Source organism: Hippopotamus amphibius, chromosome 5 (genome assembly GCF_030028045.1).
Source record: "Hippopotamus amphibius kiboko isolate mHipAmp2 chromosome 5, mHipAmp2.hap2, whole genome shotgun sequence".
NCBI lineage: Eukaryota > Metazoa > Chordata > Mammalia > Artiodactyla > Hippopotamidae > Hippopotamus > Hippopotamus amphibius.
The window spans coordinates 109,339,406-109,411,494 of NC_080190.1; the positions used below are offsets into that span (position 1 = coordinate 109,339,406).

The 72,089-nt window shown below is 38.5% G+C and overlaps 1 protein-coding gene across 8 annotated transcripts; it reads left to right on the forward strand.

Annotated features, from left to right (window-relative positions):
* The first annotated feature begins 22,001 nt into the window (after window positions 1-22,001).
* PEX2 (peroxisomal biogenesis factor 2) lies at window positions 22,002-37,724 on the forward strand. Of its 8 annotated transcripts, none has more exons than XM_057737050.1 (5): window positions 22,002-22,115; window positions 32,323-32,484; window positions 34,357-34,457; window positions 35,597-35,676; window positions 35,837-37,724. In XM_057737050.1, the coding sequence occupies exons 4-5, from the start codon at window positions 35,610-35,612 to the stop codon at window positions 36,769-36,771; spliced, it is 1,002 nt and encodes a 333-aa protein (XP_057593033.1). In that variant the 5' UTR covers window positions 22,002-22,115; window positions 32,323-32,484; window positions 34,357-34,457; window positions 35,597-35,609; the 3' UTR covers window positions 36,772-37,724. The 8 variants fall into 8 exon arrangements, with proteins under 8 accessions (XP_057593033.1, XP_057593034.1, XP_057593036.1 ...); XM_057737051.1 differs by having other exon boundaries at window positions 22,008-22,115; window positions 32,300-32,484; XM_057737053.1 differs by lacking the exon at window positions 35,597-35,676 and having other exon boundaries at window positions 22,008-22,115; window positions 32,300-32,484; window positions 34,357-34,482.
* Window positions 37,725-72,089: the final 34,365 nt, after the last annotated feature.

The following is a 72,089-nucleotide window of genomic DNA, read 5'->3' on the forward strand; positions in this document are numbered from 1 at the left end:
TTAAGCTTTTGTGCATCTCTTCAGAGACCTAATCTTTAGGAATCTGTAAAAGTTTTAAAAGCTGAAGAAAGAAAAGCGAACAATAATATGTGACTACATCTCGTCAATTATAGGCATACATTCAAACAGAACATGCTCAGAAGCTGATAATTTCTCATTTTCTGCGCACTATCGAGGAGAACAGGCTATGGGCCCCAATTTAAGAGCAATGGTCAAGCAGCCCAGACAACAGAATGGATGGATAAAACTTTCCTGCATTTGAAAATTTCAATAAAATTCTTAGAAAATTATCACCCCCAGCTTAATTAGAAATAAACAAAAGCACAACTTGAACTCCATTGCCTTTTATTGTTTGAGGGAGTTCAGAGTTAAAAAAGGAATCCTTGAGCACAGCTCTTCAAAGTAACCTGCCTCACTGGAATGGCTTCTTTTATCATTGAATTAAAGATGCATCTACATCACAACAGTGAGCTTCTACTGGAAATCTACAGAAGGATAAGCGTTCGGCCATGGTGTCCTGGAGCTGGCTTGTACAGTTCATGAGAGGCAAATGTGTGCTATTCTTCCTAACTGTGTTAGGTAACCTTACACTGGTAGCTTAAAATTGGCTGTGGTAGGAGAATTTACACCATGGAAATTGGCAAACATTGCAAATCAGGACTTTTGTCCCCCCAGAGAACAGTTATTAAACATATACTAGCAGAACTCTGCTAATTATACGAAATGATATCAATAATTATGAATTATGCTCTGTTTGATAAATCAATTGTATAATAAACTGTGAATTCATTCATTCCAAGAGTTCCCACAAGTTACATGTGCACACACATTATTAGCTTAAGATACTAATTGCAAATTCTACCACAATGATACATACCTCAATTATAATAGATTACACCACTGAATTTTTTCATTATTATTTATAAAACTGTGAAATACACTCCAAATTTGACATAATTAGCTGTCTTTGGTGAGAAAACCAATTTACCAAACTTGAGGACTTACATGAGTGTTTTGGCATGTGTTTTTCTAGTTATTCTTCTTCTATATAACAATGAATTTTTTTATGTCAATGTTTTTCCCTAAATTTCTCAAAACTACATCACAGACCTTAGACTTCAGTGTTTAACACAATACCATTTATGTATTTGATCTAAATGACTATATTTTCAGGGGCCATAGATAACACATAATGTTTATGTCAAGAAAATCATATAAAATTTACAGATTTAAATGTTAGATTTATTCAAGATATTCCATGCACATTTCTATGCACAGCCTATAGTTATAAATTTTAAAAAGGAAGCGATTTAATTTCTTGGTGCTGGAATATGATATTCTTTGTGTGAAAATTTTCTTTGTGTGAAATGTTCATCTTATTTATTTTACAGCATGTTGCAAAACTTTGATAATCTGGTACACCTATAAGTATCAAAACGTGTCAAGGAAGATACTGTTATTTTCTGAAATAGTACCTGTTGAAATTATTGGTACTTACTCAACTTTCTACACACACACACACACACACACAGCCCTTACTTTTTTAGATGACATAATTTAAAGTTACGAATGTAAAACTCTGCATAAAAGTAAAAGAAAGAAATCAAATACACCAAAACTGAGGGTTAACATAGCTAGTAATTTTTGTTTTCACACTTGACCTCGCACTTCCCAGGAGCTGCAGAGAAAGGTAGGGAGAGTGTATGTGACTTAGTTTTGGAAAAATAAGAACTTTAATTTTTCCAGAGACAGTATTTCCCCTTGCTTAACTCATTTAATGAATGCATCCAATAAATACTTATTAATAGCCTACTGCATGTGAGACACTGCACTAATGCTGAGCACACAGAAATTAAGCGGCCATAGAAGGTGGATATAAAAATCACATAAGTGGAAACAAGTAGAGCATGTGCCTTGCTGTAATAGATACAGAACACTGTGGGGCACCAAATGGGTGAGTAATAGATTTAACCTAGGGGGGTGATCATGAAAGTCTTCATAGAGATTTTTCCCAGAAAGACTTTCAAATTAAATGTATCTTTGTATGACAGGTATTTCAAGTAGAGAGTGGCACAAGCAAAGGAACAAAAACCCATAACAGCAGGGTACATTCAAGGAACTTCCAGTACTTTTAGCTCTGCTGGAGTATAGAGTTTGGGGAGATGGAGAGAGATTGAAGGTCACGGAGCACAGAGAGTAACAGATAATAGGAGAAGAGAATTGGAAATATTGATGGTGTCTACTCTCAGAAAAAAATAAGCCTAAAGCATAGGCAGTAGAGAGAGACGCTAATAGGGAGAGAGAAGAGATTTCTAGACCCGGAGTTCTCAACGAGCGAGTTAGGAAACAGAGACGGTGGTGAGAATGAGATATTTTTAGGTAGTCTTTCAGAGATAGAGGAATTCAAAATTCTTCCAGGCTCAGAAAATTTCTTTGGCGTGGGATGGCCATGATGAAGTAGGAGTGAAAGTAACTGGAAATAAGGAGCTCAAGGAATTGAATGGAACTCTAAGATCTGGTAGGAACACCCAACTTAATGGGAAGAACTGAGGTAAAAGGGAACTCAGAAGCCATAGTCTACCTATGTTTCTTCTGATTTTTACCACAGAAACTATGTACTAGTTAAATTCTTTAACTTTTCCTCAGAAAATCTTGAATCAGACAAACCCAGTTGTTAGTGATTTGCCAGGCATGTTTAGATCCTATTATTATCACAATTTTTCCAATGAGGAAACTAAGACTTAGCAAAGCTAAGTAAACTCCTAAGAAGCAGAGCTGGAACTAAAACCTATACGATCTGACAAATCCACTACTCTTAATAATATACTGGGCTAATTACTTAGTCATTTAAATAGAAATGAGACCGAATTACAGATTAGTAGTAAAGTCTAGAAGTGGTTGAGAGTTGTTAACTCCCTTTGCCCCCATCAGTTGTTTGTTTATAAATGCATGTATGGGTTTATGTTTTTATATACTCATTTACTGGCTAACTTATTCTAGAAAGAACTTTCTAAGTGTTCAGTAGATATGTGCACTGTATGAGTTTGAACACACTGAACTACAAGGACTGAATTTGATAATTCACAGGCACAGAACTAATTATATTCAGAAGGATAAACTTTTAAAAAGCAAAAAAACCTTATAGTGCTGTCTCTGTGTGTAGCAATGTTCTAAGCAAATTACTCATCCTTCAACTCATTAGTATAATGTAATAAGCATAAGCAATATCAAAGAATTGAAAGAATGTGAACAATAAGAACCCCTAAATGTTTTTTTCATAAGGATTTTCTCTGATGTTTACCTGGGGTTTTACAGTTGAAAATAAGAGGGATAAAGAGACAATGTAAAGGTGAGGTTTGCTAATTATTAGTGCACAGGTTTGGATCATGGGAGGGAGGAGGAAGGCTTATGAACTATGATAATAACAATTATTCATTATTTGCCATAAGATCTAATCGAGCAAACAATATCCTAATCAATACCTCCAACTTTTTTTCAATATTCTAAAAGTATAAAATTAGGTTTCAACTATGTCTTTTTTTTTTAAATTACTTGAGTCATTTTAAATCTTCTAAGATTTTTTTCTAATTTAATACACTATGAAGCCATTGTTTTGTCTGTCCAGAACATTTTCCCAACATTACCCTTATTTTGATAGCAGACGGGCTTCTCTGGCCAAAGAGAGAGGATATGTGAGCCATACCTGGCCAATCATGTTCCCTCACATTTTGGGGGTTGGCGACTTGCATGGTGATGCCCATGTGACCCAAGCAGAGGCAATCAGCATCCTGACGGATGTTCAAATATTAGGAATGAGTTTCATTTCAAGTATTCCGCTGAGTCAGTAAGCCAGAACACATGATTCTGTGGCTGCCAAGGAACATCTTTACCAACAGCATGGATAAAGCCTGTCCCCACAAGGAGGAACTGAGGCCACCAAAGACAGAAGCTGATTCTGGGTATGGAGAAAATAGAAGGAGAATGGAATGAAACTAAAACAGTTGGTGCCCTTAGATCAAGCCATAACTGCAATCCACTCACTTCTCAAAGGCATGGCCAACAATTTTCCAAGTTAGTTTTAATTGTGTTTTTGGTTTTCACCATTCAGTGAGTCATCACTAATACTTCAGACCTGGATCAAAAGAGCTGGTTTCTAAATCCAACTAGGGGGTCAATCTTGGGTAAATCATGTCTTCTCCCTGGATCTCTCTGTAAAATGATTGAAATGAACTTGATCCTTAGGTCTTACCTGTCTAACATTCCTGATTCTACAATATAACTAAATTATATAATATATAAGTTGACTATTTCGCACTATATCCTAGTTTTGCTTAAAGATCACTCCTTTTCTAACCATTTCACCAATTCTGTCTCTGTATTATTCCCACATAATGGGATCAACAGAGAAGAAAGGGTGTACAGAAGGAAAGTGTAAGCTGTGCTATTTTGCAGGGTTTAATTTTTGACTTGGCACTCTTTTCATGAGAATATGAACTGTAGATAATTTACCTAAATAAAACTTATTTATTCTCTATAGAAACAATCCAAGTATGTTTCTTTATGTTTATAACTAAAGTTTATGTTAAAAATTTTATCTAAATGTAAAACCATAATAAATTCTATACCAATTAGATTCGATTCAGAAAAGTTTATTAAACACTTATCCTGATGAAAAAATAATTTACATACCATCCAAACTGGGTCTCTTTGGGTCTCGTGCTTAGCGCTTTGCTCTGCACATGAAACACTCAATAAATGTTTGTTAAATTAAATTAAAAGACTTGCTTTAACTGCAGCTCACATGCCCTTCCATGATTAATGAATCATCACTAAGTGAGAAATTAATGAATGTGCTCTGCACATCAGGAAAAAAAAAAATGTGTTCTGTTTTGGAGAGGGACAAAATTTCACAGCAGGGGAAGAATAGAGGCAACTCTAGGAATTAACAAGAAAAGAAGCCTGCAATTACAGCTACTGACATGTGGATAAACTCAAAATAGCTGCCAAAATCACTACCTGTGAGCTGTCGCACACACTAGCTTCAAATTAATCAAGACTTCACAAATCCCTTCTCCATACAATTAGAAAGGAACAAAGGATGGAAGAATCTATCCAGGACAGCTTCAAAGCAGAAACAACTCTGAAGTTCAGATTTCTCACCGCTGCCATGTTTCCAGGCCCTCTGCCCACAGTTTTCTTCCTCTTTCCCATAATCAAAGAACCAGAGCACACAGGGAAGATCAGACCGTAAAACCAGGCTGACCTGAATGAAAAGAGGTGGGAACTAAGGATGGATCCCGAAGTAAGAAAAGGGAGTAATTCTGATTCCACATGTGGCGTGTGAGGGAATTACAGCAAATCAAGAAATCTAAGCAATCTGGCAATTCATGGCAGCTAAAGGTGGGACATATTTATTAGTAAGAAGCACACGCAGGCAAAAAGAAGTCTGAATAAGCGACCAAACAGGAAAGGACGCAAAGGCATCCAGAAGCCTGGTATTAGGTTGAATTGGGTAAGATTCAGGGAGAAGAACAAGTCATGGAGAAATTAAGCAGGAGACAGGGAAAGGTCACATTTTTGTTCAAAGGCTTGACAACACCCCTTATTGCTACTGGGGCACAAGCAAGGAGCAAGGTCTTCCACAGGGGATGGCCTGACACTGAGTCAGCAAGCTGCTGTCCCAAAGCTCATTAATATTTCTTAACTATAAACAGAATTGGTCTTGGGCCTGGACCAGTGGAAAAAGGATGAAAGTAGTGTGTGCCAAGTGTCTAATCAGAGAGGGAACATTTCACTAGTGCCATTTCCTTTTTTATTTTCTTCAATTATTTTATTTGGGAGGCAGATGGGGAAAAAATCACACAACTGAAACAGCCACTGTACTTCTGCACCGTGTATCCATTCCCTCCCATTCAACTACTTGGCTATGTAGCATAGATTTTCCATTATTTGTTTGGCTGTTTCTGATAGCACCAGACTCTCATGAAATATGAAGTGCTATGAACAGACACTACGTACAGAATTAGTGGCCTTGGAAAGTAATGACTAGAGTTAATGAAAGGAAGAAATAAGCAAGAGAACCTGGATTTCGGCATCCTGACAAAGTAGCTCCAGGGCCCTCTCAGAGCACTTAAGTATCTCCACATGTAGGAAGGAGCCCACTGTTCTTCCTCATGAACTCCAGGCAGGCTCCTGAATGCGGTCTTGGAGATGCGAGCCTTTGGTGTTCATTCAGAATAACTTGCTGATGACTGCTCAGAAAATTAAACCCATAACTCCTTTTTCAGTTTTCTATTCCCCCATTTTTCGCTAATATCCTCTGACCCTCCTTCCCTTTTAAATCTGATAAAATACAGCACCCAATATTTTCCTCTGGAAGATTGTCCTTCCTTGGTATCAGGAACCAACAAACATGAGTAGTTGCATTTTTTGGTCAAGGGATGGATAGGGATGGAATACAGTTTTCAGATTTGACATTGACGAACATTGACGTTACAATATAATGGCAATTAAATATAATTCTGAAAATGGAATAATGATCAACTGAGACAAATTCCTCCTACCCTTGTCAATTAATTTTAGTTTAACAAGGTTCTCCTTTGCTACAAAGTTATGTACACCCACAGCACCTTCACATAGTCAGGGACTTTTTAGTGTTGAAAGTTTAACAATCCATGGGAACTAGTTTTCTTCAGTTATAATGGGATTGGCTTATTCTTTGTCGTAAGATACAGTCATCTTAACATTTTTAAAGGTTATAATCTTTATTCTTTCCTGATTAGGACATGATACTATCATGAGGATTTGATTTGGTTAAAATGATTATAACATATGTTAATTTTATGACTCTCAACTCTAAAAGTGATGCAGAAATTTAAATCCACAATTTTTTTAAAAAATACAGACTTGATATGGGATGAAAGAAAACTTGTTAAATTTTACATCAAAGTAACTGCTAAAAAGAAACTATGAACACATAATATAGGACGTTGTAACAATTAAGAGTTCACTCTTGCCAGTAGGTTATTTTCTCCATTTATGATTTTAGGTTTTACAAGGTAATCATCAGGCCAGTAATAGCTAATCAGGGCATAAAATAAAGTTAAAATGTTTTACCAGCCTTATAAACATTTGTGCTGCTAGATTTTTCACTAGTTGAAAGCAACAGCCTGTTAGGTAGCTGAATATAGAGTATGTTAGAATTGCACCATATGCTGTTTCAAAGGAACATCTGACTTAGCTAAGAACATGCTTTTGATTTATTAGTTGACTTCTGTGCAGACATATATGTGATTTCTTGATTCCTTTATTCATGCCACACTTTTGATGCAATCAACCCTCGTGTTCTCTTCTGCTTTTCTTCAAGTCCTGGGAAAAAATACAATCAATCACTGAGGAAATGTGGCAGGGTAACAGCCCTTTCTTGAATGTGATTTTCCTTTCTTATCCTGCTGTTTTAAAAATATATATTTTTGAAAGAGAAAATAAATGAGGTGATTTAGTGGTGATCTTCCTCTCTACACATTTTCAAATTTTGGCCGCATTGATTTGTCAATTTTGATATTGGAAATTGATAGAAAGTGGTAAAATTCCTCTTATTGTTTACTAATTTGTTCCTTAAAAATAAAAACAAACAGTTATAGTTTCTCATATCTTCCAGTTAACTAGAATTTCAAAATAAAAATGAGGTTTGAAAGATCAAATAGGCAAATGATATATGTCTGAGATGCAAGTGGCAAGCCCAACACTAACAGTGAAGGAAATGTATTTTGAGTTTATACTTATAGAATACATGCCACATGCTGAGGAATATTAATGCATTTTACCTGGATTATCACAGGTAACATTCCAAATAATCCATAATTCAAATATTAGCCTGAACCCCATTTTGCAGTAAAGGTAAGTGAGTCTCAGGATTTAGGTCCCTGCCCAAGGTCATAGAGTTGGTAAATTACAGAGCCATGATTCAAACATAGGCCACTTGGCTTCATGGTTTGCAATACTAAGTTATTTTCTCTCTTATCAACTTTAAAACATGGTAAATCATCTAGACTCTCTTAGCTTCAGTTTCCTAATCTCTAAAATGTGAATAATATTATCTACCTCTTCAGACATTTGGGGAAAATAAGTCAACTAAAAAAAAAATCTGTGAAGAGTTGAGGGCAATAAGGCCTAGACTTCTATGGACTGAGGAAGCCATAAAGAATCCTCTTTTCAGAAATGACATTTTCAGACTTCCCTGGTGGTGCAGTGGTTAAGAATCTGCCTGCCAATGCAGGGGACACGGGTTCAATCCCTGGTCCAGGAAGGTCCCACATGCCGCAGAGCGACTAAGCCCATGCGCCACAACTATTGGGCCTGTGTTCTAGAGCCCGTGAGCTACAACTATTGAGCCCACGTGCCACAGCTACTGAAGGCTGCATGCCTAGAGCCCGTGCTCTGCAGCAAGAGAAGCCACCACAATGAGAAGCCTGTGTAGCCCACACAATGAAGAATGGCCCCCACTCACCGCAACTGGAGAAAGCCAGCGCGCAGCAACGAAGACCCAACACAGCCAAAAATAAATAAATAAATAAAAATAAATTTAAAAATAAATAAATTTATTTAAAAATAAAAAGAAGTGACACTTTCTAAGTGATCTGCCTAGATATCCTTATATATATTTCATGTATTTCCTGAATCACCCAATTAATTTAGAATGAGAGCTAGAACCCAGGTGCCCAACCAACCATATTCGTTTCCCAACTACCTTGAAATGGAGCCTGATAGCGGTCATCATCATTGGTCTGCCTCTCTCTCCAGCACATGCTGGTGGCTTTCATGTATGGTCTGTCCTCTCTTGGCTCTCTCATGGGACATAATCTCATGGTGGGTTTTGTGGTTTTCCATAATATATCCACTCCAATGTGCCCACTCCTCTCAAGCATATTTTTCCCTTCATCCACTAACTGCCAGGCCAACTCAGGCATTTCTAACTTACTGAGAGTTGGCCATTGTTTTTCTAGGTTTCCAAAAGCCACCACAGTAGCACATGTGCCCAATGGCTAGAGTCTTTGCTCAGGTGTTAATCCTTATTTCCGAAGATAATGCCCCCAAGTTAATAAATTCTTGCTTATTCAGGCTTACATTCCAGTTCATTGACCAAGCACTCTTGAAAATCCAATCTGTAGTTATCAGCCTGGCAGCCGAGAAATGTGATGAGGGCTGAATCTGACCAGGGCATCAATTGCCCTGTGGGGAGAGGCTTCTGCAGCATCTTCCAGCACAGCTGAAGGCCCTGATCTGTCTATGGAAGGGAAGGGTGGCCAACCTCTGCACGTCTAGAGGGTTCAGAAGGGTTGTAGAGTCAGTATCCTCAGTCAGTCACCCAGGGGTCCCCGTCTGACTTCTCAGAATCCCTAGTTTTCCTTACGAGGGCTCTGACCTTCACATAACAGATCTGCCTTAGCTGAGGGTTCGAACATCTCAGCAACTCTCCTAATTAATTCTTCACTCTGCCATTTGACTATACCTTCCCTTTAAATATGCTAAAACCATCCAGGCCCTCTAGTTTTTACACTTAGCAGCTAACTATTTGTTAGTGGCAGGCCATCTTTCATCATTCCTTCAGCAGGGCCTCATTTCAACACAGCAGTAGCCCAGCCAACTCTACTGTCTTCGTAGGCACGGTGGCCTGTTTTGATCATTTGTGACCACACCTAACCCTCCCAGGCCAATCCCTTATATCTTTAGTCTGATGTTTGGGGTGTTTGGGATTGTCTTGGAAAAGTGGTTTCAGTTCAGTCCAGATTTCATCTCATCTAATGGCACAAAGCTAGGCTTACTTCACAGGCATGTGACCTGTGCAGGGCCTTGCCTTCAAAAGGACTCTGTTATTGCCATTATGAAATTCTCCATAATCTCAATAAACTTCCATAACCAAGGAACTTTATCATATTCTTTCTTACTCATACTAGTTCCGGGTATTAATGAACTACTTTACATTGAAAATTACAACATAGAAAGAATGGAAAAAAACAGGACAACTCACATTCCCTTTTATTCTCAGCCCTTCCTTACTCATCAGTAAGCCAGAAGGAGAAACTGTTGGTAAAATGTGAGTGTCAGGAAGTGAAATAAAAACAGTTGAATTAGTTTTATGCAGAGTTTCCACTGTTCTGGTAAGAAAAAAAAAAAAGATATTCAGGTACAAGTTACAAAAAAAGCATTGTGCGATTTTGGTGATTCCACATAAAAGTTAAATGCTCTTTTATTTGCACTGAAAATAGACATTGCACAATACAAAGATGAATGGCAAAATTCATGCTAATATTTCAATTTTTAATTTTTCTTTACTTAGGACAACATTCAATGGCAAATGAAAAATTCTGTGACAAGAGGGAGACCATGAAGGAAGGAAAAAGGCTTTATATTTCAGTATTGTTAATTCTACTTTTTTCCTTCTTTTTGAACAAGAGGCCCCACATTTTCATTTTGGACAGAGTTCTGCAAATTATGTAGGCAGCGCTGGCCGCAAGCTAGTTCTTCCCATCTCACTCATTTATTGTTGAGTGATTAAGTGAAAAACAGGATTTGGCTACAGTTGCTCAAGTCCCAGAGTGTGGCTCCAGGCCTCAAAATTAAGGGGAGCTGAGGTGCAGGCTGATTTGTGGAGAGAAGCACATCATGGTGATTAAGAGCACCCATGCCAGAATCAGCACTCAGGGTGGCTGAGTGCAAATTCTGAACTGTCACCCTTATGATCTGGGACAATTTACTTAATCACTCTATGCCTCATTTTCTTCATCTGTAAAATGGGTTTGTGATCATCACAATATCCACTACATGCTGTTGTTGTGGACGTGAAGTGAACTAATACCTGAGAAACACTTAGCAGAGTGTCTGGCAAATCGTTGGTACTATATAAATACTAGCCACCAATATTATTTTATAAAATAGAGGGAAATAGCCTAACCTTAACCTGAAATAAAAGCCACCTATACTTTATTATAGATTAGCATTGTTTAAAAAAAATTATACATGACAAAGAAATATTTGCCTTCACTAAACACTACTTAAACATACTTGCATATCATATAAGATTTTGACAGGTGAGCAAGGATCCATCATGATTACCCCCAAAATGAGCATTTTCTGGTCATCTTAAGCTTATGATTAACATGCTCAGACACTGCTTCAGATAATCAGCCCATAGATAGCCAGATAGCCATAATAGATACATTATTGCTATGTCGTGTTTGAGCTACAATTACTTGGGAATGAGGAGGACGTTATAAAACTGTATTTCCTAAATTATATGTTTATTTGGTAATTCACAAACCGGGTAGAAAAAAAGTCACTGAGGACAAAGCTGAAACAAATTTGCCTTAATGTATCCTAGAGACTCAGCAATGTTTGGGTGTTCCAGACATGCAGATCATACATTATGCTAGTGTAACACAACTTGGAAGGTTCAATACTACAGAGAATAGAGTCTGAACTTAGATAGAACTGGGAAGTGATGTTTGTAATTATAAAGGCCTAAGTTCTCATTTCTCTAAACAGCTATGAAACACTTCCGTGTTCCAAATCCCTTTGGAAGCACATGAATGTAAGAAGGAACTAAGTACCCAACCTCAGTAATTAAAAATACCACTGCAACGTTTATCTTTAAAGAAAGCTTTGCACCCTGGGAAAAGAGAGATTTCAACCTGCTTCTACGTATAATAATCTTTAACAAAGTATTCACAAAATTATTTTATTAGAAAACCAAAGCATACATTTTCCCTTTTTAGTTAATTCCATTCTCCTACAAAATTTCCTGGGATTTTGGATTCTTTCACTCCTGTCCATATTTTTGTTTCTTTATGGTTTTTCTCCTCCCCTAGTACACAAGCTACCTAAGGGCAAGTGCTTCCTCATGAATGCTTTTATCCTTCCAAAGTGACTGACATGCAGTAAAAGTCTCGTGTCATTGATTGTCGTTGGATTAGCGAAACTTAGTAGGATTTTACTAATGATAAGGATAATTCTTAAGTGATGGAATTTGAAAGGAGTAAATATAGAAATCATGGATTTTTATATTGTCTTTCTATAATGATGACTAAAAAGAACACCTTGAAATTGTTAAATCTAAGGTGACTATTATAAAACAAAGCACTTAGAGTTGGTGTAGCAAGAGCAAGCCTTACTTTCATTCTGGGCTACTTATCTCTTCAGAAGTTCTTGGAATGAAAGTGGTTAAACCTAAGCTTCTACAATTCTGGATAATGTCAAAGCCCAGCTAAGCAGCACTAAGCTTTGGTATTCATTTGCTTTGGTGTTTGGTGTTATCTACAGGTATGTGGCAATTTACTCTTAGAATTGTAGAAATTTAGAACTAAAGGAGTTCTCAAATTTTATCTAACCATACACTTCAACATCACATGATGCATTGAGACCCTCAAGAAGTCTGCCATTTGCCTAAGAGCACTCAACTCAATTTATTTGGTGGACATAAGCGATCAAGTCTCCTTAATGCTCAGCTCAGTTCTTGTAATTCTACAGCATCACCTTTATTCAACTTTCAGGGAATTTCTATGACCCAGAGATAATCAAGAGAAATGTTTACCTATTAGATCCTTCTAAAATGAGTCATGGGAGGAACAACACACTAATCCAGAAACTCAGGAAGAGTCGGGACTTCTGGATGCTTTCCAGACTGTTTAGAAATTATGTGAAATTTCAGTGCACCTTTATAAACCTTTACTCCCTACAATTTTGAGGGATATAAGAATACTGGCTGCAGACCAGTCCCAAACTTCTGAGGTAATGAGTAAATAACTCTTGTTCAGAACAGCTTATCATGGTTTCAGAGGCTCCTTTTTGAACAAATTCCTGCCTCTAAGACTCACTGCAATGCTCTTGGGTTGGGAGTTGTGGACTGAGGATGGACACTGGGGCTGCTAAGGTTAATGGTGTCAGGGTAATTTATTGCCATATATTTTTTTCTCTTTTCCTCACTGACTTCCTTGTTATGGCAGTAAGATATACAGTACAAATACTTAAATACATGCAGAAAAGAGAGATATTTTACAAGGAGATGACTTCAAGCTTATTCCTCTAGTGCTGGTATAGAATCTATTTGCCCTCGAGGTAGAAGGAGTAGCAGCTCCTAAATTATGACATCAAAAATAACAAGAGGAACCAAATTTAGGCCTTATCCTCTCTTATGGATATAATTACGTTACTGTAGAAAACCTGCAGACATAGAAAAAAATGGCTTCAAAAATATATATGGAGACAGCATGGAGACACAAATGTTTAAGTGTAACACTGAGTTGAAACTGCAGTCATGCAAAATTGGCCTTCAGAATCCTAATCCATTAAAACCAAAAGGAATCTTTGAGGACACATCAAACAGTTGAGAGAATAAGAAACATGATAGTTGAGAGACCTTCCAAAGGTCACACGACTGTCAGACAAACCACAGTCAGGCCTCTGTAGGTATTTCATATTTGTAATCACCTGCTTCATACTGTTGTGAAACAGAAGTTCAGTTTCTAAGCCTGAGAATCAAAATGTACACTGCATGAATCTATGGATTGAGAGTTTTGAGACACGTCAAGGACACGAGAGGCTACGGGAAAGGGGATTACATATTTTCCTTTTGTCATTATTCAACAAGCTCTCCATTCCTCCATGGCCATTGCTTTTGGCTAGGTATGAGCTGTGGAAACATTTTTCCTGGATTCATCCATTCCCTGGAAAGGAAATTCAATCTGGCTTAAGAGAAAAAGTTCCTCTCCAAGTAATGATAAATTGTCTAAATTGAAAGCTCACACCATAAACAAATTTGAACAGTACAGACATCTTACAAAATTAAATTTCCATCTAGTGCACTTAAATGATGTTCTGAGAAAAAGGATAATATTTTAAGCCCTGCTTGGTATGACTCCCTTCCATAGTACTGTTTTTAAGGTCCACTCCAAGTAACTGAAAACACAACCATAATGCTTTTTTTCTTTATTTCTATATGCTTTATTTTTAGTGAAGTACTTAATGTGCGTTGAATGTAACCACTAATAGTATTGTTTTTACAAGCAAATAAAAAGGCCTACAAACTTTGATATTCTTGCAGTTTTACTGAACCTAAACATAAACTGAACATAGCTTTGAATGTGTTAAGAAAGTTAACCACACGAAATGTTTTGTGTGTATTTCTATTTTTCTTTTGCATTTCGCTGGAACTAAATTTCATGTTTTCATACAATCCATACAGTGAGATTCTTTGTTTCAAATTTACCAGAATATTATCTCTCTAATAGTTCCATTGCGTAGTTTAAACTAAGAGGTAGTTGATTTAAATTATTGGGTTGGCCAAAAGGTCATTCGGGTTTTTCCATAAGCTGTTACAGAAAAAACCAAACGACCTTTTTGGCCAAACCAATACTATAAAAGAACTCAAGAATCGATTTTTTATTAAAAAATATTCATAATCTTTTACATAACTATAACCAGGCTCCAAACTACCTTTCTAATTTTATCTCCCACTATTCCTCATCCTGCCCAGATTTAGACACCTGGGGTGGTGTTTTCTCATCAGTGTCTCATGCTTTTCCACCTCACTGGCTCAGCTGATAGATTCCTTCCTCTAAGAGCCACACACCTAAATCCTACCTAGCCTTCAAGAGCAGATCAGATGCCTTCCTGGCACCTTAGCATTTCCTAGTACCCCTGATCAGGATTAATCTCATCTCCCTGTGAAGCCTTGGAGCCCTGTCCTTTCTTCCTGCTTCACCCATCACCTTTGCCTTATAACATGGATCTTTAGGGAACAATTTGCTACAGTGTTTAAGAGGAAAAAACTCTAGAGTCATACACACACCTGGGTTCAAATCTTGCCAATCTATTGTTAGTCAGCTGGAGATCTTGGGCATGTCCTTTATTTAATCTCTCTTAGCTCCAATTCCATTATTTATAAAATGCAGATAATTATCATACCTATATTATAGAGTTGTAATAATCTAAGATTATATATATATAATATATATATAAAATAATTTCAAAGGTGCCTAATATCTTAGGAAGTGCTCAATAAATGTAAGCTACTACCAGTATTCTAATTTTATTATTATTATCACCATTGTTTGCAGTGGAAAGAGCTTTTACTAATAACTGGGAGACCTACAAAGTTGCATTATCATTTTATCATTCAAAGTGGTTTTTTGTTCCTCATCTGTACTGAAACAGTATGACTATCTTAGTATTAGCTATCTATTGCTGCATAACAAATTATCCCCAAACTTAATGGCTTTAAAAAATATTTATTACCTCGTAATTCTATGGCTCAGGAATCTGGGTGAGCTTAGCAGTGTCCCCTGACTCAGGATCTCTCACAAGGCTGCCATCAAGGTGTTCACTGGGGCTGCAGGCGTCTCAAGGCTCAACTAGAGAAGGGTCCATTTCTGAGTTCATGTGCTGGTCCTTGGTAGGACTCAGTTCCTAAGAAGCTACTGGACTGAGGGTCTTGGTTCCTTTCTGGCTATTGACTAGAGGCTGCCCTTAGTTCCTTGGCCTCTGTATAGGGCAATATACCACATCACAACTTTATTCATCAAAACAAGCTGGTAAAAGTGAAAAAGAGGTAATGTGAGCAAGAGGGAAGTCACAGGTCTTCTATAACCTAATCCCAGAGATGATATACAATCACCAGTGTCCTACTCCATTCCTTGAGTCACCAGATCCAGCCCATACTCAAAGGGACAAGATTACACAAGGGCATGAATACTATGTGATGGGGATCATTGAGGGTCTCTCTAGGCTGCCTACCACACCTTATAAAGTTATTATGGAAAGTAAATGGGACTAATGTACCTGAAATTCCTTATAGGGTGCCTATAGCAGACATTCAACCTGATACGAGCGTATTCTCCACTCTTCACCAGAATAAAAGTTCTTGAAAACAAGGACATTGATCAGTGAGCCCTGCAGTACCCTAGCACCCTACTAAGAAGACATGGCTCTTACCAACCACTGGAGGAAGAGATGATAAATGATACTGATCCACTTGTTCACAATTTAGTTAATATTGTCTCCATTTTCAGAAAGTCCAACCTAGGCACCTTTCATCAGGGATTTATTTACAGTATAAGAGTGTGGTAGGCAGAATAATGGTCCCACACAGACAGCCTCACCTGAACCCCCAGAACCTGTGAATAAGTTACAAGGCAAAAGGGACTTCCAAGATGTAATTAAGGACCTTGAGACAGGAGATTGCCCTAGATTATCGAGGTGGACCTAGTTTTATCACAGAAATCCTTGAAAGCAGAGAAACTTCCCTATCTGTAGTCAGAGAAAGAGGTACCACTGCAGATTAGTTAGAGAGATACAACATTGCTGGCTTTGGAGATGGAAGAAGGAGCCCACAAGTTAAGGGGTGTGGACCCCTCCAAGAATCTGGAAAAGACAAGAAAATGGATTCTGCCCTAGTGTCTCCTGAAAGGAATGCAGCTCTGCTGACAACTTGATCTTAGCTTGGTCAGATCAGTGTTAGACTACTCACCTCTGGAACCGTGACATAATACACGTATGTTGTTTTAAGCCATATGTTTGTGGTAATGTTACATTTAGCAGGTAACAGAAAAATAACACACAGAGAAAATATGTAAGTTACTTATGAGAGGGATCATACACAAGTAACTCTCTAAATGTTTACTGAATGTATTATTCTATAGCATAAGATATTAAAAATCATTGAAAGCTAAAAAATCTCTAGTTAAATATCACAATTACAAAACTCTGGGCTTTTTTTTTAATCACTGTATTATAAGGATATTAGCTATTTTCAAAAGTAATGAGAACATAAACTATTGTGTTTTCACTTAACAGTTGTAGAATATTTACTGCTATAGACACTTCATAAACATGAACTCATTTGGCTCAATTAACCCTAAGAGACAGTCACCATTATCATCCCGGTTTTCCACACAAAGAACAGACTCAAGGTTCAGAGTGCATAGGTACTAAGTAGCAGAGCCAGATTTCAAAGCCAAACACTCTGGCTCCAGAGTCCATGGTCTTAACCACCGGCTATGCTTCTTCTCAAATCAGAACCTTATATAGTCCCAATACATTTCTTTAGATACACTTGGGGATTTAAGCAGTATTTTTTTCTATTGTATGTATTTGGGGTTATTTTTCCCTATTTATTCACTCAACAATTACTAAACACCTCCCACTCCTTAGGCACAGAAGAGAAATAAAACAACGAGCCTCCCCTTAAAGAGTCCACAGTTCAATGACAAGAGACAGACATGTAAATAGGGAAGGATGAAATAATAAATTCATGCAAGCAAAAGCATCTCTAATTCCCTATCAATGAGTTCATGATTTAGAAGGGAAGACAGGTGCTTAAATAAGCATACCTTGAATGCTACAGGATAACCACCTAATTGGTGTTGAGACATAAGGAAAGGAATGACATTTGCAGGAACTGGGGTCTGGGGGAGGTAATGAAGGGTTTGAAGAAGAGAGTAACAGAGTAATGTGTGGAGTTTGATACTTAAGAAAGATTATTCTGGTGAGCAGGGAGGAGAGTAAGTTTGAAGGGTGACAAGGCTGGAGGCCACGAATTTGTTAGAAGATAAAGTGCAGAGAACATGAGGGTTTGAGTTAAGGCAACGGCAGCAAAGATTATTAGAAGAGGGTAAGGTTTGGAGTGGTATTAGAAGGCGTTACGGCCAGAGACCCAGCACCTGCCATGTCTCCCTCCAGGAATAATAAAAGCAAAAGAAAAGAGTGAGAAATGGTGGCTGTGTAAGTGCTAGGCAGAGGAATGGCAGCAGAGAGTATTTGGAGTTTCTTTCCTGGTGCCTTTTTAAGGAATTTGGATGTTAATCTGGGGCAACTAGAGTCTGGACAAAGTGTTTAAAGTGTACAATCAGGAAACACTAGAAAGTAACACCACTAGAAAGATGGAGGCAAGGCTGGAATGGAGAGAAATTAGAGGCAGGGAAAGGAGACAGCATTGTAGTGTTTTAAAAGGAAAAAATTAACTTTTGGTTTTTATTTCATAAAGAGACTAAATTTATGTAAACATTCCTTTTTTACAATAAAATACTGTGTTTAAAAGTTAAATTGTCATCAATAATTATAGCTAGCAGTAGCTCCTGTGGAGGCACTGCACTCAGTACTTCACAAATAGTGCCTTATCGAAGCCTCAAGTGTTAGTATGAAGTCAGTTCCCTGATAATTGAGACCCAGGGAGGTCAGGTAATTTGTCTAGGTCATCCAGTAACTGGTAAAGATAGAATATAAATCCACATGTTGTGATGCCAGAGCCTGAACTCACAGTCACAATATCACTAAAGCATGTTCAGTAAATCCAGACACTCACAAATTATTTCTACAATGTTGCAGTTCAGAGCACACAGAGGGCTGGAAACAGACCATGTAGATTCCAGTCCTCCTTCTACCACTTAACAGCTGTGAGAAGCAGGTAAGTTACTTCCCCCTTCTGTACCTGTTTTCCTGTCTGTAAGTGGGGAAAATAACAGTGCTTGTCTCCTAGGGCATTTCTGAGGACTAAGAGTAAATGCAGACAAAGGGTTTAGAATAGTGCCTGGAATGTATTATACATCTGATAGAATTTATGTTATTATAAACATTATTATTCTATCCTAAAGTACTGAGAGGACTGATAAGAAATGATGTCTGTGCTGCATGGACCCAATTAAGATCTCTGGTAGGTAGAATAACAACCCCTAAAAATGTCCATGCCCTAATCCCTGGAACCCAAGAATATGTTACTTCACTACAGCAAAAGGGACTTGAAGGATGTGATTAAGGTTACGGATCTTGACATGGAGAGATTATCCTGGATTATGTAGGTAGGCTCAATTTAATCAGTCTTAAAAGACTGAAATTAGAGATGAAACAACAGAAGAAAAGGTAAGAGAAATCACAAGGATGACAGGATCTCAACCTACCACTGCTGACTTTGACGATGGAGCAAGAACGCCACAACCCAAGGAACATGAGTGGCTTCTAGAAGCTGGAAACATCTCTCAACCGACAGCTGGCAAGGAACCAGCGACCTCAATACTACCACAGCAAGGAAATGAACTTGGTCGACAATCTGAATAAACAGAAAAACCTGACTCTTCCCTAGACCCTCTAGAAAGGAACACAAGACCTGTGGACACCTTGATTTCAGCCCAGAGAGACCCGAGTTGGACTTCCGGTTACAGAGCTATAAGATAATACACTGGTGTTGTTTTGAGCCACTAACCTTGTGGTAATTTGTTACAGCAGCAGTAGCAAACTAACATAAGATTTATGTTTACCTTTTTCCTAAAAGACTCAAATATATTGATTTAAGAACTCTGTAATATGCTAAAATAAATTTAACTTTTTAAAGTCAGCAATTTTAAATTATGTTAGGGGCATAAATCAATGTCTCTTTTACATTTCTATTATTAAATTCCTTAGAACCTAAAAGTTGCTGAAAGGCTAAAAGAAGGTATCATAATAAGATGCTATTGTAATTTTTTCATCTTTTCTTTCTATTTAAAGGTGAATACTCAAATTTAATTTTTTTCTTCTGTAAGTTCTCAAAATTAACAGATGAATTACATATACTTTGATTTTTTACTAATATATTTTAAGCCCATAGTCAAGTCCTAATAAGACTCTTCATTAACATGTTGGCAGGAATATATAAATTCTGGGTTTAAAACAACACGTTGAACTTACAGAGGTAAAGCACTTACTCAAAGGCAAAATACACTACGCCTTGGTTATTATATACTTTTTCACTGTCTCTGAATTGACACTCTTCAGCTCCAAGAGAGTAAGGGCCAGGTCTGAGTGTTCGCCTTTATATCAACACTGCTTAGCAATACCCTGGGCCCCCAGCAGACTACTGTTAAATAAATGAATGAAAAATAAATATATTCTTAACGTATAAAAAACTGGAAGCAAAGCTTCCCTGAAACCTCAGTTTATTAGCTCACTGGAAAACTAAAAAAAAATTGACTATATCTAGACATTAAATGATAAAACCCAGAACCTATTTGAAACATTTTCAACAGAAATCTTAAATGTTTTACAAGTTTTGCCCTCTTAATCAGATTCCTTAAACATAACTCAAATTTCTCAATAACTTGGTATCTTTTTTGTTATGAACATTATGTCATGACATTTTCAGGTGACATACGTAAGGCTCCATGAATTAGAACTTGCTTTCTGAAAATGTCCCCTATGTTAGTCTTCTTTTTGGTCCTTTTTTCTCCTTTTCATAAAAATTACATGAAGCACAGTACACATGTAGGCCCACCTGACAAGTACAACCTGGCTGCCTTCCTTCACGATTGCTACATGTAAGACTTGGTCTTCTTCAAATAGCTTTTCTTACCTTTTAGAACAGCCCTACCCAAAATAAATTTAACAGGAGCCACATGTATACTTTCAAATTTTCTGAAACATTCTCATGTTGACATGTAACCAATGTAACAAATGAGATAGTTTCCATTCTTTTCTTTTCATACCTTATTTTACCAATCCAGTGTGCACTTCACATGTAGAGCAGACCTCAATCCCGCCTACCCATAATTCACATGGCTAGTGGCTCCCAAGCTGGCCACCTGGAGCTCCAAAGAAACCTCCCCTCTCTGCACCTAAGTGAACTACATACCCTTTCAACTTGGAGTTCCTACTCAATCTCATTTGTACTGTTGGTTTCTGTAGTGCGAATTTCACTAATTCAACAAACCATCATCATCCTTCTACTAGACCTGATCCTTAATGCATGGAAGATGACAAAATTCCAGTGATGTTAACTGTATATCTTTCACGTAAAAATGAATTTGAACAGTATTAGACTTCATCGAGAAATGCTCCTTTGTCTATAATGTCTTAAATTCTGAGTAACAACTCTTACATGGGATAATTTAAAAAAAAAAAAAAAGCTTTTCCCTTATCACTGCTTCTACAGGATGAGCTCTCCAATGTCTGTCTATCAATACAGCTATTGTAGGACTGAGTGCTCCTGGGGAGAAGGAGGGTCAGGGGAGACACGCAAACGTTAAGACCAACTCTGTGCAGGAAGCTTTATGCACGTGACTTCATTCAAACCTTAGAGCAAACCAGCTAGCCAGACACTGCCATTCATTGTATAGGAGTAGGCAGTGCCGATTTTCAACGCCGGCTAGACATAATTGCCTGGTCAATGCTAAAAGAGGAAAGGAAGGAAAGAAAAGAAAGAAAAAGAAGGAAGGAAGGAAGAGAGAAGAAAGAAAAGAAAAAACCTTCCTTCGGGCCCCAGTCCTAGAAATCCCGCCTCAGTTCCCCAGGGCTGGGCAACCTGGCTGTCCGTGTTTCTAAGAGCTCTCGGGGGATGCACACCGACCCTGCGGCCGGGAGCTCACGGCCCTGATGGTGCAAGCGCGTCCAGCTCGCCCGGCAGGGCCTCCCAGGCCGCGGCTTCGCAGGGCTGACAGCCGACGAGACCGGCCACCTGCCTCCCTGAGCCTGCAGAGGCCAACAAGCCATCCCCCCGCCACTGCAGCCACGCGCCGCCACACGGCCCCAGCCGGGACGCTGCAGCCCCACCCGGAGGCTCCCCTTGCCACCGGGCCATCCCGCGGTGGGCCCTCCACCCGGGGAGAGCGAAGAGCCCCCCGAGACGCGGAGGCGCCCCGCCGCCGGCTTCCGAAGGCAGAGAAAGCCCTGCCCTCAGGAGCCCCGACTTCCCGCCGGCCCCTTGACACCAAGGCCTCTCCACGCGCAGCCCCCGACCTCTGGCTGCCGGGTTCGCGACTCTCCTGCCAATCAGCTACGGATTTCCTCCACAGCCAGCCAACCAATCATCGCGCGCGACTGTCCTTTTCGTTTCTTCGGCTCTTCGGCTCTTCGGGCCTTCGGCCCTTCGGCCCTTCGGTTCGTCGGCGCTCGCTGTTCCTCAGAGCGCTAAAGCTTAGCACTCGTTGGTTTGGCTTCCCCTTTCTTTTCAGGCACTTCCGGGTCCTGCGTCACTCCGTAAACGCGCGAGTTCCGGAAGCCTGGGGGAGCCCAGGTTCTGCTAGGAAAAAGCCAAGCTTCCCAGAGAATGTTTCAGGAACAGTTACTTGGAGCGGGGTGTTTCGCAGACTCCTAAGGTCAGTGTCTCCCGAGAGAGCCGGAGCGCGGACCTGAGGTCTTGCTTATAGTTGGGAGGGCGTGGAGTTTCACGACCTTGTAATTGTCGCCCTTTTCTTGTTTCCCTGTTTTATTGGTTTCCTGTCTTCCTGGAAGAGGCACTCAGAGTCTGATTTTGGGAAAGGCAGTGGAACAAACCTAAACGCCTAAAAATAATCTTAGGATGGCATCATTAAAAAAGAAAAAGAAAAAGAAACATAGGAAGATTTGAGCTCCTTTGCATTCTACGAAGTGACTTTCTAGACACACACTTGGAATCTTTCCTCATTTGGCGGTTTAACTCTTACGAACGGCTTAAGAATTACTCAGGGTCCAAACTGTACTTAATATCTGATGGTGCATGTGAAGCGTTATATTTGGTACCAAAAAAGTTGAGTATACATACGTTTCCAACATTTTTGAAAGCCTATGAACTCAAAAGCATTTTTAATTTTCTTTGGGAAGAAAACTACTGAGAATTTCCTTAGAAAATTGCTTGCGATGAGTTTGTTATGTTTAACATTGACTTCTGGTAAGAAATTGAATGTAAAAATCATTTTCCTTCTGAGGCCTTAAATTAAAACTCATTGTTTGTTTACTTATTTCTTTAGGTCCCATTTTCCAAAAACACTACATTTAGTAAAAGAGCTGTTCGCAGAACGAGACCAAATTGTTGACTGTTCACATCTCACATGTCTGGTATTCTGTGATGTCCCTGGAACATTATACCTGAAGCAGTTTAAAGCAGTTACAGGGAGGCTGAGGTTCCATCCACACCACAGTTTGTAGTCTCAACACCTTCCCCTAGTGAGTTACCTTTAGTTAAGTCTGAACAGAGTAATTTCAGGATGGCTGACTCTTGTTTTTTCTTTCACTTTTTCTCCCTAATCTTGCCCATATTATTCATTACTTGTATCCAGAAAGATTTGATTTGAACGATCTTGAGCCAGAAGAGATTTGGAAGAAAAGAGAGAGTGGAATTATTTACAAGTCAAAAAAAGAACCCCCTTATTTTTTTCCTTAAAAAAGAAAAAGAAAAGGAAAGAAAATAGAAATAGGACATAGTAGAGAATATGTCAAACTAAGTTAAGAGAATTGAGTTCTACTCCTGACCAGCTCTACCTCTTGGCCTATTCTCTTCATTTTTAGAAATTAGGAGTAACACTCAATCTGTGGTTTTAAAACTGTTCCATAGAAGAACTCCTGTAGAAATTTCCTGGAGCCATGCAGAGGAGAGACAAGCTAGCAGACCCTCAGTAGTAGTTTGCAAGAACAGCTAATTTTTTTCTGTTTTGCTTGAAAAACAGAGGTCCTGTTAGGAAAATTAAATTCATACTTTAGATGATCTGTTTCCTTCTAGCATTAAAATTTTGTTTGCTTAATTATTCATTTGTATTCAAGGTACATTCATTTGATTATTACAGTTTTTAAACAAATGTATATGTTCACAGTTAATTCAGTACCAAAAGCCACAAACCTGTCTGTAGTCAACCTTATTTAATAGATACAAATTTTAAGTTTCTTTCTTTTTGATCAGTCATAATTCTTTATTTTTCTTTCCCCCTACTTTTTAATTTTAGCCATAAAATTTTTGCTTATATTTGAAGCTTGTAATAGTGTTTGCAATAGGGAACGCAGATATTTTCCATTTTCCATTTTTGGTAGCTGAATCTTAAAGATGTTAGCAGTCTCACCTAACATCACCTTACTAGTAAAGTTCTGAGTCCTGGCCCCACGTTTTCCTCACAGCATCAAGTACATTTTAAGTTTCTTTGCCTCCTGCCCTCCACCATGCTCCGGTTCCTATAGCACAAGGAAAATGTGTGCAATATGCGCAATCTTTATTTCTGGGCAAAAGTTCTACTCTGAATCACTGGCTCCTTTTTATTTCCTCCCTAGATAATCTGGGTTGGACAACCTAGAAGCGAATCAGACGTTCCCTTTTTTTCTCTTCACTGTGAAATGACAGCGGTTTCTAAACATTCCATGTTCCTCCTCAGTTCCTTTGGAATGTGAAAGAAACCTCAGGAGAAAAGCCCCAAGCTACCCCACTTGCCCCACATCTGTAATCCTGGCACTGCAAGTGCCAGCACTGTGATTTCTGCATGTGGACGTGGGAGCGGGGAAGAGAATGACTCGCACCCTCTGTCCTTCCCGTTATAGGCTGTTAACTTCCCAACCTCTTCCCACCTCTGGAATCAAAATGCCCTTTTCAGATTGCTTGTATTCTTATTTAATTTTGTTTTCAAGAGCGCTTCCTTCTTACCTGCCTGTTAATAAGGTGAGATAAAATTTCATCCCAATTATCTTTTCTTTCTTCTCACTACTAAAACATAAAAAAACAAGAGCTCTAGAGTAATTCTGTTTTGATTATGCACATCCATTCCTTCCCAGTGTCAGGTAGGTGAGTTGGCATTGCCTCTACTTTACATATTGTATATGTTCATAATAGTTAAATGAATGTTTGCACCTTCTTTTTTCACCCCCATATTCCTTTGGTTCAGATTTGACATGCAATATCTTTGAATGGTTTTCTGACCACATGGAGAGGCAGGGAAAGTAGATGAGGGGCATCCCAGGCACCAGAGGTAACTTGACCTGATTCCTTGAATTTCTTCCCTGTTTACATTCCTGAGAGCTTGACTGGCAGTCTGGTCTTCAGAATGATCATGAGGGGAAAATTTTGCTTTGAGCTCTGTGGAATCAAATTTGATCCTAGCTTACCAAATATCCATACTACTAACTTCCTTTTGTGTGTTCCACCATTTCTCTAGTGTTTACCAGAAATTTACTGAGCGCCAGCTTGACCTTAAACAGGTTGTCAATCTTCTCTTCATTTTTGACTTCTTAAAATGGGCATAATATTTGCTGTGTTATGAGGATTAAATGAGGTAAAGAACTGTAAAGAAAACATCTAGTGCCGCATACATAATATGTATCCCATGGTGCTTTCTCCTTTTCCATTGCTAATACCTCTGTTCCTTTGTGACTCTTTTCACATTCTCTCGAGTAGCCATAAAATGTGCAGTTAAACCTGTGTTTCAGTAATGGTAAAGTCATTTAGAATTCTCTTCGTAGGCAATTAGATCCTAAAGTCTTTTCGCAAATTTATAGATCTAGTTGCTCTGTAAGTTTCATGTGGCTGTCATTTGTTCATCCTTGGATTGCAATTTTTGCTCTAGTTCGTGCCTGTACCCCTCATCTCTTAGTGCTTAGCCTCTAAAAATAGCCCCATCTGCATGTCCTGCAGTGCCATCCGAAAGTGTTTATGTTCATCTTTTAGGTCCATCATCACCTTGTCCATAGAGGATGCTGGTGTGGAGCATGGCCCCACCACTTCTGCTTATGTGATTTCACACACGTCAGCTCATCTCTCTGCCTCAGTTTCCTTGATTTAAAACAAAAGTACTAAAAGAACCTCCTTCCTGTTGGTGTGAGGATTAAGTGATTTAATATTTAATTTTGCAGAGGACACTTAGCTGTGGTTGTTGCTTATTAGCACTCCATAACCAGAAGGTAAGTGGTGTAGGTTTACTGCGGTTGTAAACTCACAAATTGGTTGGGCTTGTCTTCCATCAGGCTTCGCTATTTTTTTTCCGTGGGGATTGAGTCTGTCTCCTGGGTACCACCATTGCAGTTTCTCCACTTTCTCTAGCCTTTTCCAAACTCATGTTCGACATTAGGCATTTCTGCAGTTGGAAATGACTGTTCTTTTATTTTTTCTCTTCCTTTTCCAAGGTTTCCTAAAAAAATTCCTATAAGGATTCTAGAGAGGTAGACTTTTTCCAGTGTTTTATTTTTTGTTTTTTTTAACTGCTGAAGAGTGTAGTGTGGTAAAATGGCTTGTCCAGAGTCACACAGCCTGTTTGTGAACCTGGGCCAGAATACAGAACTAATGAGAACCAGTTTAACTGTCCTCCCCGGTGTTCACTCAGACATCTGCTCTTTATCTCCACAGTGTGCTTTCTTTCTCAGATACTCAGATGTATCAGCTTTCTGGAAAAAAAGATTATAAATACCATGCTGTCTTCTTAAAAATGTATTTGTGAAATGAGGTCAAGATAATGGGCAATTCTGTTTTCAGGTTTAAAAAAAAGCATTTTGTGTTACTTTTAGATACTTGAGTAAATATACCGTAAGTGAAATAGGTAAGATGCTCAACTGTGTAAGACTAATTATAGTCTTGAAGATTATAGTCTTTGAGTTGAATTCCCAATTCTCTCCAAATAAAAAGAATATTTCCCCTCTGCAAGGCCAAGTTACTTATCATTGTTTAGCTTTTTGAGAAATGTATGCCATTTTGAAATCTATCCTTCAGATATATTTTAGAGACATTTTGTTGTGTACCCACCACCAAAAAGAACATTTCTGTTTGGATTTTGACAAGGATTGCATTTAAATTAAGAGTGACTTAGAGGTCTTGTGTCCACAAGGGAATTTCTAAATTCTGCATGTCTTGTCTATATCCAAATGAGCACAATTGGGATTTATAACATTAGATATCTATAAACTATTGAGACAGTTTATATCTGATGAAAGAGAGGAACAAAAGAGCAGTGACACGTCACTTAGCAAGCCTGTGGCAGAAGTGGGATTTGAACTTACAGTTGTTGATTTCTGGGCCTGTTGACAGTGCCAGAGGTCACAGTGTTCTAATGGGTCCCAGCCATAGCTTTTTCTCTTCTGCTCCTATTTGAAATGTGTTCTGGGAATCAGTGTCCAGTTAAATCTCTCTTTGATGCATGTCCCATTTATTAGTATTGATTTCAATACAATGGACAGTAAATCTATCTGACTACACAAAGGAAATAAAATAGGAGGGTATAGGTTCAAAGCTTAAGATCTTGGGTTATAGAACTTTATTCATATAACCTCCTAATTTGAAAAGCTGGTTAAAATTTTTTTTTAACCTAAAAGGCAAAAATGGTCTCATCCATTTTGATTACTAGAACCCTGAGGATAGTGTGGCAGCAACATTGTCATACTAAAAAGTAGCTGATTATTGTGGATCTGGAAAAGGATATCCTGGGCAGGGAGTGCATGGATGGGTTTGAAACCTTCTCGATGACTTGAGAATCACATGTTTCTGCTGACAGAGTTTACAGGACTGTAAATTTAAATGTAGAATTTTTGTCAGCAGTATGCATTGACAAACATGCCTAATGGTAATACATCTAGTACTGAGCGTCTGGGAACAGGTCAATAATAATGTGTATATTGATAGCAGTAATGGAGGAGATGTTACTTGGTGTTATAGCTAAAAATCCATGTTATCCCCTTAATCATAATTACGTTAATATTGACAGGCCCTTGACAATACCCACATTATTATTGATAGATTTCTGTCAATAACAGGTTTTTAAATAAAATATATTCATTCATAATTCGTACTATACTCAATAAAAGCGCTGGAATACATCCTGAAAAATTCTTCCCTCTTTAGTGAGATACCATCATTTGTTTTGGTTTTGGAATGCAATATAGATGACAGAGTTTTATTTGGGGAATGAAAAGCTTAAAAGGAAAGCATGAGTTATTTAAGGGATAAGGTTATGTATCGCTGCTCTTAGTAAACGAATTTTCAGTTGTTTTTTCCCTGTGAAAGAAAAGCAGTGTGACATGTCTAGTGATAAAATGTCAGCAGGAGACCTTTTTAATAGTTTTTAGTGCTAGATCATTTTGTCTTAAACATATTTATGTGACAAGTTAATCACACTAACCCTTGTAGATGCTATACTTTTTATCTGGTCTTGATTTTGCCTTAAGCATCTTTTTCACATATCCTTAACATAGCAGTATCCTTCACTAAACACTAATTTATTTAGTGCCAATTATGCCTTTAATTATTTTTATAAGTCTCTTTGCATGGCCATAAATGTTTCCCCCTGGGTTAGCTTTTTAGAATTTTAACTTAGTATAGTATAGTTTGGGAATGAGGAGTGGGGAGGGAGAGGTTGATAGGATTGTTTATTAAAAGAATGAGATTTCATGGCAGAGTAGGAAAAAGCATCACCTGATTTTGGCCTTCTGGAAAAATCAATTTGAATTAAGTCTGACGTGTTTATTTCAATTCAAAACAATCCCAACTATATTGAAAAAAGATTAGCTTGTATTTTTTTTAACTATTCAATTGAGCCTACTTTTGTGAAACTACTAGATACTAACCTACAAGAACCAACAATATGGAATTTTTAATACTTAAATTCTTGGAAGTAGAAGTAGACCGACCAATAGTTGGGCGTGGATAGTATTGAGCGAAACAGAGTCAGGAAAACGTTGATTTACCAGAAGAGTTGGGGATTTTTGATTCGAAAATGTGAGGACACCGTAATCTCTTTTATTTTCATAGTTGTCAGTGAAGCAAGATAAATTATTATGACTTGTTCAGAAAGTTACTAATAAGCACCCTAGTTAAGGTCCTTGAATGGTTGTATGAGTCGTGTAGCTGGTCTTCCAGAATTGCAGTTTTTCTTTTGATCTTCTTGAACTCCTCCATCAGATTAATCTTTTAAAATTTATATGCTGTTATGTTTCTTCTCTTCTGTAATTACTCATGGCTACAAAATCAATGCAATTTCCTTAAAACAGGGTCTCTTTGCAGGGGGCTGACTCTTCCACCAGTCTCTCTGCCAAGCCATCCTGCTCTGATCACAGCAGACTTGTTTCTTTACTTCCTAACAAGTGTAACTATGTTGTTGGGGATTAAGTGGTGAAGGACGTAGCTCCTGTTGGAACCCATCCCCGTGTTTCCCAAATAGACCATGGCCACTGTCAGTGCTTGCATATTTCTGGAGTTTGCACAACATTAAATGCAGTTTTTCTCTTTTCTGCCCCAGGGAGTTTTGTGATCCTTTATAGTGTTTTCCTATTTTGAGATCCATTCTTTGCTTCAGAGATCAATGGCTAGTCTTGGTTACCATAGCATCTTATTTCTTCAGAAATGCTTGACTAAAAGGAAGTTAACTGAGAGTTAGCTATTTGGATTGAATCCCTGGTACCTAGGAGAATGCCTGGCATTTTGCCAATACTCAGTAAATATTGATTAAATTGAGTAGCCATTTGTCAGAGAATTAGAATTCACTGAAACACAAACTTCTTACATTAGGTCGAGAATAACTTTATGTGATTTTAAGGCACTTATGGCATTTCTCTGTATTCTCCACCCATAATGGGCAAATATTGTACAGCAGTGGAGGGAAGAAGTTCTATAATCAGACAAATTGAACTTCCAGTTATTTCTACTCCTGAGCACTGCCCTTCTCTAAAGCCAGTATTCTGGAATAACTGTACCTGCCAGAAAGGGGAGGAGAAAGGAGGAGGAATTGAACGAGGCATGTTGGTGGTAAACCAAAGTTCGGTGCTCGTCTTGGACTGCGTGTATCAGTCCCTGTTCAGCGAAGCACCCCAGAGTCACGTGCTATTATTGTACGTTCTGGAGGTTTCTCTGCTTCCGGATAAACAGGATAGCCATGTGGATGGGGGTGAAACAACTTAGAGAGCAGGTCATGCTGGGATCCACCCCCATACTCTCGGGATTCCCACCCCAGCATCTCCTCTCAGATAAGATGCAGGTGAAGGGTGTGATGAGTTCCACTGGCCCATGTCGCGCCCCTTCCAGTCTGGCCTCCGCACATGGCCATATCACAGTGACATCATGTTCACTGTGTAACTGCCATAATTACATTTTAATAGCATAGGCAATATTTCCTGGAAAGAAAATTCTTTTACCACAGGTTGATTTAGGCATTAGATGAGTAATAATGAATATTTCAGTCTTTTGAAAGGAGATTTGGCAAAATCAACCAAGCCTTTTTCTTCTTATGCTCATCCCTAGCCAAAGTAGCAATAATATAATAATAACACTGCTTTCCCATTTCCCAACCGCTTTCACAGCATTATCTGCTTTAATCTCAGCAACATTGTGAGGTAGCTGTTCATTCCCAACTTTTAGAAGAATCTGACACTAATGACTTTTTCTACGATTACATAGCAGCTAAGTGACCAAGCTGGAGCTTGAGCCCAAGTCTATCTGATTTTAAACTTGGTCTTTCTACTCTGTCACAGTTGCCTGAACAGGAATATGGAGCAATAGGAAGGCTCTTCTATTCATAGTTACTTTAACATAGTTTTATGGACAGTGTCTGTAGTGGACAGTGTCTGTTGTATGTTTACAACTAAAAGAAGTCACAAAAATGACTAAAGTGTTGGAAAGTAAAACCTAAGACCAAAAAAAACAGAAACAAATTATTCATCTGGAAGAGCAGAGGCCGAAAAGCAGTTTAATAATAGTCTTTTGCTCTAGTAAAGAGTCTTCTATAGGGAGGAGATCGAGCCCAGCTGTTCTTAATCTACACCGAGGCCAGGACTGGGACGCAGAATAGGAAAGAAAAAAAATGTTAAAGTGTAACAGAAGGGATAAGAAAGAATTTTTTGATAATAAGGATTGTTAAGTATTGGATTGGCTGGAGAGTGTGTAAAGTCTTCTTTTCTGGCAGCCATTAAAAATTCCTATCTTTACTAAATGTCCTTAAGTGTGATTCCTTCAGAAATGAGGGATTTGAAATAGATGATTCCTCTGAGAAGCCACTCTCTCTGACCAGTTTCTCCCTACAGATAAGTAAGGAACCTGAGAAGAGAGAGCTCCCTTCAGCCTGCAGTTCATCTAGATGCCCTCAGCAGTGTTCAGTTAGTACTTTGATTGGCTACCAAACCACTCACTCCACCACATATGGGTTCAGCAGACCTTTACTGAGCAGCTACTGTGAGCCCGTCTTTGTGGTAAATTCTGTAAGATTACTAAGAACTGATTGTGACTCTAATATCTGAAGATACATAAATTGGCACAACTGCCCCTCTAACACAAGCCATGTACATTCAACTGAAAAAAATGGCAACCTATCCAGTTCAAGACTGGGGGCAGGGAAGGGGTGAGGGGAGCAGACTGGTGGTGTTGGAGTTGATATTGATGTCCGGTATGATCTGAGCTTTTTCAAGAGTACTTTGACAAATAAGAGAGCTTCCCCTGTCTTGCTGGCCACATAATACGAAACCTGGGGAAGACACTGAGTTGTCAACACTGTCACAGTAGAAGAGTTGCATGTACCATTTCCCCACCTATCCTGAACGATTATAGAATTTTGCATGAGGAAAACTGAGTTAGGTATCAGAGTCACTGTGGGTAGCAGGCACTTTGAGAATCAGGTATGAGGGGCTTTGCCTTAACTAGTTTATGGTCAAGTTAGAGAAGATGTATTCACATGACTGAAATCACAGTACAGAGAGTTGAGAGCTCAAGCACGTGACACAGACAGTCGCTGTCAGTGACAGTGAGAGTTGGAGATAATGGTGAAGGTTTCATGGACAATGTTGAAACTAGGTTGGAATGTGAAGGGCAGATGATTGAGGGCGGTGGGAGGAGTTGGTAGGGAAGCTAAGTGTTTTAGGTACATGAGAAAAGGTATAGAGGCAGAACCAAAGGATAGTCTGTAATTAAAGGGTTGGTGAATGAGGGTTACATGGTTGCAGAGATAGGGACAGAATTGGGCTAGGTTAGATCTGAGCTTTTACTTTATCCCAGGGGCAATAATGAGGTAAGAAAGAGATGATTTGGTAAATAGGAACAAATAATTTTATAGACTTTGGTTTGCTTATGAGGTTTTTGAAATAATGTTTTAGGTTTTTTTTCTTAATTACATAAATGATATGTTAATTAGAGAAAATTTGTAAACGGCAGAAAAAAGAGAAAAATAATCACATGGTTTTTTGCATAAATTTTGGAATTCTTTTTCTACTGAGATAGTTTTGAAATTTTATGCAGTGTCTTTGAGAACGTTGCAATACCATCTGCCTCTGCTACTGCCCGACTTGTCCATCAACTTGCCTGCTTCCTTTGTGTGGACCTTGGTGGGGGTCTTTAAGTGAGAGCCAGGACAAGTCTTTATCTCTGTGTCCCAGGCACCTGGCAGAGCTAGGCTGTATTGATGCTCGCAGAATTTGTGGAATCCACAAATGGTCTCAGTCTCACAAGGACTACTTAATAAGAGAAAGCCTAGAGCTAGGGATCAGGACCAAGCAGAAATGAGTAGGAAGACCAGCAGGCAGCATTGAGCTGTGTGGGTGATAGAGGTGCCCACAAAATTATGAATTTTTCTTTGAAATGGACTAGCTCACTAATTCACAACATTCTAGGCCTACTGAATCAGAAACTCTGGAATTGAGGGGCACAATCTAACAAGTCCTCTGCGTGACGATGATGAATGCTGAAGTGTGACGAGCGCTGGACTAGAAGCACAGAGAGACTGCAGGACCGGGACGCAAAGATCCCAGCAGAGAAGGATTGAAAGGCCAAAGGTTTGTGATGGCAGTGAATGTGACCCATGAAATGCCACAGTAGCTGGAGCAGGAAACCATGAGAATAAGAATGTGTTGTTACAAAGAAAGTTGAATGTGTTGTAAATGGACACAGTCTACCTATCTTTAGATCACTGCCTTCCTGCTCTTAACATTTAAATAGATCAAGTAGATTTAAAATAGATCAGTCCCATGAGAGGGGGCTCACACTCAAAGTGTCCACCCAGATTTTCTGCCTCATAGCCCCATAACTGCCTGCTGAGCTTTTCCACTTAGCTGTCTCACAGGAGCCTCACATCTCTGAAACTGCACAGATTTATTATCTTTCCCCTCAAACCTATATCTCTGCATGTGTTTCCTATTTCAGAGAATTGGACTACCATCCACTCCATTACTCAAGTCAGTTATTCTTGGCTTACTTCTCACTAAGTCATGTCCATTCTTCCACCTCCTGGCTTTCATAGGTACCTATTTTTCTCCATCCCCACTGATACCTTTCTAATTTAGACCATCATTAGTTTCTCCCTAAATCATGTTAACAATCATCTTAATTGGTCTCTGTGCCTCCAGTCTTTCAGCCTCTAATCCATTCTCCGTGTGGCCAGAACAAGCTGTCTAAAATGCAGAGTTGATTAGTTCTTTGCTTACGGCTGTCCAGTGGCTCCCGCATTACTTTCTTGATAAAAAGGAAGCCTCCTTAACCTGGCTTTTAGGGCCTTTGGCAGGCTTTTGCTTTCCTTTCCAGCCTGATCTTTTGTCCTGGCCCCTCCGGTCCTTGGCACCTGTTACCTCTGTTGGAGCGGCTTTCTTACCTTCTTTTACCCGCCTGACACTGCTGATCCTTCAGGTGGCTGCAGAGATCTTGTTTCTTCCATGAAGCCTTCTTGGACCGTCTGAGGTCTAGCTGCGAGCGTGGTGCTCTGAAGGTCCCCTTGCACATCACCCATTACGCCTTATTGTGATTCACCTGTTTATTATTTTCTGCAGCACACTCCTCTTCCCTCCTCCTCCCACTCACCAGATTATAGTCTCTTCAGGGGTTGGGACTGTGTCTGTTCTCCCGTTTTATCACTGGCTGTGACACATTCATTGGGAAACAGCGGATGCACCACAAACATATATTGAAAAAAGTAGTAATCAACAGTCTGGATATGGTAACTTGAAAGAGTTTTAAAGGTTATTGGATGGGAATTTGTATTTTCTACTCTTCACCCCCTCTAGACTTTCATCCTGTTCATTATTCGGCTCATCTAGTATTTGCAGGAGGCAGTCTGTGTACCAGGCACTGTGCTAGTTGCTAAGGTTCAGCTGTGACAAGACTCAGTCTTTGCAACAGGACTTATCCTCTACTGGAGGAAATAGACAGTTAAAAAGTAGTTTAGGTACAGTACATCCATAAAGGCCAAGAAAGAGGAAGAACAGCACTACAGGAACGTCTGGAGAGGTAGCTAACTCATACTTGGAGAGTCAAAAGGAAGTGGTCGCTAAGCTAGTGCTTAAACACTTAGTACCATGTGAGTTTTCCAGTCAGAGAATGGGAACAGACTGATCAGGTGAAGGGAACAAACAGCTGATGTCCACTAGTGAACAAGAGAAGGGGGAGCTTTGTGACTAGAGATTGAAGCACGAGGAAGGAAAGCAGCCTGGGAGTAGGTTGGGGGTGGGGAGGGGTTGTGTTTTCCAAGGATTGCCGTGTGGGGAATGCACCGAAGGAGGCAGAAGGGTAAGATAGACCAGTTAGGTGTCATCCAAGGGGGAGCCGAGAGCAGCCAGAATTAGGGAAAGGCTTGGGGAGGGATAGAGTCGTGAATGGATTAGAAAAACTGAGAAGAAAGGGGACTCTGTCCTAACCCCCTTCTTTCTTCCCTATAGCTCCTGGCTAGTGTGAGGCAAGGATTTCACAGAACTTGCAGCGAAAATCACCCTGTTGTAGCTGTAGTCAAGTCTTGACGGGGCTGTAGGAAGGGGAAAAGGTGAGATCACCCACCCCGTTTATCGGTGAGAAGCGTTCCTGTCACGTATCTGAAGAAAATAGCACGAAACCACCTATTATTTAGTAATTATTTTTGTTTCCTGTTTTTGTATAATTTTGTAAAAAATTATGAAATAGAATTTGAAAGGTCTTTAGAGGTCATTTTGTCTCCAGCCCTTAGTTTTGTAAGCGAGGAAACCAAGACAGAGATTAGGTGAAATGACTTGACCAAGGTCATAACTGCCACACAGTTGGCGGCAGTGAACTTCAGAGGGAACCCTGCCTGCATCTGTAACTCAGTGTTCTGTTAGTGCCTCAGGCCTTGCAAAGGCCTTTCGATGGCCCGGAAATCATGATCAAGCTCTGTGTGTTGAGGGTCTGTTTTAGAAACTAAATTTAAAGGGATTTCTTGTCATAGTTTGGATTTGCAAGATCATTAATAAAATGTAAAATATCAAAAATAAAATGTAGAATCTCTAAACTCCTTGACAGCAGTAGCTACCGGGTGGTTTAATCTCATCAATTTGCACATAATAGACATTTAATAAATGTGTTTTGAACGAGTCAGTGATACCCAGCCAACCATTAATCAGCTTTTTCAGTTTCATTTTAGATTTTTATCCCTATAGCACCTGTTTGTTTCCTTAGTGTTTTTATGAAATGATCTCAGTGTCTATTTTTACATCATAGTTTCCTTTTCTTAGAAAACTGTATGTGCACCTTAATAATAACATTTCTGCATTCATGCTGCTTTGTGCTAGTATTTATTTTCTGTGATAGTGTGCTAGAATAATAAATACTTATTGGTTAATTTTTTTTTTTCTCCTTTCTTTGCACATGTGAAATGCACTTGAAAGAGATTAAATGACTTGTTGAAAATATTCCTTTGGAGTCGGTAGAAGTGCTGGAAATTAAACTGAGGTCTTGACTTACCATCCATTGCAACATTCCACATAGTGCATTGTGTTTTTTAAGTTCATGTATTTCTCCATCAGTCATGTTATTATTCAGCCTCGTCACTTTTAGCTTCCGGATTTTATCATCTTGCTTTAAAATATCCGACCCAGGAGGATTACCTAGGGGAATGTTTGTGGAAGTAGGATGCAATGTGCTAAAACTTGTTATTCTTTTGATGAGGAGGGCCAAAAAAAGAATGGAAAGAAACAATAGGAAAAGAAAGGAGGAAGAGGGGGGAGAGAAAAAAGAAGAAGAAGTTCCAAGTAAGAAGTGATTGTTCACTGTGCTGTTTTGACGCCACTGAAAGCCCATCTCCTCTGTGTCTTGTGTCATTCGTGTGTCACAGTTTTCCAGGTGTAAGTCGGGAAGACAGTACAAGATCACAACTGTTAGATGATGGTTTCTAATTGTCCTTTTTCCTAGAGACCTTCAGAGAAGGCATGGCTTCCAGAGACGAGAATACGAAGCGGACAAACAGAGTGCTAAGAATAAGCCAGTTGGATGCACTTGAACTAAACAAGGCCCTGGAGCAGCTTGTTTGGTCCCAGTTTACTCAGTGCTTTCATGGATTTAAGCCAGGGCTGTTAGCCCGCTTTGAACCAGAGGTGAAAGCATTCTTGTGGCTTTTCTTGTGGAGATTCACCATCTACTCTAAAAATGCCACAGTGGGACAGTCCGTTTTGAATATTCAGTACAAGAACGATTTTTCCCCAAACCTGAGATACCAGCCGCCGAGCAAAAACCAAAAGCTCTGGTACGCTGTCTGTACAATCGGTGGGAAGTGGTTAGAAGAACGATGCTACGATTTGTTTCGAAACCGTCACATAGCATCCTTCAAGAAAGCCAAGCAGTGTGTGAATCTTGTGATCGGACTTTTGAAGTTGGGCGGGTTGATTAATTTCTTGATTTTCCTTCAAAGGGGCAAGTTTGCAACTTTGACCGAACGTCTGCTGGGCATCCGTTCTGTATTTTGCAAGCCCCCAAATGTTCGAGAAGTGGGCTTTGAGTATATGAATAGGGAACTCCTCTGGCATGGCTTTGCCGAGTTTCTGATTTTCCTCTTACCACTTGTCAATGTCCAGAAGTTGAAAGCCAGACTCTCCTCCTGGTGTATCCCGCTGACCGGTGCTCCAAGCAGTGACAGCACGCTGGCCACCAGCGGCAGACAGTGTTCTCTGTGTGGGGAGTGGCCCACCATGCCTCACACCATAGGCTGCGAGCACGTCTTCTGTTACTACTGCGTGAAGAGTACCTTCTTATTTGACATGTCCTTCACTTGTCCTCAGTGTGGCACAGAGGTCCACAGCCTGCAGCCACTGAAATCAGGAATCGAGATGGCAGAAGTGAATGCCCTTTAGATACTAAAATTGTCTCCTCTGAGAACTGTATTTTGTCTAAATCCTTAGCATGAGTCATCCTAAGCGTACTATTTGGGTATGTTTTACAAGGACACGTGCTTCCCAGCCACTGCCTTCTGTTCCTTTCCAGGCACGACTAAATTCTACTCACACTGGAAACCACGTGATTTCTAAATCTAGGATATAAACGGTAAAGTATTATTTTTTTAAAATCATTGCATTTAATTTTTAATGTCAAGAATAATGGATAGTTTTTCTCAAATGACCACTAAGAATGCTCCTTCGTTCTGCTACTTCCTGGAAAGAGGTTAGACTCTAAAAATAAAAGCTTGTGGTGACTCTGGGATGAATGTGCATTTATTTTCAGAAGTGACACCATAACATCATAAAATGACGGTAGTAAGACCTGTTGTTTTAAACTTTCAGATCCGATGTCCCATTTGTAATTTTAAGCTTTTCTCTGAAGCCAGCTTTTAAGGGATTCAATCAGCTTCATTCTCAGGCCAAACGACAGCCACCAGAAGCTCAAGACTTCCATCCTACCAGCTTTCTGTTCCCTCTGGCCTGAGAGCTTCTTGCCTAATAGTTCTGGCAAAGTCCAGGAGCTCACGGTCATTGGTCAGCCTGCGATTATGTGCACATTCCTGAACCGGGATGGAGAAATACCGCTCCCAGTCACTCAAATGTGGTGACAACGCCCTCACGGAACACCCCATGAACCTAAAGCAGGACATTCAGAAGCAGTTCACCTCCTTCCTGCTGTTTGGAGTGAAAAACCATAGATCCTGACTAGAGTCTCCTTCTGCCTTCTGTATCCTGGAAGTCTACACACAGCCTTTCATTTTACCAGTGATCTATTTTGATAAGGACATTAATAAGTAACTGAATGGTCATCTTAGATTGCAGATTTGAAAGGATGAAATAAAGTCAACAAGATTATGTTCTACCAACAATTTTGTTGTGTTGTTAATTTGATAGCAAAGTCTAAGTAGGTGCCCACATTGTCATAATTTTAACATGAAAACACAATACTTCACACACATGCTAACTAACAGTTGTCAATATTATGCAGGTTTTCTTTTTTTCTACAGACCCTAATAACACTTAGTACAATTTTTTTTTTAATTTTTATTTAACATCTTTTACCCCCAGTAAGCGTTAACCCCTCGTGAGTTCAGAGACTACGACTGTTCTGCTCTTCATTGGGTGGCCAGAGCCTGCCTCTTGGTTCCAGTGTACCAGTAGAGGCATCTTGTTAGCCAGTGACAAAACCTAACATCACAGGTTGGGTTCTGCAGAAGCAGATGTCGAGAGGGGTTAGAAGTGCAAAATATTCATTAGGAATCCACACCTGTGAAAGGAAAAGGCGAAGAAGCAGGAATAAGCTGAAGAAAGAGAACTATAAGTCAGGCCTGCCAGCCTCAGTGAACCCGGAGGAGAGCTTTTGAGTGTCTTGTCTTTCAGGATGTCCTAGGTGGGGCCGGAGTAGTCAGGCCTTTGACTTTCACCTCTCAGAGGCTAGACGTGGCCACTCCGGGGGCGGCATGACCTCAGGCCTGGCAGCTCTGCAGCGGAGCCAGACCTTGAAGGAACTGAGGGCTGTGGCAGCCCACTCACCTGACCCACCACAGCTGGGCCACGAGGCCATCCCTGAAGAAGGAGCTAGGCAGCTTCCCCAGTGGGTATCACACCTGATCCTGTCTCTCCATCTTTTTCTTTAGTTTCCCTTTTTTGTTTTTTCTGCTTGTAAGGATACTTGGCAAAGAACACACTAAGAGCAGCTTGTGTTGAACTTCTCATCAGTGGGTGACGTGTACATTTAGTGTCGCCTCAGGGAGCTTCACTTCTGCAGAGAGACACAGGCCTACTGGCCAAACTGCTGTGAAAGCCCCAGACTCCATCTAGTCCCTGCTGCCCTGCGGCTGCCAGGAGACTTGCTTGAACCCTGGTGCTTCTGTTCCCATTCCCCAGCGGCTGCAGGGCTTCAAGTTCACGACAACTGGGTCATGTTTTGCTACATCATATGTTTCCACATTGGTGTCCAAAACCTAACATTTAGCCCTAAGTGCCCCTCTTTGGGAAAATAAGAACTTCTACACTAACATTTTTCTTTTCTCTCCCGTGCAACTTGTTCTCAAGTCAGGTTTGTCACTTGTGTGTTTAGTGTATCCAAGTGGCTTCAGCGATAGTATCTAAAATACATCCGTCCAGGCGAACACAAGACATGACCTGCTCTGTCGTTCCCAGCTCCCCTTCCTAGAGTACTTAGCGGCTGTGGGGTTTGGACAAGTTTATTTAACTTCTCTGAGTTTCAATTTGCCCAGCCTATGAAATGGCCACTCGGTAATGTCAACCTCTTAGGACTATAATGGAAATTAAATAACATATCATTCTTTCAAAAATTATTTCTTGAGCCCCTACAGGCATTCTTCTACTGTACTCAGAGATGCGTTCATGAATAAAACAAAAACCCTGGCTTTCATGGAGTTTACATTCTTGCAGGGGTGCTAGACAATAAACACATGCTGTAAGATCGTTTCAGATGTTAGAAGTACTCTAAAGAAAATAAAACAGGCTAAGGGAATGGAGAGTGACAAAGAATGCTGTATTGAATTACATGCTCCTGGAAGTCCTCTCTGAGGAGCTGAAATCTGAAGAGATCTGAATGAAAAGAGGGGAAAGCCAAGCAGAGAAGGGGTGCCAGGATGGGAAAAGAGCGAGTGCCCAAGGTCTCAGAGTGAGTGTCCATCGCCCGTTCAAAGAACAGCAAGAGATCCGAGGGAGCAAGAGAGGTGGGAAGGGAGGCCCTGAGAGGAGGGCATCCGGGCCAGCCCATACAGGCCACCGTGAGAAGCTACACGAATTCATCCTGAGCATGAGGAAGCCACTGGAAGATTTTAAACAGAGGAATAACATCAAACTTACATTCTTTTAAAGGATCACAGTGACTAACGTGTGGAGAGTTATAAGTAAAAGCAGGAAAACCAGTTCAAAGGCTACATAAATAATCAGTCAATACAAGCCACAATTGTTATGTTTTCTGTTAGGTTTGTGGTGTATTAACAGCATCACTGTCTGAACTGGCCACAGACCTGGAAGCCAGCAAAGCCTTGAGAAACCCAAATAGATTTTCATAGATTTCACGCACCAAAGCTCAACGCGTGGCACAGTTCCTTGAATCCCCACTTAGGGGCTGCTTTATTTTAAATAGATTTCTAATGAATTTCACCAAAAGATGAAAAATAACAGATGAGAGACAGAGAACACTGGTAAAAAGCAAACATGTTTACAGTAACAAGAAATAATAGAAAACCTGGTATCAATGGAAGGAAAGAAAGAACGTAAAAACTCTAATCTGGTAACATTTAGAGTAGGGACACACAGACTCTGAGGAATAACTGAATAGTAATTGTGGCTTAAAAAATGACCTTGGATCACCCATAGAAACTACCTTATAATATGTATCATTTGGTTAAGGAGGCAGTGACATTAGCGTTGCTATATTTGAGGAAGCCTTCAAAATGTGCTGGCACTCAAAGGCAAAAACTTGATTCATTTGGAGCATGTTTGCTTTTTTTTTTTTTTTTTTTTTGGCACACGGGCTTAGTTGCTCCGCGGCATGTGGGATCTTCCTGGAGCAGGGATCAAACTCATGTCCTCCGCATTGGCAGGCAGACTCCCAACCACTGCACCACCTAGGAAGCCCAAGCATGTTTGCTTTTAAAAAGCTGTTTTTCCTAACAGCGCTCAGTAAGTGAAGTGTTACTCTATTAAGAAAAGATATTTTCAGCAACAGAACAATTCCAAAGAGACTTTTTAGCCAAACCAATAGGCCATATTGTCTACAGAACTGATATTCCATGGTTCTCTGCCGGTAAAATTAGTGTGTAGTGTACAATTAAATTCCTCACTACAAGTAAGTTGCCAAGTATTTCATGCGTATGTGTTTTTTTTCCTTCAAAGAGTATGTAAATCATGTAACAAGACAGAATAGGTCTTTGTTTCCAGATCATCTCTTACTTTCTCTCAATATTTTCAAGAAACAGCATATGGTTTTTTAAATGTCATTAAAAAAAAGTAAGCATCATTTTGTACCAGGGTCTTCATGGAATCCTGCCTTGAGTTGTTATTCTGGCAATTAAAACAAATCAAATGAGGTTAAACCAAGTCACTCCTGAGGCCAAGGAGTACCGTATTCGATAGGTGGTTCTCGTTCCTTCTTATTAGCAGTAAAGTAACTTCTCATTAACAGGTTTGGTTCATGCCTTTGCTGAAATCCCAGAACCAATAAAACATAAATCTATTCAAGTAAAGCTGCTTTCAAAATCAGATGGATGTGGACGTGTGGACATGTTTATATCCATTGACCTTAAGAATCTGTCTCAAGGAACAATAAGATTTTAGATACGTGTTTATTGAAATGATGTTCAGTATAGCACTATTCATATTAAAGATGTGAAACAACACAAATGTCAACAATAGGGAAATAAACAAAATGGTATAGCTATTTAACTCAGTTTTATAAATACCATGGAAAAAATTATGCAAAAATATACGTGAATAATTTTAATTACATGGGAACGTGCTAATGATATAATATTAAAATGAAAGAAGTAGACTATTAAGTATAATCTCAACTATGAGATAAAAAGGCACATAAATCTTACAATAAATGTCTAAGTCAATTTTGATTTTTTTTCTTTATACTTTTATGTATTCCCCAATTTTCTACAATGAGCATGTAATACTTTTTAATTACACCAAAACAAGTTACATATTTCTTTAAAATCCCCTGGCCAATTTTGTTTCGGTTCAATTCAAAGGTAAACATCTGCACAACTAGTAAACAAGTCCTTTATGTGAATTTAGGAGACACAAGATCCTAAAAACCCTAGAGTAGCTATTTTTGCATTACAGTAAATAAAGTCTGCCTTTTTTTATGGCCAATTCCCTGCTACTCTTAAAAGAGTCTGAATTATTTCATGCATTTTAAATTACATATTAAATCTCTGACTCCGTATAGCATACACATTTTTTTCAACCACTTAGAAGTATGTAGGCAACAAAAAGGTAAAAAGTTCCCACTCCCTTTTCCAAAAGTATTTGTATGGTACTTATAAATGCATGTACAGTATTTGTAAATGAGTGTAGTTTATTTAGTTATGTTAAAATATCTAGAACTAGTATACCAGATCAAAACAATTGGCATAAAATACTTTATATTAATTCACGTAAGCCTGTAAGATGACCATATGTCCTCAGCTAAGAGTCAAGATACGGATTCTGACCCAGGATTTTGTATTCTTTCCAGATGCGGACATAGAAATGCTGACATTTCTGAGGTATTTTTATGGTTTGGATGCCAATAAGACATAATGCAAACTTGAACTTCAGCTGAGACTTTATCTAAATAGTCACAGTTCTGAATTAGTAGAGCCAGAGGCTTTACAGTCCTGCGAGGTCTCAGGGATGGTTCCCTGGTAAACACATTCCCTAAGTACTCAGGAAATAGCATTCTCTCCTGACAGCCTCTATTCTTTCAAATCCCCATCAATTTGTAAGAGTGCCTTTTTAGTCAACAAAAACTATAAAATACTATGGTTGTTTTCCACTCATGAAAATTATGGTTAATTGCTTTAAAAATGCTTAGCTCTAGACCAAATACAAAGGGCAAATAAATTCTTTGAGAGCAAGGACCCCCATCCAATATTGAGTGCAATATTTCTTAGTGCCCCTTCTCAAAGCTACCAGAATATGCCTCAGTTTCAATCAGATGACCTCTCAGTTGGCAAAACAGAGTGTGAGCTTAGTGAGGACAGAGAGAGACTGTATCTTGCTCATTGTTTTGTGACACTATAGCCAAAAAAAGTGCCTGGCACAATACACATGCTCAGTAAGTGTTTGAAGAAGGCAGGAGAGTTTGGGGTTTGATCATGAAGCCCTTCGCAAACATCAAACAGAACAACTAATGGTATTATTGTGAGAAGATTTCTACATGCATTTCTATAACACCGTAGAGAGGCCAGCACCCCCAGTTTGTCTTTGTGGTGAATCTTAGGAGTGCCATTTTTAATTTAAAATGTTCTGTGGTATTCTTGCTTTGAGGGAAAACACAGTTGGAATTCAGGAGCACAATAAGAGAATTAATAACTTTTCTTTGAAAATACATGCAATTTTGGAGCTGTCAATTTCAGCTATGTCTCTTTAAATACTTTTTCTTCTAGAATCCAACTGGGTAGATGAGATTTTTTTTTTTAATTCCATTATAGAAGTAATAGCCCTGTTTTGGTGTTTTGTAAGCAGATAATATGCTGCTAGTGACTGTCTTTGCAGTAATGCATTGCTCTGAATTCTGAATTCTATTATTTTACATCTACAGCAGCTTAAAGTATATTTTTTTATAAACAGCAAACTTCACCTCATAAAAATTCATTACATAAGGGCATAAACAAGTGCTTTTCCTTCTAGTCATTGGCAGTAAGTGATTCATCAGTTTTCCACAGAAAACCAATTTCATTGCAGATGTTCTGTAATTTCCAATCTCCCTGAATTGTGGAACCGTATCACACAATCCCAGTGCAAGGAATGTAAGGATTTTTCTTTTAAGCTGTGTGCTTAGTCTCTTTAATGGGATTGAATATCATTTGCTGTCTCATCAGTTTTATTTTAAAAAATTAAACAATCAGTCTCCTTTCCTTTCCTGCCTATGTCCACACATGGGTAGATAACAGGTAGAAAATTCAAAACCCACCAATTATTTGATGTCTGAAAACAATAACATATACTCCTTTCCCTGAGTTCAGACTGGAAATACCGAGAGAAACAAAATTTTTCCAAGACTAAATCCTTTTTCCTCAATAATGTTTACATTCTCTTTTCGGCCCCACAGAGAAGGAAGAGTGCAAGGAGCTTTCTATTAGCAACGGAACTCCTGACAGTGATCCTTGGGAAAACCACCTCCACCAATACTGAGTTTAGTTTTGTCCAGTGTTTCAAAGTTAACAAATGGAAAATGGGCATTCAAGTATAAAATAAGGAGTTAAGAGGGGGAAAAAATGCCTACAGATTCCATGATGGTCTAAGACCATATGTAATAAATGAAAATTTCTCAGAAATGCTGACAAGGAAAAGGTTAAATATCTCCTAAAAACCTTAGGAAATTAAAGTCCAGTCTTTTTAAAAACACCTCAGTCTTTGGATTGAGAAGCTGATTCAAAAGCATGATAATTAAATTTACTAATGACACAAAGTTATGAGGTATTGCAAGGGTGAAGTGACAGAGTTTCAAGATAACCAATTTGATTCTGAAGCTGGTCCTTATTTACCCCGCTGCCTTCCACTGCAGCTCTGGTGACCCACATACTTCCTTTAATGAGTTACATAAGGAAGACCCATGGACTTGTCTCAGCAGGACCGTTTCATGCAGGGCCTTCCAAGTGTGTTTTGAAAAGTATAAATATCTGCCACGAGTCTGCCATGGTGCGTGGAATTCCATCATCAATGGATGTCTCTAAAGTTAGAGTGTGATTTCTAATTTGGTGAATTATGTGGAATGTGCTGCCACCTCTAGTGGCTTTTCTGCTGGCACCAGGCAGAGACCAGAGGCAGCCAGAGAAGGGGAAAGTTGGTCTCTATACCTAACACCCATAAACCACAGAACCACCAATCAAACCCAGTCTATCTCGTCCTCCCCTGCACTCCCCACTTATTGCACATTGCCTTTTTATACTTACTGTCCTTCAAGTTGGCTTCTCCTTTATACGATCTGAAATTGAAAGTCATAGGAACAATTAAACAGAGCCTCCCTCTCCATTCAACTCAAACCATTATCGAACACTTTCTTCCGTCTGTTAAGTGCTAGAAATCCAAAGATAAATAGGAGATCAGAGTCCACCAAAGGAGGAGATGAGAGTAAACAGACGACAAAGTGCTTCAGAGCATGGAGGAGTGAGTTATTTATTCCATCAGGGACCTGTGGGAAGGCTTCCCAGGGAAGGTGACATTTGGGTTCAATCTTGATAGGTATGTCGGCTATCTTAAGGTGAAACAAATGAAGGACATTCGAAAGAGAAAAATAAAATTATTCTTGAGATTTAACACATGAGCCCATAACATCCAAGTTCAGATGAACAGTCATTCCATAGATAATCATCAAGGACCTGCAGGGTGCCAGATACTGTGCAAGGTAAGCACTGAGGATGAAAACATGGAGAAAGCACAGGACATGTTTTCTACCCACAGGGAGCTCATAGGTTTCCTTGAAAACTATTTATCAGTGTGAAAAGCAGGGCCTGGTCAGAGCAAGGGGTTTGCTCTTGAGCAGGGCATAATATAAGGCATCGTCTAGAGAAGAAAGCACACATTAATAACCTCAAGTGGAGAGCCACACCTTCCAGGGCCAGCAGGGAAGGCTAAGAAATCCTCACAAGACCCAGGGCAACAAAACTAGAGATAAGATTAGTGAAAGGAGACACCCCAAGTAACAATGTTTCATTGAAACAAACTAAAAATCCTTAGCTCTACTCCGGGGGCTGGTACTTTTCTAGAATTTTTTATGCAGTGAGAAAAGTGTTATATAAGCCACACTTCACAAAAGAGGCAACTAAGTAATTTGCCCAAAGTTATAGTGCAGGTATGAGAACTAAGATCTTTCTTACTAAAAATCGATTATCCTCTTTCTATAATATGAAAGTGTCTTTCAATTTTATTTCACAATTTCTCCTAGAGGCTCATTGTTCACCTGGCTTGCCCATACCGCCTGTATTACATGGGTCTCAACGGAAATCAGAATGTATCAGAAAAAAAAAAAGTTACTCAGATAGAACTATCCTTTAGAGCAATGGTCCCCAACATTTTTGGCACCAGGGACCAGTTTCATGGAAGACAATTTTTCCACAGACAAGGAGCAGAGGAGATGGTTTCAGGATGGTTTAAGAACATTACATTTATTGTGCACTTTATTTCTGTAATTAGTACATCAGCTCCACCTCAGATCATCAGGCATTAGATCCCAGGTGTTGGGGACCCCTGCTTTAGAATATTGGCCAAAATAGAGCAGACACTGGTCAGAATGTCCTATTTGAGTAACTATACCATAGTTGAGAAATAGGGGAGATACAATGTATCCTTGAGATACTTTGATACTTGAGAGGAAATGTCCATGTCTAGAATTTCTTTTGACCTGAAATGGAGATAATGATTCAGGAAGGAGAGGGGGGATTAAAGTTTTCTCAGAAGTCAGCATTGTTCCTGGTCTTCGGTGGGACTCAAAAATTACTAGTGGAATGAAAAGAACAACGGATATCAAGGGAAAGGTGAAATACCAGAGATGCTCATTTTAACCTACATATTGTCAAAGTTATTTTCTAGTGGTGCTGTTTTTAATAGTCATCCCAAGTATTGTTAGAAAGTATAGAGAAATGAACAATTTTCTCATATTGCTGTAGGAGTATAAATTTTTTTGGAGAAAAGATTGGTTATATGTATCAGAAACTTTTAAAATATGTTTCCTTTTTCACAAGAAATTATAATTCTATTATTTAATACTACTGATATTTGGAGAGATTTAGTTGTCAAGATGTTCATTCCTATTTACTGCGGGAAAAATTGCTGACAACCAAAAGTTTCCAACAGGAAATAGGTCAAATAGATCATGCTGTAAAAGAATATTTAAGAATGTGGTAAGATGTTCATTATATATTCTAGAGTAAAAATTGAAAATGTTATAAGCAAAATGTGAAATGTATTTTCCTAAAAATAAAATATTTATGTGTATATATTTACTTATATTCACAACAAAAGACTAGAAGAATTTGTAGCAAAAAAAAAATATTGGTAATAGCTATCTCTGGGGAACTGGAATAATTTTTCATTTCCTTCTCTGTGATTTTCTGTATCTTCCAAATTTTCTACAATAAATATATATTTCTTTTACAAAAAGAAAAGAAATTCATAAAAATGTAAAGGCAAGCAACAAAATAAGAAAAATATTTTCCAATTATATGAAAGATAAAGGGTTAATGTCCTTACTCCTCATCCTCACCCCCAAAAAAGAATGAATAAAAAGATACGAAAAGACAATTCTTATAAAAGGAAATAGTAATGCCGAAAAAATATAAAAATATGTTCATCTTGGCCAGCAATCAAAAAAATGCTAATTAGAATAACAAACAGCTACATAGACGTGAGTATTCATTATTGATGAAGGCCCAAATAATGATATATTTGAGGAAAGGTATTTGCTAGTATGAATGAAGAACCTTAAATAACTCATAGCTTTTGACCCAAGAATTCTACTTCTCAGAATCTATCCTAAGAAAGCAGTCCAAAAAGGAATAAATCTTAGCGACATGCATATCGAGTCACTTGACTGAGACCAATAAGAGGAGGGAGAGGATTTATATCCTGGAGTCAAGACAGGAGGAAGAGAATGGCATAGTGTCCTGCCCACCCTCACGAAATAAGTATTACCCTGTGTATTAGTCAAGGTGCTATAGAGAAACAGAACCAATAGGATGTGTGTATATAAATATGGATATAGATATTAATATATTTTTTTATATATGAAGAGATTTATTTTAAAAATTGGCTTGTGCAATCATGGAGGGTGGAAAATCCAAAATCTGCAGAGTACACAGGCATGCTGTTGACCCACAATAGCTGATGCGGCTGTTCCAGTCTGAAAACCAGCAGGTTGGAGGATTCTGTTTTGCTCTGGATAGGCTGGTCTTTTTGTTCTATTCAGGCCTTCAACTGATTGGATGAGGCCCACCCACATTAGGGAGAGCAATCTGCTTTATTCAGAGTCCATCAATTTAAACATTAATCTCATCCAAAACACCTTCACAGAAACACCAGGGTAATGTTTGACCAAATATCTGGGCACCATGATGCCAGCCAAGTTGACACATAAAATTAACCTCCTGTGCTGGAGGGGCCGCCAGCAGAAGATAGAGGAAATGTCCTTGGGAAGATTCTTGTCTCACACGGGTATAAGCAATGTTGCTCTGGGGCCTGAAGGACAAAACCTGATCAGAGTGGAGAGAGAGGCCTCCTTCTGGTCTTTGCAGAGAACATAGCGATGGTCTGAAGCAATGAGTACTTAAAGAGTCAGCACCATTTTGATACCTCAAGGTTTGCAGCTCTGGGAACTGGCAAACAGGCCCCCATCTTCAAATGGTAATTTGTTACATAGCAATAGATGACTGATACAATAATACCTTATGACAGTGAACCTGGTTTCACACAATGCTCATGCCAAATGCCGATAGACTCTGAAAGGTTGCCACATAAGACAGAGTAAATTTAAATTTTTCTTCTGCATTTTAACATAAAGTGCTTTTAATTACGTAGCAATGATAGTATCCTAAATTCAATAATGTTGGGTTTATCGTAAAGATGCACATTTCTGGTCACTGTCTAAAGCTACTTAAACATTTTAGTTAGCTAGCTTGTTAGATCAAGCCGACAATAAGTGATTTTTTTCAGAAAGGCATTGGGTGGTGGTTGCTGCCTCTGCCAATCATTTTCATCTTGATGAATGGATCTCCCATAAATTAAATAAGAATCTATTTTTTTTTCAGTGATAAAGTATTTGAATTCCACTGAGTCCATGGGTTTACTGTACCACTGATCTTTTGAAAGTTTATGTTCCTCCATTTCTTACAACTCTGATTACAGTGCTGTCATTATAAATAGGAATTGGTTTGCATAATTGCTACACCCAATGTTCTACTTTGCTAAAACTATTAACTCTTAGGCATACTAATCCATTAGAACCTGCTTCTAATCTCCACTGAGAGCTGTGAGTTGGAAGGTAGACAATGTTCCAAGATGTGCAGGAACACCCTGAACCAGGAAACTCGATTTTTATATTCCTGACCTTCTATTTATCCTTTGAAAAGACAGAAGCAACATTAACTATGAAACAAACCTGCTGGTTCAGTGTCCTCTTCATCCTTCTTAGTGAATTGTTTTCCTTCCTTCGTTTCCTTTCAACTTTCTTTACTGCGGAAGTCTGAAAAACGCTCAATTTTTATTAGCTTCCTTTTTTTGCAAAAAAGTTTGTTTTCCTTAAATTAGTTGGTCAATTAATTTAATATTCAATGAAAACAGTCTTTAATAGTTATTATTCTTACTTTCTTACTTCAGTTAAATACAGATACTTGATACCTGTGCACTTATTTACAGCCAAGTCATACTGAAGACCTCCGTTTTCAAATAAAATTGATGTTCTAGATGTGAAGTATACCAAATCAAAGCAATTGAATGCAGAAACAGAGACCAACAAACACTAGCTGTCCAATTATCTACATTAGAAAATCTGGGGAATGGGGCTTTCCTGGTGGCACAGTAGTTAAGAATCCGCCTACCAATGCAGGGGACGTGGGTTCAAGCCGTGGTCTGGACAGATTCCACATGCCACAGAGCAACTAAGCCTGTGTGCAGCAACAACGGAGCCTGCGCTCCAGAACCAGCGAGCCACAACTATTTAGCCCTTGTGCCACAGCTACCGAAGCCTGTGTGCCTAGAGCCAGTGCTCTGCAACAAGAGAAGCCACTACACTGAGAAGCCCGCACATGGCAACAAAGAGTAGCCCCTGCTATCTACAGCTAGAGAAAGCCTGTGTGCAGTGATGAAGATGCAACATAGCCAAAAATAAATAAATACATAAATAATTAAAATTAAAAAGAAAACTAAAATATTAAAAAAAAAAAGAAAGAAAGAAATCTAGGGAATGTAGACACATAATCTAGCTGAAGTCAAATCAAGATTTCATCCACACCAATTTCTACTAGAATAATCCATCAATCCAAGTAGGACTTTTAGGACAAAGCTGATCTGTTAAATCATAGTCAACAGTAGCACACATGGTACAGCTATGAAAATATTAGAAGGTAAGTGGGGGGGTGGGGGCTCTTCAATTTGTTCCCTGAATCTTTTATTTGAGAAAATATTCCTCTTACAAGAGTCAAACCACGTTCTGCCTCCTCCGTTCCAGCCAGTCAGCTCTCCTCTGCGGTCATAGATGTATTGGTCATAACACTCAAGTAATCATCAAATCACAGGCTTGAAAGAATGTTCTTGAAGAATTCCTCTATAAAATATTTATCAATTAGGTATCCAGAGTCCATTTTATTATTTCCAATGACTGAGTGCACTGTCTCTCAAGAAAGTCAGTCATGCTTTTGAACAGTTTTATTTACTTAAAACATTTACCTGCTATTTTGAAAAGGTTGTCTGCTGATCATAATTCTGCCCAGTAAAACCATTTGGAAAAATCTAGTCTTCCTTCCCCAAGAGAGTCTTTTATCTACTTAAAGTAAAAACAAACATGGCTGCTTTGCTTTTCCCTTGCTTAGTCAAATGCCTCCAGGCTTACCTATCCTCCCTCTGGCACCAACACCCATACTACAAAGGGAAGTTAGGTCAAAGGGGTGAGTGGGAGTCAAAATTCAGGCCACACTGTCTGTGCTAGGTCTTGAGCTCCAACACAGTGCTGAATTCTTTGACCTGCTTTTCAAAGACCATCATGAATTGGGTCTAATTTGAAATTTTAACTCAACCAGTTCAAAACTGAACTGATTAGTATTATCCTCAAACCCACGACTTTACTATGTTCTTTTTTTTTCCTTTTGAAATATAGTTGATATACAATGTTTCAGGTGTACAGCAAAGTGATTCAGTTTTATATAGTTATTCTTTTTGGGGTTATTTTCTATTATAGGTTATTACAGAGTATTGAGTAGAGTTCCCTGTGCTATACACTAGGTCCTTGTTGTTTATCTATATTATATATACTAGTGTGTATCTGTTTACTATGTTCTTTTAGTTGTATCACTATCCAGTCACCATGAAAGGAAATCTAGGATTAATTAACAAAGATCATTAGGTTATTATAGTCGTGATGGCTGCTGATATTTGGGAAGAAGTATTGGGTTGGCCAAAAGTTTCATTGGGTTTTTTCCATAAGATGACCCTAGTACTGCTTAGTTGTCTTTCACTTCACTCGAAACAATTTTATTAGATTATATGTGACAGCTGCTGTGGCTATAATAAATTATCTTTGTTTCTAGTTCATCCCAGTTATCAGTGGCATTAAACAATAATCACTTCATAATCCATAAAGGAACTAGTAGTAGGGATTAATTTATTGTAACTAGAATAAGTCTGCTCAGAATGGCACTTTAAATTTTACCATGATTTCTGTCTTTCTGTTTTTAAATGTCCAATGTGCATGTATCACTTTTACTCTTAGTAGATTCTGTCTTGTAAATGGCAACATCATAGTTGAATATTAATTATTTGTACCTTTGCTTGTTATCTAACACTTTATGATTTTTATGTACTTTCTTACATTTCTCTTCGTATTCTGCCAATGCACAGAATGTGGACTCTTCACATAAGAGCGCAACCACATGCTTTTAACTATGTTGGCGAAGACATTTACTAACTATTTTCCCTCCAAACTAAGAAACATCAGAGAATTTTAACCTGTGAAGAAGTTAGGTCAGAATCTGTTTTAAATTTGCTCCTAATATGTTGTGTTGAAATATTAAGATGGTTTAATGAAAAAAAATTTTTAAATAAAAGTTCTTATCAGCAGAAAGCTTATTTGGCTCCGTGTCATCAGACTTTCCTAACAGTTCAAGTAGAGACAGGATAGATCAAAAAATCTCCTTAGAGTTTAAAATCATTTGAAACCCACAGATAGGAGGGTGAGCTGAGTAGGACCTAAGCCTAGAATACACCAGAGTATCCAGACTTCCTACATTTTTCAGAAGCGATAGAGACCTGCTTTCTCCAAGCCCAATACCCTCTTGCTTGACCAACATATTACTTTAAACAAAGAATTAAAAACAAACAAAAGGGGGTGAGGGTGCTACCCTGACAACATTCTTCTGTTTGAGAACAGTTTCAAAGTTTCATGGAAGACTTTCATGGTTGGGGATGCAATGAGCACAGGGAGAAAAGGGTTGGGTCCCAAGCAAATGGACAACTTTTCTTAGAACTTAAGTATTGGAGTTAATTAAAAGCTCAATACCTAACTGGCTTCACATTTACCCCGGAGGATTTAAGCCTCAAGGAAGATGAGCAGTTGGACTCGTAGCAGCTCCTGGGGTTGTGCCATAGCCAGACTGCCCCAGAGAGCCGTAGATATGGGTCAACGTTTGGGAATCCTGGATTGAAGAACATGGCACGTGAAAATGAAACCCAATAAGGCAGTCAGCCATCACAGATCAAGAAGGAAAAAAACACACAATCATTTCAAAATTGATATATTTCCTTTGTCCTTTCTGTAGAGTGTGTCATTAATATTTATGATGTTTTCATAGTATTTACCTCATTTTGAAAAATGCAAGTGTCCAAAGTTGGTTCCCATTGTCAGCAGTCAATGAGAAGACTGGGGAAGGATTTTAGCTACCTAAGAAGACAATGGAACCATCTAATCGTGATCAGTCTGAACCATAGGGCCAAAGTCTTTAAGAATGTGATCCAATCCGCATGTTTTAATGGTGAGCATAGCATTGCCTTATCTGAATGTTACCATTCTATAAAAGGGTATTTTTCAAACTATGGGTCAGGACCCTATAGGGGTCATTAAATTAGTTTAATTGGTTGGGACCAGCATTTTTGAAAACTAACATAAAATAGAACTAAGCAGAGCAGAAAACACATTTCCTCACACATGAGAAGCATAATGTATTAGTCAGGATAAGCTCCCTGATATTTGTTATCTAAGTGACTTTAACACAATTAAACATTTCCTTCTCACTGGTGTAAAGCCAGTTCAGGTTAGTGAGCCTCCTATATCTTACAACTTCACAAAGTATAACATGTGGTTTCCAAGTCAGGGTGTCACCTACAACCCTGAAGAGAGAGGTTGAGAGCCACACAAGGAATATTGAAGGTCCAGGCCTGGAAGCAGCTTGCATCACAGCCGCCCACATCCCATGGGCCAGCCCTGGGTCATGTGATCCCAATAAAACTTGAAGGAAGGGAGCACAATGCAGTCCTGTGCACACAGAAGAGACAGTGGAAAGGAGATTTATATCACACCACTCTATTTACAGCCATGCTTCACTGAGCTCAGCAGAGATGAGCTCCTGTAGAATATGTACTTCAGATATTTTAACAAAAACCTCACCTTTCCTGGAACATTAGGCAGCAATTTTATTTTCTTTTTCTGAAAAGAAGGTACTTTCTGTTATCACTGGACCAAGAACACAAGTTGGTTTTTATGTATTTGGATTTTCCTATCAACTTAATTAAACTGACATGTATTGAACATCTGCCCCATTGAAGAATCAAAGATGGAGGGGACGGTGGTTCTTCCTCTTTCTCTATCATCTGTTTCCACATCAGCATCATTTCTTCAGCCAAGTGCTCCCACTGAGCTACACCAGAGGTGTGAGATAGTCACACCTAGAGACTGCTTTTTGCCCTAAAAAGTTGCAAATACACAAAATGTCCTAATCTGAGAAAAACTATTACCTTATTGTGAAGAACTTTAATTTTGGTGATGAATTGCTAGTGGACTAGATGGCCTCCCTGAGCTTTGAATTCCTTTGGCTCAGCCTCTTTCTGTGAATTCTGTATCCATTGTTGATGCCCTAATCTCCAATGTGATTGTATTTAGAGATAGAGATTTTAGGAAGAAATTAAGGTTAAGTGAGGTCCTATAGGACTGGTGACCTTTTAAGAAGAAGACGAGACAGTGGGAAGATTTCTTCCTTTCAGCACAAACAAGACCACATGAGCACACAGGGAGAACGCAGTGGTCTGCAATCCAGAAAGAGAAGCGCTCACTGAAACCTGATCATACTGGCACCTTGATCTTGAACTTTTAGCCTCCAGAACTGTAGGAAAATAAATTTCTGTTGTTTAAGCCACACAATGATGGTATTTTATTGCCGCAACCCAAGCAGACTAAGACAGGTGCCTATCTTGGATGATCAATAACGATATATAGCATTAAATGTCTTCTTCTCTGTGCGGGTTGCCCTCACCAGGCCAAGCAATTTTCTGTCATTTGAGGACTTTGCAGACACACTGCATCCATCACACTCTGTTGTCATTACTTGAGTACACATTCTCTCATCCACTCAAATGTAAGTTCCCCGAGAGGAGAGAGTATTCCAATGATAATGCCTAATGGTGGGAACACATGAAACCACCATCAGAGGCAAGTGTTATCTCCCTTGTGCAAATGAGAAAACTGGCTCTGATATGACCCTGAGGTCAGACTGTAAGTGGAATTAAGATTTCAACCAACGGATGTTGATCTTCAAGACACCCTTTCTTTTAATAATAAGAATTATAAGCCTCCTCTCTTCCCTTTCCTCCTATCTTGCCAAACTTTTGGACCTGGTTCCAGAACACTAGCTCAGCCCTGACTATTGAATCATCTCTTTATTTACTTCTCTGCTTTTCCACCATCTCTGTCCCTTAAATCCTTTCAGCTTTATTTGTCCCAGGTCCACAACCCAGGGCCATCTACATTATTGGAGCTGACACTTTGATTAAAACAATGCAATATTGTAACATTGAGTGTCTTTATATTTAATTATTTAACAGTGCTTTCCTTAGTGTGTTAGTTATTATAACATAGCTAATGAATCAATTTAATTAGATATAAACAAGTTTATTCTGTTTTCTGTTAAAAACTATAATCCAATTCTCTTCTTCATCATATTTATTGCTACAAAATAGCAAGCTAAGTCCTTTAAATTGCTTAAATCCATGGGGTTTATGCTATCGGGTACAGAAATGTTTTGCCATCACAAGTCGTTAATTACTTTTCCCATTCATAACAGGCACTCACAAGTAATATATGATATGAATTTCTTAAACTATTGCAAAACAAAGAAGAACAAAATATCACGCTCCTTAAAAGCCCAATCATCGTCATATTTTGATGATTCAGACAATGAGCAGTAATATAAATAGATTAATGGAATTAAGAATGATTCATATTCACTCCCTGGTGCACCTGGCTTCATTAAAGAAAGTGTGATGCTATTCTAAGACTAAAGGAAGCCCTCTTTCTTTTAGCTGAATGTTTAAATACGCCATTTTAAAACAAGTGCTTTATTTAAATTTGATTGACTGTCCTCAAAGCATATGGCCTTAAAATATTTATGAGTCATTTTTGGTTGAATGCAACCCACAGCAAGCCACATGGGCTGTAAAAAGTACATTAAAAATAATACCAGTAATAATCCATAATGTTATCTTCAAGGTACGTCTTTTCCTAATCACTGGTAATGTTGTTTTTCTTATTCTTATTTACCATCTTTATTTATTAGAAAGATGCCAAGTTTCAGCGCAAAGATGTTCTCACTACAGCATTCCAAATAAATTAATAGCCTGTTGTAAAAACCATGGGAAAAGACAGAATAAATTGAAGCCACCATTTCAATTAATCTTTGCTCAATTCCAGCTTTTAGGTTTTTCCAGACTCTGAGATCAGGGATTTCATAGAGAAAAAAAATCAAAACCCTAAAATTACCAAACTGCCCTATGAAATATACTCCCCGTATTTGGATATTCCAAGAGTTCCATGGTCTAAGATAAGCTCCTGATACAGTATAATAGTAAATGGATGATAGCCTAGATCCATTGATTCTATTGTTTTGAAAAAAAGAAAAGAATGCCTATAAAGGGACTGGCATTGCTATTGGCTTCTATTTATTTTTATAAGGGTTGTTAGTCCCAGGCCAGTTGTCCCTTAATTGCTCAACAAGGTCTTGGATGGCTTTCTGCTCAACCTGTGTGTTCCCATGGAATGCAATCTAATTGCAAATATTGGCTATCCATGAATCATGTAAATTTCATTCCATGGAAAGCCACATGTAAGTTTCCCCCCAGGAATTCGTTCATTCCAATGATCTGTTGTTCTGGATAATTCACATTGCTGCCCTTGTTCAAGTATTCAATGCATATCTTTTGTGTGTCACCAGATGGCTGCTATCTTTAGCGTGGGAAAACAAAGTGAAAAGACACCATTCCCACCCTCAACATGCATACAGGATGGCAAACAGTTGTTCAATGTGTTAGGAATTATTGTGTTTGAATACTTACAACAACTGCCTTGTGAGGTAGGTGTCACCATCCCCAACAGAAGACATAAACCTGAACCTCAGAAAGGTTAAATATTAAGTCCAAGGTCACAGACCTAATATATTACAAAACTTGTGTTCACATCAAAGGTAGTTATATCTAGTCCCAAAACCTATGGTCTTTTTATTATCACTTTCTGCTTTTCTTCATTAGTTTAAATGGACAAAAGTTTACTGAATTTATTTTGTTTCTAAGTCTTCATCAAACCATCTTTATTCATTATTCCTAAAAATTGACATTTTGCTCTCTTGAATACCAAAACTTTAATACATTTGCTTTCTTTAACAAAAATAATACTGTTTTAAAATATTTTAGACACTAAAATACCATACAAGGTCTTGCGCCATAAATATGTTTTTACTTCCCCCACATGCAGAGAGAAGAGGTCCACAGGGACCACCCCAGGATGAACCCCATGCTTCATGCCAGTCATGGTGAAACAGCTGGAACTAGAAAGAGAGTGTGGTCATGAAGAGAAGCATTGACTGAAGAAGAGCCAAAAAGGATTCTTAGTCATTCTAGAATTTGAGGAGTGATTTTTAACACGCCAGGAAGAAGTGAGTCAATAAGGAAGAATGTAAATCAAAAGGGTACAAGTAAAAGGAAAAACACAGTCACTTTTATGTAAATTGAAAGATCTTCTTTTGCCAAAAGGAAATTCTGGGAAAGATCTCGCCTGCACCTCAGCAAAATGCAGGCAAGTTCCTATTTGTTTTCATCCCTCTGTCAGGAACAATTTTCCCAGACCAGTGAGGCATGTAGGACTAGAAAGGAAACAGGATGGACTGAAACTTACCTTTGCTATGAAATCACAAAAGGTGCAAAGAGGTAGGTTTTTTCTTTCTTTCTTTTTCTTGAGCAATTTTCAAGACTACCATATGAGATGGACTAAGCTCCAGGGCTAATACCAAGTATTTCCTAGACCCTTTCTAGATTTAAATAGTATCCAAGAGGTCAATCCTTTTTAATTTTGTCAATCCTACAGAACCTAAGATTATAGGGGACAAAATGTATATTCTGCTATGGAAATTCACCGCATTTTATTTAAAAAATTTTTTCTTTAATTACAAAAAGCAATGGTTTTGTGGTGGGGTTTTCTATATAAAATATTATTCATTTTAGCTTATAAAAACTTTTTTAGAACTGATTGTCAAACTGATGTTTCACATTCTATTACATAATTTCCATTTTAAAGCATGTAATATGAGATCCTTCACCTCCATGTAATTTTGTGAAAGAGTGTATGACCTTTAAAAAATAAATTATCCATGCATTTTTGGTAAACCTGAGAAGTCTTTATCAATATCTTCTTAAGTATTCTATATGTTTTCTCTAAAATCCCCATTCTTTTGTCAGGAAATTACTATAAAGTCTCTATTTCGGTAATAGCCCCTGAATTCATGTTTTTTGATTGTTTATTTGTTTTTATTGCTGCTGTAACAAATGATCACAAACTTAGTGGCCTAAACAGCATACATAAGTCTATTATCTCACAGTTCTACAGGTCAGAAGTTCAGGATGGGTCTCACCAGGGCAAAATTGAAGTGCTAGAACTAATCCCCTGGGGATACCAAGGGATGACTATGCAGTTGTAGAACTGAGATTGATGCTGAAATTCAGCCTCGGTACACTGGTACCAAACTGAATCTTGGAGACAGAGTTTTGGGTGAAGTAGAGAAGAAGAACTTATTGCTTTGCCAGGCAAAGGGGGCCAAAGTGGGATAATGCTCTCAAAACCATGTGTCCCTACCTGGAAGGGGAGTGAGGAGTTTTATAGTAATGGTTCAAAGAGGAGGGCATGATCAGCTTGTGGGACATTCTTCTGATTGGCTGGTGATGAGGTAAGTGGGAGTCAGCATCATCAACTTTCTGGTTCCAACTGGTCTGGGTTCTATGTGCTTGTGGACAGCATACAGTTAGCTTCTTTCATCTGGTGGGGGTTTCAGTATCTGCAAAACAGCTCAAAGATATTGTTGCGTAGGTCCCTTGAGGGGAACCAGGACCCTGCCCCAAGGCTGCACTATTATTTCTTGACTACTCCTCCCTTGTCTCTGCATCTCCTCCCTTCGCTGATTAGCAACCATTTGAACCTGTCCTTTGGAACTCATGGAAAGTCATGGAGACTGGATGAACCCTATTTCCTATAATCAAGAAAGTGGGGGAGATAGGATTAAGATGGTGGAGTAGGAGGATGTGCGCTCACTCCCTCTTGCAAGAGCACCAGAATTACAACTAAATGCTGAACAATCATCAACAGAAAGACACTGCAACTCACCAAAAAAATCACCCCACATCCAGAGACAAAGGAGAAGCTGCAATGAGAGGGTAGGAGGGGCGCAATTGCGTTAAAATCAAATCCCATAAATGCTGGGTGGGTGACTCACAAACTGGAGAACAGTTATATTGCAGAAGTCCACCCACTAAAGTGACAGTGCTGAGCCCCATGTCAGGCTTCCCAAGCTGGGAGTCCAGCAACAGGAGGAGGAATCCCCAGAGAATCAGACTTTGAAAGCCAGCAGGATTTGATTGCAGGACCTCCACAGGACTGGGGGAAACAGAGACTCCACTCTTGGAGGGCACCCAAAAATGTGCTCACCAGGACCCAGGGGGAAGGAGCAGTAACCCCATAGGAGACTGAGCCAGACCTACCTGCTGGTGTTGGAGGGTTGCCTGAAGAGGTGGGGGTCAGCTGTGGCTCAAAGAGGAGATGGGGCACTGGTAGCAGGGGTTCTGGGAAGTGCTCATTGGTATGAACCCTCCCAGAGTCCACCATTAGCCCCACCAAAGAGCCTGTAAGCTCCAGTGCTAAGTAGCCTCAGGCCAAACCACCAACAGGGTGTGAACACAGCCCCACCCATTAGCAGACACGCAGATTAAAGTCTTACTGAGCTCCGCCCACCAAATCAGATTAAAGTCTTACTGAGCTCTGCCCACCCAGCCCTACCCACCATCAGTCCCTCCCATCAGGAAGCATGCTCGAGCCTCCTAGATAGCTTCCTCCACAAGAGGGCAGACAGCAGAATCAAGCAGTATCAACAGTATTTCATCTTGTGGAACTGAAAACCACAGCCACAGAAAGAGAGAGAAAATGAAAAAGCAGAGGACTTTGTACCAGATGAAGAGACAGGATAAAACCCCAGAAAAACAACTAAATGAAGAGGAGATAGGTACCCTTGCAGAAAAAGAATTCAGAATAATGATGGTGAAGATGATCCAGGACTTTGAAAAAAGATTGGATGCAAAGATTGAAAAGTTTACCAAAGACCTAGAAGAATTAAAGAGCAAACAAACAAAGATAAGCAACACAATAACTGAAATGAAAAATACACTAGAAGGAACCAATAGGAGATTCAGTGAGGCAGAAGGGCGAATAAGTGACCTGGAAGACAGAATGGTGAAAATCACTGATGTGGAAAAGAATAAGGAAAAAAGAATGAAAAGAACTGAAGACAGCCTAAGATACCTCTGGGACAATGTTAAACGCACCACCATTCACATTATAGGGGCCCCAGAAGGAGAAGAGGGAGAGAAAGGACCGGAGAAAATATTGGAAGAGACTCTAGTTGAAAACTTCCCTAACATGGGAAAGGAAACAGCTACCCAAGTCCAGGAAGCGCAGAGAATACCAGGCAGGATAAACCCAAGAAGAAACACTCCAAGACATATAGTAGTCAAACTGACAAAAATTAAAGGCAGAGAAATGTTATTAAAAGCAACAAGGGAAAAACAACAAATAACATACAAGGGAACTCCCATAAGGTTAACAGCTGATTTCTCAGCAGAAACTCTGCAAGCCAGAAGGGAGTGGCATGATATATTTCAAGTGATGAAAGGGAAGAGTCTACAACCAGGAATACTCTACCCAGCAAGGATCTCATTCAGATTCGACGTAGAAATCAAAAGCTTTACAGACAAGCAACAGCTAAGAGAATTCAGCACCACCAAACCAGCCCTACAACAAATGCTAAAGGAACTTCTCTAAGCGGGAAACATAAGAGAAGAAAAAGACCTACAAAAACAAAAAAAAACAATTAAGAAAATGGTAATAGGAACATACATATCGACAATTACCCTGAATGTAAATGGACTAAATGCACCAACCAAAAGACATAGACTGGCTGAATGGATACAAAAACAAGACCCATATATGTGCTGTCTACAAGAGACCCACTTCAGACCTAGGGACACATACAGACGGAAAGTGAGGGGATGGAAAAAGATATTCCATGCAAATGAAAATCAAAAGGAAGCTGGAGTAGCAATAGTCACATCAGATAAAATAGACTTTAAAATAAAAAGTATTACAAGAGACAAGAAAGGACATTACATAAAGATCAAGGGATCCATCCAAGAAGAGGAGCTATCAATTATAAATATATATGCACCCAGTATAGGAGCACCTCAATACATAAGACAAATGCTAACAACTATGGAAGAGGAAATGCAAGGCAGAAATAGAGACACAGATGTAGAGAACAAACACATGGACACCAAGTGGGAAAAGCGGGGAAGGTTGGGGGGGATGAACTGGGAGATTGGGATAACAAATTTTACACTCTAAATATATGCTGTTTATTGTCTGTTAAAAAAAATTAAAGGGGATATTGATAATGTTCCATTAATTTCACTCTGCCTTAGCATATTGACTTATTCCAGTTGACACTTTTTTTATAGCAAAGTAGGAAAGATTTAAATAAAATGCATTCAAAGACTAAAAAAAAAAAAAGTAACAGGGGACACAGAAAGGCTTTTGTGCCCAGGAGCCCCACAGGGGAGCCCCACAGGGTCCTGCTTGATTTCAAGATCTCTGTTTCCTTGCTGAAAGAGGTGGGGGGGGCAGGTGGTGCGGAATGGACCCCTTAGCTCCTAAAGAAAACCTTTCTCCCCAGTCCTTGTCTGTGGTCCCTTACCTCCCTGAACCAGCAATGAAGGGTCAGGATCATTCTCACACTGCCATCTCTCTCTCACTACAGCCAGAAGAGGTTCCCAAATTTTAAGACCACATGTGATTAGATTTGTTCCACTGAGATAATCTAAAATAATTTTTCCCTCTTAAAATCCTTGTGCTTAATCACTTCTGCAAATTCCCTTTTGCCTTGTAGGATAATATATTCACAGATTTGGGGGATAAAAATGAGAACATACTGGGGACCATTATTCTGCTTCCCACAGCTCCTCCACTGTAGTGGAGAACTAGATTCCTTCAGATGATCTAACTTTTCCAGTAACTCTCTCAAATTAAAGTGAATTGTTGTCCCAAATTTATAATATTTCAGAACCAGAAGATGCAGTCAATATCCACCTCCATTTTTTTCTCACTGCCATTTCTTAGTCTTTGCTTGTCCACCCTTGTTTAATTTCCCTTCCCCCTTTTTTGCCTGGATGACTCCATTCCTATTTTTTAATCATGGTTTTACTTAACTTCAGGAAGCTCCTCTTCATGTTCATAGTTCTTGAAAACAGAACCAAATTCCCTCTAGACCTGCCTTTCATCATTCTAGCAGACCAACCACCAAATACTCAGATATCACAGTTCCTGGACCAAGTCCAATACATTTTACCCTCATTCAATTTTAACAGAGCCACACCTTAGTACCTCCATTACTTGGAATTCTTTAGTCCCTAAATATCAAACTCTAAGTTCTTCCTCTGATCCTTATTTTTGAGCTTCTCACTGTCAAGCCTGCACTACCACTAAATCTACTCTTTAATTTCATCCAGACTCCCAGGTCTAACTCTCTTTACTCTAACCATTCATTTATACCAGACTCATTAATTTTTGTAAGACCAAATTCATTCATTCATTTATTGATCAAGAGTTTATTTAAAACATATTCAATGCAGATTTTACAGGAAAACATTCCAGTTTCTCCTGATCTCAGAGTTTACAATCTGGTTGCACTTTCCTTCCTATTCAGTCAGATCCCCAAGAAAAGTTTCAACTCTTCATTTAAACATATTCAAAACTTTATTTATCACTTACCCTATTCTAATTCCACTGTACAGTTGGTTCCCCAAATATAGGTTCTCTGCTTGTCTAAATCAGCTAATTAGGCAAAACCATAAATTTTAGATAATTGAATTAATAAACATGGAAAACCTAAACTCCACTTTCTATTTCTGAATTTCCTGACTTTCTAAATGAAGCTGTCCAGGAGATATGACAAAATCTGATTTATTTGATGACAAGTGTATAGAGCAGCTTTTGCTGCTCACTAATTCATTGGCTTAACTTATTACTCTTTTTTCCCAACAGTGATTATTTCTGAAGTTTTCTGCTCTTTTTAAATGGCCCACATAACAACCCTTTAATGTGTCCTATACATCACAGAAAAAATGAAGACCACCAGATACAAACTCTCTCAGTTGCTATCACTTATTCCTTTCCAACTCACTTATAATGGCAGCCCCTACTTTTTAAGATTAACTCTGACACCCCCTTTAACCTACTTTTTGGATGTTGCCTCTTCCCAAGTGTTCTATGCTTGTTGCATCAATTACCTACCCTCCCTTGCACTTTCCATGGCTTCTGCACCATTGGTTACAAGTCTGATTGTCTCCTATCCTAATAAAAACTTTCCCATTCTTCTCTTTTATTCCCTTCACTCCTAAATTTTTCAAGAAAATGTTCATTACTTATGACCCTTTTTTCTCATGTCCCATTTCCTTCTTAATCCCTTAGGATCTTAGTACTGCCCATAAAATATCATTGCAACAATTATTTAGAAGGTCATTTAGAATCTATTGGTCGCTTTTCAGTTCTCATCCAACTTGACCTCTCTATAAAAAGATACTATTAATAATCCTGCTATTTTTGAAATTCTCCCTTGGCTTTCATGAGTGTCTACCTTTCTAACTGCTCATCTGAGTAGCCTTCTACATTTAGGACTGCTCCATCTAGATGCCATTCACTGGCTCCCTTCTTTCTGCCTGTCCCACATCCAACCTTCTATAATAACTTCTGAGTCTGCACGTGGTCCAGAGGAGGCTTCCTCCATAGCCATTGTGTCAGTGGTGCTGATGACTCTTGAGTCTATATCTCCAAGCCTGATATCTTAACAGATGACTGATATTTTTTTTTACTTATCTATTTATTACAGTAGGTCCTTGTTGGTTATCTATTTTAAATATATCTGTATATCTATTCTAAATAGCAGTGTGTACATGTCAATCCCAAACTCCCAATATATCACTCCCTTCCACCCTTCCCCCATGGTAACCATCAGTTCATTCTCTAAGTCTATGAGTCTGTTTCTATTTTGTAAATAAGTTCACTTGTATCATTTTTTTAAGATTCCACATATAAGTGATACCATATGATATTTGTCTTTCTCTTTCTGACTTACTTCACTTAGTATGATAAACTCTAGGTCCATCCATATTGCTGCAAATGGCATTATTTCATTCTTTTTAATGGTTGAGTAATATTCCATTGTATATATGTATCACATCTTCTTTATTCATTCATCTATTGATGGACATTCAGGTTGCTTCCTTGTCTTGGCTCCTGTAAACAGTGCTGCAATGAGCATTGGGATGCATGTATCCTTTGGAACCATGTTTTTCTCTGGATATATGCCCACAAGTGGGATTGCTGGGTCATATGGTAGCTGTATTTTTAGTTTTTTAAAATAGTGGCTGTTCCAATGTATATTCCCACCAACAGTGCAGATATTTTAGATGCCTGATATTTTAACAGTTCAATATAGTTGATTCTTCCATTCTGACAAAAAAGCCTCCGTAAAAACCTGAAAGACCAGGTTCAAAGCTAAACTTCTTTCAGATTTCTGGGAATTTCTCCCCAGAACATAACAAAAGTTGAGAACCATTCCATTCCTGCCTGCTCTCTTTTTCTCTGCCTCCTGATTTTGTCCAATACCATGTGGGGCTTCATGTATATACATGTGGCCCCCCCATACCTTAGGTGCAGGCTGCATCCATACCCTTACAAACAGTTATCCTTTGAGCATCTCTTGAGCCCAAAGGAGGCACATCAAAGGATGGACCTAATGAGGACGCCTGCACCAATTCCAGAAGTGGATTGGGGGCCATTTGGGCATGGTATCTAGGGTCTCAGGAACCCAGAGCTGATGATGGGTAGTGCACTCCAGAGTACATCCCTCTTAGATCTGTGGATTCCTCATCCCACAGGGAAACATATCCAGACCAGGACTGGGGTAGAGCCCTCTAAATTGTGGGTCCTTAAGCAAGGGCTCCTTTGCCAGGGTCCGAGGGCAGGATTGCAATTACTACCTGTCAATTGTCTTTATAATGATATTATACTGGTTTATCCAATTCTCATTTTTTCTAATCTGAATTTATTTCACCAAGGTTATTCTTTCCAATTCTGGTCCTCCTCCCATGGGCCTATACATAGCCCATCAACCTGGTCACACAGGACAGAGAATCAAAAGCATCTTGATTCTCATCACCTTCCCCCTCCCCTCATTTGAATGGTCACCCAGTCCTACTGATTCATTCTCTGAAATGTATCTAGTCCTTTCTCCTTTCCAACTCTACTTCCACAGTCTGAGATGAGACCTCCGTTCTCTTTCCTGAGTAGCGTCTCAGCTAGTTTTTCTGTTTCCAATCTCTTGACTCTCTAGTCCATCCCTTAAGTTCAACTTATCTTTCAATAGGTTAAATAATGACACATTCCTCCTCCAAATCTTCACTGGTGTCTCACTGTCTACCAAATAAGATTCTTAGTATGTCATTACATGCCCTTTGTATATATAATGCCTCACAGATTCCTATTCTGGCCACATTGGCTAACTTACCATGCCAACAATATCTAAAAACTTCTATATTTTCTTACTTTGAAAAACATTTTTCCCCTTAACCTAGAAGAATTTTCCCCTTTTTCTTAGTCTATTAGGTTTAGCTCAAAAGCTATTACCTTAAGAAAGCTATCCTGTCTTGCTTTGAGAATTAAATAAATTCTCCCACTGGAAGAAGATCAGTTCTAGGGGAGAAGATCCTCTCATTTGGGGAAACTTGTGTTTAAGTTTCACTTAAGATCCAAGGAGAAATCTGTATTTGATGTATATTTGAGACTTATTGGCCTAGAGACTTCTTAGAAAATATAGAGCATTAGAGGGGTTAAGAGCCAAGGACCCATCCTTGAAGAACATCAACAGAGAAAAATCTTTAAGGTGTGAGTTCATGTGTGCAGCGGGGAGGGCTGGCATGGAAGGGGATGCCCCTGCAAAGCAGTCTGGGAATTTTTTTTCTGCCATGATTTATACATATTTTGGTTCTGTATGTCACCCCCAAAGAAAGTTCCTTGAAAATAGAGAACATATCTTATTTATATTTATACTGCCCCAACATCTTGGGACACTGTTTATGAGATGATGCTTGAATTGAATGTTGGTGACTCTTTGACAGCCATTATTTTCTTCCTGTGGAAAAATGTTGTTTTTTATATCTGGAATCATTTGTATTCATTTAATGTGTTTTAACTTAAAACTTGTTGAGCTATGGTTTAGGATAATTACTTCCAAAAGAAAAGTTATACGTTTCATCCTATTCAAAATAGAATGAAGATAAGGTCATAGTAATATCTTTCCCTTTATTTTGTTTATAAGCAAAAAGCAGTCTTCTGTAACTGATTTTTTTAATGTGATTGTCACCAAAATTTGAAACCATCACAAGCTGAAAACATAAAGAAAATTTAATAAGATTAATTTTCCAAAAGTTATAAACTTCAGTCTAGGTCAATTTAATTCCAAAAGAGGTCTGAAAGGTGATCGTTTTTAACATTTTCAATAACAAACTGGTTTTAAGGTTAAATAGTTTGCACAGCTTCCATTCTGTCATTTTTTCAGATAAATAGAAATCTTCTAACTGTGGGATCACTAACTACATGTCAAGCTCAGTCTAGGGAAATACACTTTGAAATTAATAATGTCTGCTTAAAATATTCTCTTGTCACCTTAATCTCCTTTCACAATTTTTGAACCCTAATCTTAATGCGTTTTCGTCTTTATTTATAATTCTTTTTTTCTGACTCCTTCCTCTAATAGCAAAATTATATGCAAAAGAAGACACCTCCTTGAAATCTTTAAAGCAGAATGAGAAACTAATACTTTTGCAAATATTCCTTTTTTTAAATAAATTTATTTATTTATTTTTATTTATTGGCTGCATTGGATCTTCGTTGCTGCACACGGGCTTTCTGTAGTTGCGGAGAGCTGGGGCTACTCTTCATTGCAGTGTGCGGGCTTCTAATTGCGGTGGCTTCTCTTGTTGCAGAGCACAGGCTCTAGGCATGCGGGCATCAGTAGTCGCGGCCTGTGGGCTCAGTAGTTGTGGCTCACGGGCTTAGTTGCTCCGCTGCATGTGGAATCTTCTCGGACCAGGGGTCGAACCCTTGTCTCCTGCCTTGACAGGCAGATTCTTAAGCACTGTGCTACCAGGGAAGCCTGCAAATATTCTGTTGAGGGAAAAGATTGAGAGAAACATTACACATGTTTTTTAAGTTGCGCTGAAACTTTTTTTCTCCTTGGTAATTCTTAATTAGATTTATGTATGAAAGTAAATGGTGTGCATTTGCTTTCAAAATTAACAGTTCTTTGTTCCCATAGCAGATCAGTGACAAATGAAGTCTGCATTTATTACCATATCCCTGGCAGAAATTGATAATCACCTATGTCAGGTGAGTAAGTGCCTATTTGCAAAAAGAATAGGATTTTAAAAATTTAATCTCCAAGGATCTGTTCTATCTGTTTTTTATCCTCTTTATGTACTTTTTTTTCCTCGTATTTTCAGGTCCTTAAATGTGGGGCTAGGGAACTCACGGCACACACATTTCAACATTTTGGCTAGGGACTCACAAGTGAGTGTGAGAATATCCTTTAACTATAAGAAGTTTTTATAAAAGGGAAAAATCTAGAAGCTACACTAGTTTCATTATCTGTGACACATCTATTGAAGGAAAAAGGCAGAGATTTTAATAGTTAGTGAATAGTGACCTTAAATCTCTGTTTCACAAATCAGACAATAATTTGAGACTTCCACTCATACTTTGCTTACATTTCACTTCACAAGACTCGAATGGCTCATTGGTTTTTCTTACATGAAATAGTAAACATCTTGACAACAATGTTATTTTTTCAAGCTATTCTGGTCTAAAAAGGACTATTCCAGAGAATCTCTGGCTATCTCTATTAGTCCAGGCCCTCAGGAGATGAATTTCATTACAGAGATTAAAGAACATGAGCAAAGCAAAAGATAAGAAAATTATTGAACAAAATATCACATAAGATAATTATAAATATTAATAAAACAGTACTTTCCCCAATACATGCACAATGCACATAATAAGTATTCAGTTTACTATTATTAAACAGTGAATTGAAACAAAAAGTTAAATTTCATAATAAGAAATTTACAAGTTGTACTTGAAACTAAATGACAGAAGAAGGCTAACAATTAAGGCATAGCCAAAGATATTACTAACAAAGGTATCAAACAAACCAAGAAAGCCAATATCAATAATTAACAACATAGAATTCAAGACAAATAATAATGTCTAGGATAAAGGAGGACCATAATGTGATTTTCCCTTAAAAGAGTAAAAGTAAAAAGAGTAAGAGTAAAAAATTCCAGAAGTAAGCATTCCAAGGCTGGTTTGGGGGTCTGGCACGATATTAAAGACCCAGGCCCTTTCCGCTGTCCCTCTGCTTTACAATCCGTTGAACATTGATTTTATTCTCAAAGTGACAAGGTGGCTACTGGATCTCTGGCCATCACATCTACCTTTCAGCAAGAGAAATTAGGGACAGCAAAGTCAACTCCCTTAAAAAGCCTATCTGAAAGTCCCACCCACTACTTTCCATTTGCATTTCATTGGCCAGGTTACAGCAACGTGGTCACAACTAACTTCAAAGGAGACTTAAAAATATAGTTTTCAGACAGCACATATTGCTACCCAAATCATTATCAGGATTCTGCTATTTAGCTAAAAAGATGAGCCTGAATATTGGGTAGGCAACTAACAGCCTTTGCTACAAATCCTAGACCATGAAGAAACATATTTAGAGGGAAATATAACTTTATAGATATGAGTAGAAATGAAACAGAAAACAAAAAGATAAAATTAATAAGTCCAAGTGCTTGTCTATTTTTTTCCTTTTTTCAAAGGCAAAGAGAAAAACATCTGACAAGGCTTGTCGATGAGAAACTCGAGGTTTGGGAGGGGGTAGGGGGTGAAGGGGAAGCTGAAACAAAGCAAGAGAGTAGCACAGACATATATATACTACCAACTGTAAAGTAGATAGCCAGTGGGAAGTTGTTGTATAACAAAGGGAGTTCAACTTGAGGATGGAAGATGCCTTAGAGGACTGGGACGGGGAGGGTGGGGGGGGAAGTCAAGGGAGGGAGGGAATACGGGGATATGTGTATAAAAACAGATGATTGAACTTGGTGTACCCCCCCAAAAAATAATAAATAAATAAATAAAATAAAAAAAAAAAGAAAGAGATACATGAAGAATGAATACGATTGAGAGGAAACGGATAAAACATTATGAAAAAAGAGATGATATAATCAGAGTTATAGGTAAAATTTTTTACGTGTATGGGAATGTCATGTATAAAATTAAATAAAAACAATTTTGAAAATCTTAATGAAATTTATGATATTCATGGAGAATATAAATTTCCAAAACTGAGTCAAGGAGAAAAAAATCTATTTGATCAATAAACATGAAATGTAAAATCCTGTGAAAGAATTTTCTTCAAAAAGGTATATGATTCACTCTTTTATAGACAAATTACACAAAACTTCCAATAAAAAAGGTAAATCTCATTCCTTTTATCTGTTCCATAGAAGAAAGAAAAGTGGAAAATTCTCAATTAATAACGTAACAGTGAAATTACCCTATTAACAAAATTCAGCAAAAGGTAATGACAAAAAAACAGAACCATTTCTATTCTAAAGATAGATGCACATCCTAAATGAAATAAAAGCAAATAAACCCAGCAGTATGTGAAAAAGAGAGTCCAAGTATAATTTAACATTGAGTCAATACAATTAATTCTCCTAATAGGTCAAAGGAGCAAAATCAAAGATTATTTTGATAGATGATCTAAAGGCAATTATTAAATTTTAATAATACTTCTTTTAATAAAACTCTTAGCAAAAAGGAATAGGAGAATAGTTTCTTAACTTGATATAAACATGTATGGTACTTTAAATAACTGTTATCTTGCTTAATGTTGGAATAGAAAATAATTTCATTTAGAATTAAGAATGGAGCATAGGTACTCAGTTCACTGTTAGTATTTAAGATCTTTCTGGAAATGCTAAGTAATGCAATCAGAAAGTGAAATGAGGTCTTATAATACTAGAAAAGAGAGAATTTTTTAAATCTTCAAATGATGTGATTTATCCGCATGGAAAAAAAACTCAAGAGAATCACCTGAAAAACCATTGGAACTAACAAGCGATTTCATTAATTTGGTCATGAAATGAACTCAATAACTTTCTTATATACCTATGACAACAATTACAATCTAAGTTCCTTAATGGAAAAAAAAAAGTCTTTCTTCACTGCTGAAATTCAGTTCCTAATAAATAAATGGAAAAGAAAATCCATATAAAATAATAAGTAAAATATGAGCTATCCAGAAATAAACTTATTTCTATGAAGAAAAAAAAAGGTTTATCTACCTCTACTATCTATATCTATCTATCTATCATCTATCTATCTATCATCTAGCATCTGTCTACACCTTCTGTGTAATACAATCCTAGATTTCAATTCATCACTGTACAAAATTCACAGCAAAATCCCAAGACAATTCTTTCACAATTGATTGAGATATAACAAAAATATAACCTACGTGAAACAAAATTCCACTATTTCAGTCATCATTTTGATGACTTTTGGTAAATAAGCAGAGTAGGGCAACCATCACCACAATCAAATTTTTCAACTAAATTAATCAACGTCTTTAGAATGCATCCCAATTTTAAGGTAAATATTATGAATGTATACTGCTAAAAATTTCTAACTTGAATCAGAGCCCCACAAAGGTAAGAAATAGGAGACAAGAAGGAAAATATTCAGCAAGGGAAGATACTTGTGAGCCAGTCTGTCTTCTCTTTTAAAGAAGATTCTAAATTTTAAGCACTTTAGGGTTGGGTTCCAGAATTCTTCTATTTTTATTCATAGACAGAAAACAGGCCTGAACCAGGGATTAGGGAAGCTTATAGGTTATTAGGAAAGTCCTTTTTAGGAAAATCATAGCTATTAGTCTGCTGCTGAGAAAGTTGGGCTCAATTCAAAGAATCTCTTAATTATCTCTCCTATTGCTGAAGCTGCAGTTAACATATAGAAGAGTGTTCTTCCCTTTAATGAATTCCCAAATGCTGTGGCATTTATTAAGGAAATATTTAAGTAGAGCCATTGTTCAGAGGATATTTTATTCTTTCTTACTACCACTGCCCCTGCTTCAGCTTATTAGTTTCCTAGTGGGAGGTTAAAAGAAATCCACAAGAATATATTGTATTCTCTGTCTGGCCTTATTTCTTACTTAACTTTGTACTAAACTGGTACAAAAATAAAAATAGGTTCAGACCCCAGTGGGTGCTGATTAAGGAAACTCTTAAGCAGGATACAAGTTTTTAGCTCTACTAAGATTCTAGCTGTTTTCTTAGCCCTTTCACTTAATAATTGGTATGAAGAAAATTGAAGTTTATAAGCATTCATTCTTTTCAATGTGTATTTATAGAGTATTCAGTTGAGTGAGACTTGGTATTCAGTTCTAGGATACAAAGATGAATAATACAGACTTGGATCCTGGTCACATAAACTTATATAATCTGGATAGAGTGGAAGATAAATGTGTGCTCATACAATGTAATAAGCAACAGATTAGGAAGAACACACCTGATGAGTACTTATCCAGCATGCTTCCAGGAGGAAGTGTGTAGATCTGCCTTTGGAAGAGGCTGGGTGAATGCAATTGAAGAGCAGTAAACATTTTGTAGGAAATAGGCAAAATGTTTTAAATTCTATTCTTAATTTTGAGAAGAGTAATCTTCCAGTTGGGATCTGGGAACTTAAAACTAATTTCCCACAAGATGCTCAGTCCATCTCATTTCCATCAAGAAGCATTTATGGTGCCAATGAATTTCTAAACATTGTGCTAAGCACAAGGGATGATATCATAAATGAGATCAAATCTCTGCTTTCAGGGAGCATATATTCAACTGGCAGGAACAGGTTGCAATGATGCTTTTGTATAACACAATCCAACATCCCATTCAGCCTCAGAAGCTCAGATTTCTTATTATTTGGCTACATGATGCTCAGTGTCATGTGAGGTGATAAATACAGACCGTGTATTTATATCAAAGCATTCCACCATCCTATCGCAGATTATATTTTCCTTGTCTATGTTTTCCCCATGAATTTTGCATACTTCTATTATAGCTCTTGGCACAACTAACTTTTTAAGTGAGATTTACTTAATTTCTTGAGAAAAGTTTACAACTACATACAGTCATGTAACTATCACAACATCAGGACATAGAAATTTCCCATCACCCCAGAAAGTTCCTTTCCTAGTCTAATTTCTCCCATACGCACATCCCCTGTAACTGATCTGATTATTCTTCCTCTAGTTTCACCTTTTTTATACAGTGTCTAGCCTTTAGTTTCATTTAGTACAATCCTTTTAAAGGTATCTTTCATTTATTTTTCTTGCCTTATTGCACTGGCAAAGACTTCCAGTGCAAAATTGAATAGATGTGGTGATAGCACACATCCTTGATTTGTTCTCAATCTTAGGGGTAAAGTATTCAGTCTCTCACATTAAGTAAACTTTTAACTATAGTTATTTCAGGCTGAATCTTCCTTTTATTGGTTCCTCAGGAATCATTTCTATGGAGAATGTTTCATAGTGGCTCATTTGAAATCAGGTGGTGCCTCTCCTCCAGCTTGATACATACAACACACTCCTCAGCTTCTGCAGTCTGTGGTATACCACAGGCTACTAGCTGCTGGGATGCCTCACATCTCTCAGCAAGCTCTATAAGACTTCTTTTAAAACAAGCCTTTGGGTCTGTTCTCTTCCATTGGGCCCTTAATCAATCCAAGGGAAACACGTACAATTCTGACCTGTCATCAACTTGCTCACAGTGTTGTCATCACTCTTTCCACCACCAAGACCATCTTATAGTTA

Coding starts and splice junctions, on each gene's coding strand:
- PEX2 (XM_057737050.1), top strand. CDS start 35,610: ATGGAAAGAAACAATAGGAAAAGAAAGGAGGAAGAGGGGGGAGAGAAA. Junction 35,677..35,836: donor AAAAGAAGAAGAAGTTCCAA/GTAAGAAGTGAT, acceptor CCTTTTTCCTAG/AGACCTTCAGAGAAGGCATG.